Genomic DNA, 72,089 nt, shown 5'->3' with positions numbered 1-72,089 from the left:
ATGATAGAGAAATTCAGACCCAGACAAAAGAATTTAAAGGAGAACCAATCTCAATATTGCATCATAAGTTTACAGAGAAACAACCTAAGGCTTTCAAATAGCCAACCTTAGTCTATCCAGTATCCTTACAGGAACTAACCAGTGATAGATATCCTCAAGGCTGTGTAAGAGTTGACTGAACTCCTGTGCAAATGTTAGATTTGAGGAGGTTCAAAGAAGCAATAGTCTTATATGGCATCTTTCATGAAGCAGATATTAAACTCATGGTCAACTTGTAATATAATTATCCCTCAAGACTGGAAAGATTTGGTTACAGTTATCTTAGAAGCTGATCCCCAATTACAATGATGACCTGTGGAAGGATGAGGCTAAGACCATCGAACAATGAAGTAGAGATAGAGGTATGGAAATTTCTAAAGATCAACTTTTTTGAGAAGGCAATTATGCTGATATACAAAGATAATCTTCATATGATGACCATACCATGGCTTTTTGCCACATGGCAGTCTTGAATCCTTGGTACAGAATTGAAGAAGGAAAGAAAATTGAGTCATTTACAAAAGTTATAAGGGCCCAAAAGAAACCTTCATTGATTTCTTACAAAGGTTGACTTCAGCAGTAAATAGAATGATACCAAATTCAGAATCTAGACAGATAATAATTGAATCTCTGGCTTTTGAAAGTGCTAACACACAATGCAAAAGGATAATTATTCTGTTAAAGGCAAGATCGGCACCCTTGGAGAAATGGATCCAAGATCCAATTAGTATTGAATCTCATGACCATGATGATGCTTGGATAGAAGAGGTGATTTCCAGAGGTTTGAAGAAAAACAGTAATGTCAAATGTTTCAATTGTGTTAAACAAGGTCACCTATAAAAAGACTGTAACCAGGGCATTCCTAGAAATAATGTTTTATCAAGGCGGTGGTGGCACACGCCCTTAATCCTTTAAACTTGGGAGGCAGAGATCTGTCTGGATCTCTGTGAGTTAAAAGCCACCCTGGACTATATGAGATTGACTCAGTCTATGAAAGAAAACAGAGCTAGGCAGTGGTGGCACACACCTTTACTCCCAGTACTGGGAAGCACACATGCCTTTAATTCCAGGAAGTGATGGCTGGGTGGAGAAAGGTAAATAAGGTGTGAGGAGACAGGAACTAGAGGGTTTTTGGTAGAATTGTCCCTTTCAGCTAAAGGCTTTTTTGGCTGGAGCCTTTGGGGTTGGACTCAGAGACATTAAGTCAGAGGATTCGTGGAGTTGGCAAACTGTGGCTTGTTCCTTTGTCTCTCTGATCTTTCAGTATTTACCCTAGTATTCTGACTCCGGGTTTTTACTAAAAGACCTATTAGAAGTGTGTGTTACAAATCTCCAACAACAGTTCTTCCAGAGTTACCCTTCTATAAGAAATTAGATCACTTCAATGCCCTCAGAATCTGGCAGGTTCTGCCCTCTGATTAGCTGCCACAGCATTGATGGAGAAGGACATTTGCAAAGCTCAGTTTAATCCAAATTTCATTCCCACCTCCCTCACTATGTTGAGTACAATTGGTTCCCTTCATATTAGATTCTTTCGTTATTCACAGTGGTTCTGCAAATCCTGTGATCCCCCTTTGCCCAGCAGCACTAAGTATCCATTTGCTTGCTCTGGAAGCCAAAGGCCCTACGATGGCACTTAACTCTCTCCCTATTTATACAGGCCCAAAGCCAGATCACAACATTGTCCAGGATATGTCTTAGTTGCACTAAAGACTTCCTATGTCTATGATTGACAAACTGAGAAGCTACTACAGTGTTTCTCCCATAAAAGAATCTTTTTTTGGTCTCCCTGTGTTCCTGTTTCTTTTCTATTCTCCTATCTGTCATGTGGTGGCTTTCTGGAATACTTAGTTTATTATGTTTTTCTCTTTTACAGGTCAAAGGCTGTCTGTATATCACAGAGTGAAATTTAGTCATCTGGAGTTGGCTCCTGTCACTTCTCTAGCTGCATGGCCCCTACTCAATCTTTGATTCCTCTCTTCCAAATTTTAACTAGGCCACACATCTTCCAACTTCTGTATTGTCCTATGCCCCCCCCCCTCTATTTTACTTCTGGTCTTCATATGGATTATTCCCCCTCCATCTTTTCCTTCCTCTTCACCAAGCTATCTCTTATTTTACCTTTGAGTCTCAACTCAGGCCAGTGTACTGTGTAATTCCCTCTTTCCATCCCTGACCCTGTCAGGTGCCCTTTGCCATGCAGCGCCACGGCACTCTGCTTTTCTCTGCAGGATGCGAATCATGGTTTAGTGTAGTCATTTGTCTAAAATGAACTTCCTCATGTTTCCCCAGCTAGATTGTGAAATGATGAAGGTGATCTTGCCTATTGTTAGCTAGCAATGTCTGGCAGGCAGTACCTGTTTGATAAATAAACACTCGCTTTGAAGTGAGACAAACACACAGAATACTCCAACGAAATAGCTAAATAGAAGAGTGGGCCCATGAATAATGAATCAGCATGCTTCTCTGGACTGAAATTTCTTTCCTTCCCTCCTCATGTGCATGATCAATATACCTTCTTGAAGAACCTGCCCTGATGTCATGTTTGACTTAAAAACCTTACAATCCCTTTTGCTTCTCTTCACTTATTCTCTTCCTCACATGCAGATTAATTCCTTTCTGGCTTGGCACTTCTGGTGGCACAGATGTCTAACATAGTGTATCAAGATTATTTCTTTATGTGAACCTCATGAAACAAGGGTCTCAGAACTAATGATCACAAGTGATTCATCTTTGGTATCCAAGTATCCCTTTGGTAGATCTTCCAATAGACTGCAGGTGCAGAGTATACAGATGAATGTGTGAGTGAAAAAAAAGGTATGAATTAGCATGAAATCTAACCTCCTTTTGTTCTGGCTTTTGTATTCCCTCTGTTGCCTTTTACCTTCTTTCTCATATTTCAGTTTTTGGCTCTTTGCTCCACCAAAAAAGGCAAGTGTGGCTTGCTCATGTGACATCTGTTTCTTCCCCTGCACCTTTCCACATCCAGTTCCACCCATCTTCCTTCTTCTCACGTGGCTGGTATACCCGTACCTCAGTAGAAATATCAACTGATATTAACCCCATTATGACTTCTCATTTATTTAGTGTGTTCTTGGACTTCTTTCTCTTCTGTTTGTAGAATTAAAAATTTCCTACAGTATTTTGTGTTTCTTTGCTTCTTGGGAGATGGCATGTTTTTAAAGATGTCTGATAATAGAGAGATTTTTTTGGGGGGGGGGGCAAGAAATGGTTTGTTTGGCTTCCACTTCCAAATCACTGTTCATCAGTTGAAGGAAGTCAGTACAGGACTCAAATAGGGCAGGAACCTGGAGGTAGGAGCTGGTGCAGAGGCCATGGGTGGGTGCTGCTTACTGGATTGCTAATAGAGAGATTCTTAATTGTGTCAAGTATTAGTTGTACCCTGACTGATATACTCCCAATATTCTCAAAACCTGTTAGAAAATCTTCTAAAATTACTTATACTATGTATGTGTCGTAGGTCAGTTAGAGTACTTTGCCTTACTTTGGAACCTAAGCTAGAAGAGCAGCTACTGTTTGGACCATTGCTAATCAGCACTGCTGGAGGACAGAGAGCGAGGCAGCATAGTTCCTCACTCACTGGCTCTTAACACTCTACCTGGAAGTGCCTCTGCTCATCTGTGAAACAAGTCATTCTGCCACACCTAACTCCCAGGGGTGGAGCAACGTGACATTTGTGTGCACCCGGGAAGAGTGGAAGTCTTTGATGAGCAGCGCTGATGATCACTTAAGACTTCTAATCCCTTTGAAGGTTCGTATAGTACGGTATTTCAGTACAGGGCTTTGAACATAGGAAGAATCAGTAAATGCTGACTAACTCCTAGCTTGACCTACAGAATATTCTTTCCATAGTTCTGCCTAGACTTGATTTTGAGTGGTTGTTCTCTGGGAGATGAAACCCAAGCTCTGAAAAGACAAGCAAAACGAGCTGCTCCCCATATGCAAAGGCAAAACCCCTTTCCGTGCATTAGCCCTCCCTGAACTTGGCAGTGATAAAGACCTCACTAATAGTGTAGATGAACTTGATATTGTGGCCCTATTTAAAAAGCACCAAATCCTCCCGGCTGGAGATAATTGATGAAATGGCTATCTCTCCAAGTTTCTCGGGCTGCCACTAACAATGTTAAATTAGATGACTGGCGGCAGCGTTTTGAGGCGACAGAAGCCATCTGATGGCAGAGAGTACAAAACAGAAACAGATAAAAGAATGAGGATTCTGTAGGCTATTGTGTGAGTTTTCTGAAGTTTATCCCGTACTACCTTAAGAAGTTGAGCGGCTACGATAATGAACATGAAAATGTCTGGTACTGCGGAACGTGACACGAGTGTGGAAGGATGAGTGTAGTGTGAATAGATGTCCCCAAAGGTGTTTATTGTGTCTTGTCCCTGCTGGGTCACCTAGTGCTCAGCAAACTGCAATGACAAAAACTGGTACAGGGTGGGCATTAATAAGATGAAAAGACATATTTCTAATTCTTCATAAAGTGAGGGATGCATCCTGGAAAAGCATCTAACCCATTGGATTGCTGTGATGGTTAAATAATGCAGAAAGCACAATAAATTTAGTCCAATGTCCAATACTCATTAAACATTAGCTACTATGACAACTGTAATTTTTTAATCCTATTCTGGTTATTATTTCTTTAAAGATTTCTATAGCTGTTTTTTTTTTCAGAGACCAAAGAACTAAAATTCTATCCTTAATAGTAAAATCAAATAGAGTAATTACGCATTGCCTTTTAGAAGGGAGTGTTTTCCAAACTGATATTTGTGACCCATGAATGAATTATGAAATCAGTTTACTAAATCTTGGCAAGGATTTAATATAAAAAATGGAACTAAAAATGTTGAAAGCATTCTGCATTCTAAGAACAACTGCTTTTCATTAAAATCTTATTTTGTATATGTTGTACATATTTTTAGTAATGTGTATATATATTGAGTTAAAATATATACCACATTTCTTACTTTAGATGTGGTTATAAAACCTAATGGTCATAATTCTACATCAACGTATATGAGTATCAGGTCACAAAAGTCCCCATGCCCACAGTATTGCACTTGAGTTTCTCTCAAAGATAATTTTTTAGGAATGTTCTTATGAAGTGTATTTGATTTATATGGGTATAGAAACACTAAACATGTAGAAAAATGATCACATAGGGATTTGAGGGCAAAAATGTAATGGAGGATTATGGTTAAGAGGTTTGTTCTTTCAGAGAGCCAAAATTCAGCTCCTAGCACCCATGCTGGGCAGCTCAGAAGTCCCTATAACTACAGCTCCAGGGGGTCTGATGCCTCCTTTGGCCTTTGTAGGCACCGATCCATCCACATGCACATATACAGATACACATAAACAAAAATAAGAATAAATCTTTAAAAATGTAATGAGTCATATAATTTTCTTCTTGTCCCCTTTCTGCCCTCAAATCTGGTATGGTTTTTTTTCTTTTTTTTCATTTTCCACAACAGTTCGTAGTGTAAAAGATTTCAACACAAACCCCTGGGCATCCTTGTGAACCTCTTATAAGATTGGCTTGATTTAATCTAGTCATTCAGCCAACTGCTTATCTCCTCAGCTCTCCAATTCAATGACCTCTTCACTTCTGGAACTTCAAGCTTTGATTTTTTTTTTTTTAATGAAGATTTTCCAACTATAAGATAAAAGTTGGCAAATGAGACTTAAATTTTTTTTGTGTCCCTGTTGGCTCCTGAAATAGTTTTCTTTCCTGGGTTCACAAACTGGAGTGTACAGGTTGCTGTGTTCTTTAGAGTATAATAGAAAGGACAGTGCCTCTTACAGTTGCCTTGGGTCTTGTGTGGCTTCTGAAAGCTCTGCTTGGCCTTTGAAGGCATCCTAAAGCATCTTTGACTGAAGGCATGCATGCCGTTTTCACAAGGCTCTTTCCTCAGAACACCACAGTCTACCGTCAGCAAGTCTGCGGTACTTTCTCACCGTCTCCTCTGGGAACAGTGTCCCTTCAACTGTGTTCTTTGGTGTCTATTTTCTCTCCCATGTACTCCCAATCTTCTCAGGTTTGCAGACCATTCCCAACCCTTCCTCAGGAAAGAACACCCAGCTTTGGATCTCAGAGCACCTAACTGCTCTTGGCATGTTTATTCTCTGGTTCCTGGTCCCTGGGATCTTGATGGATTTTCCTTGCCCAGTGCCAGTCTCTAAATCAGTCTTGCCATCTTTCTTGCCCATCTTGTTATCCAATACACAGTCCTTTCTTGACTTATATTAATGCATTTAGGATGTTTCAAATTTATGAATGGTGCAAAAGTGATTCAAACTTGCTAGACATCATACTCTGATGAATTTGGAATTTGGATCTTTTGTCAGGCTTTAGTGATGTGCAGAACAATGCTCTCTCCTGATGCTGGGCTGTAGTGAGCTGAACTTTCGAGACAGCCATTAGAACATGAGGGGGGACAACAGGTGTTCTATGTTGTACTGTGTTGCTAAGCTATGATGTTCAGGACCTCAGGTATTTAAAATGCAGTGCATGCTCGTGCATGCACGTGTGTGTGTGTGTGTGTGTGTGTGTGTGTGAGAGAGAGAGAGAGAGAGAGAGAGAGAGAGAGAGAGAATGTGTGTGTGTGAGAGAGTGTGTGTGTGTGAGAAAGAGACAGAGAGAGACAGAGAGACAGAGACAGAGAGACACACAGTGATACACACACACACACACACACACACACACATATATATATTATATATATATATATATATATAGAGAGAGAGAGAGAGGAGAGAGAGAGAGAAGACACTTACTGAGCATGCCAGGGCCCATATGTAGAGGTCAGAGGACAACTACCAGTGCCAGTTCTCCTTTTCTACCTTGTTTGAGGCAGTGTCTTTTTTTTTGGCCACAGCATGTACCTGGTTAGTTTACCTGAACCGTCTGAGGAGCCTCTGGTCTTTACCTCACTTCTCACCATAGGAGACCTTGGATTACAGACGTTACTGTGCCAGGATTTATGTGGGTTCTGGGGATGTGAACGTAGGTCCTCATGCTTGTGTGACAAGTATTTTGCGCACTGAGGCATCTCCCCAACCTTAAATGAATTTTGACTTGCGTTATTTTCAGACTAGGATGGCTTTATAATAACATCACTTAATCTCATGTGTCGAGGAACATATTCATAATCCTCACCAAATCCCTCAGTTTCTTGCCTCCCGTCCTTCACATCTTGTCCTGAACACTATTATAGCCACTTATCTCAAGATCAAGACATAGAGTTTGTCTTTACTACTAAATGTAGTCCTAACCATCACAGTTTTGAGCAGCCTGCTCTCTGGCCCTCACTCTTGATATCTTCATGATAGTCATGTTTAAAGAGTCATTGTTTGATAAAGGGTGCTTGTTTCATGTATTTATCAAATATTTTTTTTTGGTTTTTCAAGACAAGATTCCTCTGTGTATTTTTGGTGCCTGTCCTGGAACTCAATCGGTAGACCAGGTTGGCCTCGAACTCACAGAGATCGACTTGGCTCTGCCTCCCAAGTGCTGGGATTAAAGGCGTGCGCCGCCAACACCCGGCTATCAAATAATTTTTATATCTATACTTTCTCATATATTCAAAGTATTTTGGGTGTTATTTGTTTATGTTTAATAGATACTCTCTCAAGTACTCATAAACAGCAAAAGGCAGTGAATGCCTCTTGGGATCTATTCATCTTTACTTCTCATTCTACCACTATTTGCATTTGTAACTCACAAGAGGTGCCCACCAGCTTCAGTGATTTTTTTCTTTTATAGGTGAAGTCTGTTCCCCTCAGTTTCTCTCCTTCATCCCCTCCTTGGGCTCCGTGTGCTGGAGCTTGAGGCACCTCTGTAGCCGTTGCTATATTGGAGGACATATTTGTTTGGTTGATTTATGAGAGTTAGGGCCATTACTGTAATGGTTTGTTGCAGCATACACATGTAAACATCACCTGATAAATACTGCTGCTTTTGTAGCAAATTAGAAAATTACCAATTCGTTGTATCATTAAGCATTTTCTGCATGTTTTTGTTCTCTCAAGGAAAATGAGAGAATATGCACGTTTTGCAGTCTCTCTCATTGCTTGTGCATTCAATAATAAAACAAATATTGAAATTCACTAGCTCAGCTATTATTTGGAATAACCAATTATGGGTTCATTGTATTATAGTTATTTTTAAAAAAATAGGATCAGTTCAAAATACTTGGCTTGATCTTTCCATTGAGAAAGGAAATTATTTTTCACTCTGGTAGCTGCATTAATTTGTCTTGCTACTAGAATATAATCAAGAAAATTAATTTGTTCAGGATTTTCTCAAACATCTACTCCTGCAAGGGAAAGTACTGAGACAGTGATGATGTTTAAGCAATGATTCCCATCCTTCAGATGCTTGCAAACTAAATGATGAGACCAAGCTGAGTCAGTTGTTAACCATAGTGCAAGTGTTTTGGATTTTTAAAAACAGTTTATTATTTATTTTTATTTTGTTTCTTCATGACATGGTTTCCTCTGTTCAGTCCAGGATGTTCTGGAACTCATTCTGTAGACCATGCTGGCCTCAAACTCAGAGATCCACCTGCCTCTGGCTCCCAAGTGCTGGGATTAAAGGAATGTGTCACCACCACCCAGCTTTTTAAAAACACTTTAAATAATATTCTTTGTGACAGCCTGGCAAGCTGATTTCTCTTTTCCACCTGTGTAATTAATTAGATCACATTTAATATTTTAAGATTCCTTTGCAATTCTAGGTGAACCTATGACTATATTCTGGCCAATGACATATACACAGACATGATGCATCCCATAATACCTCATACAACCCTTCCCTTTATTCTCTTATGTCACCTGCTGCCTGGCTGTCTATGTCTTAGGCTATCTGAAAGCTATGTGTTAAAGATGTTTGAGCTGCTGTTAGCTCATCTCCATGAACCTTGACTGACGTTGACATAGCCCGTTACCAACCGTTGAACAAGACCTAAAGGTATGTATGTATGTTAGAATGAGATTTTAAGGTTTATCTGTTGCAAATCCTAAGGAAAACAAATATGCTAATGAATTTGTTGTTTCACTTTGCTAGTCAGATTTAAGGGTGTATTTCATTTTCTGGGAAAATGATGCTTATTATGTATGTGAGACTTCAATATGGAAGCTCGGTACAGACTTGGTTGTACAAATGAGACTATCACGAAGCATCAAAATTTAAAATGACTTGTAACTGTTCCCTGAAGAAGTAGGAGGAGGAAAGGAAAAGATAGTGAGGCCACAGGAACTCCTGGGAGTAGGTGGGAGCTTCGCAGATAGAGAAAATGATTTCTCAGATGATGTTTCTAGTTCCCAATGTATTGAAAAATCAACAACAGCAGGGCTTGGCATTGACTTGCATCTATGTTTTTTTGTTGCTCTCATTCATTGTGAGGGAAGAGGCCATTAATGAGCTTTAATCCAGTGACTCTAAGAATGCTTAATTAAAAAAAATATTTTTTGACCTTGCTTTAGCCAATTCTATTTCCCACTCCAGTATCTGGACTTCTGAATGAATTTTCACATTATTAAGATGTGGGAACATTTGTCTTGTGGCTTATGACTCTAATTAGGTCTTCGAGTGCTGTATATAAGTCGATTTGAAAAAGCTGGACACCTTTAAAGAGAAGTTGGAAATTTATTGCTATGTGCAATTATTCACTGAAAAGCTAAAGGAGGTTTGGTGGGGCTCCCCGGGAGGGAAATGTAATCTCATGTCATTAAATATATGACATTTAATGATGAATGCTTCAAGCATCAAGGAAAACTGGCATCTTTTAAAGTCAGTCAATAACTCGAAATCATGCTACATTATAATTTTATTCATACTTGAGTGGCTCTGTGATGAAGCATTTGGCTGCTTTTTGTGAATTTCTAACTGTTTTCTTTTTTGTCACTGACAGGAGAGACATATGTTTTCTTTGTGGCATATTTTTTACAGAAGTACATATGCAAGATTTTTTTAATAGAATATAACTGGGAGGGAAGTTTTTAGATTTCTTGCATGTCAAAAAATTGTCTTGATTTTATTCTTCCACTTGATTGACAATTAACTGGTTATAGAAACTAGGCTTCAAATGATTTCCCCCCCTAAGATTTCCATGGATTTGTCACATTGTCTTAAGAATTTCAAATTCATATTTAAGAAAACCTGACCCAAAACTCCAGTACCCACATTTTAGACCTTCTGTTTGTGTTTGTATTCTGAGACTATAGCAGGGCATTTCTAAGTACGGGACTTTATTCTTTATGCTTGACACTCAGCTGGCATGAGAAACATTTGTGAGTGTGTGTGTCTAAGTGCATGGTCATTATCTCACCTTATTTTGACTGCTTTCTTTCATTTATTGATTGCTTTTTGGATTTTCTGGCTTGGATAGTAACTTTCATTGTCTCCACATGTCTGGGAGAAGTGGCCTTTTCTTTCTGTTGTTTTGAGACTATCGTGGAGGTCCCGAGTTACCTCAGGCTCTGACATCTCTGTTTTTAGTGGTTCTTCTAGACAAAACCACATGTTGTTAATGACCGGGCAAAAAACGCTGCTCCCAGCTGTCTTCTAGGTGGAGGGGGAGGTGAGCACCCTGGCTTAGCTGTTTTGCAGGCTTTCCTCTGTTGCCTGTCCTGGTTGCAAATCAACAGGGCCCTCTTGGTCTTCATAACTGCATTTCAAATTTGGAGTTTTGAAAAATGATTCTTATTTCTCTTCAGCCATCTTTAATGCTCATTCTGTGTTGTATGATATTTTGTTTGTGTTCTGACAAATAAAGCTTGCCTGGAGATCAGAGGACAGAGCTAGGCACTAGTTAACCATAGAGGCCAGGCAGTGGTGGCACACACCTTTAATCCCAGCACTTGGGAGGAGGAAGCAGGAAAATCAGGAGTTCAAGTTCATCCTGGGCTACAGGAGTTTGAACCAGTCTAAAAGAGAAACAGAACCTGGTGGTAGCGGTGGTGCATACCCCTAGTCTCCAGCACCAGGGAGGTAGAAACAGGAACATAAGGTAGGTGGAGACAGGATCTGGGCTTGCCTGCCCATTTGGTCTGAGGATTCATAGAGCTGAGAAGTTTGTAGTGGCTGCTGCTCTGCTTCTCTGATCTCCAGGCAAGCTTTATTTGTCAGGATACAAACAAAATATCATACAACAATTCTGGGCTTTGTATATCTTTATTCTGTTTTCCTGTGAATATAATCTCACATACTGAGCTCCTATATTCATTTCCTTTTGCTGTGTAACAAAATATCAAGACCTCAGGACTTGAGAACAACAATTACTATTACAATGATTCTACACCAGAAGTCTGACCTCTTGGGCTGGAAAGGACTTGCCTAGCAAATGGATCCTTCCCCCGTCACACAAACACATCTGAGCTCTAATTGTTGCTAAAATTGAAGATGAAATTAGGGAGTTGTCTAGGTGCTGCTTCCATTGGAAGCTTGATTTGGGGAGAATCAAACTCATTTACATTCCTAGAAAGTCATTTATGAATGAGTACCACTTTCTCACTGGCAACTGTTTCTTGTCTTTTGTATGCTGCTGGGGCTTCCTAGCCTGCTTGTAGGTATTTTAATAGTTATCTGTTGATTGCATGAACATGTTGACTTCTTGTAGCCCCAAATAGAAGTTATTGTAATAGAGTTCTGGTCTTTCTGGCTTATTTGCTTTACATATCTTTCCTTCACTTAACTGGATATGCAAAAATGCAAGGAAATATTGAGTCATCAATTTTGTTTTTGAAGTGTTCTGGTCCTTTTTATTTTTGGTCACTGATTCTCCTATTAACCTGTTCAGTGTTTCTGACTTGTATGGACCATGCTGCTCTGCTCCACACCTTCTGCTGCTGGGTCCAGCTTCCAGAACTCAATTCTCTCCAGGATCCCCATTTAGTACATATATCCAGGTTCTTCATATCTTGCTGGAACTTGTCCCAGTGTCCAGTTCTGTACCATAGCTTCTATAGCCAACTCTTATCTTGTCATTTATTAGATCCTATGCTCCTTGATTAGAAAATATGTCTAGGGTTCCAGTTCTTTCATAACTATTTACTGCAACAGTACATGTTATCTCTATTTGGGAACCATCTGTAGACTTGGTACTATGGTAAATGACTTTGTATGTCACCTTTAGTTTTAACAACAATCTCATAAATGAGGGGTCATGCTGTGGGATAATGCTCTTATACACTGTAAAGATTTGTCACTCAAATTGGTTTAATAAAATGCTGATTTTCCAGTAGCCAGGCAAGAAGTATAGTCAGGGTGACCAGACTAGGAGAATTCTGGGAAGAGGAAGGGCAGAATCAGGAGTTGCCAGCCAGATGCAGAGGAAGCAAGATGAGAATACCACACTAGAAAAGGTACCAAGCCATGTGGCTAAGCATAGATAAGAATTATGGGTTAATTTAAGTGTAAGAGCTAGTTAGTAATAAGCTTGAGCTACTGGCTGAACATTTATAAGCAGTATTAAGCCTCCGAGTCAATTATTTGGGAAGTGGCTGCTCAGTATTTGAGAACAAGCAGTCAGGAGAGAAACTTTGGCCTACAAGGTCATCATTTGCCTACCACAGTTGAGGAAACTGGGGCCAGGGAGCTTACTGTAGGGTTTGATGCTATTTATTGAAGTGAAGCAGGTAAAGAATATTGATGCTTCAAATTCAGATTTAACTGTCTTTACTCATTATCCAGTTGCTCTTGCACTTCTCCCAGAAACTTGAAATCTTTGACTTCATGGTTCCACAAGAGGCAGGTCCCTATAGTCTTATGCTACCCAATGGTCAGATACTCAGTGTATCCAAACACTTCTTGTAGTGACAGGAGTACCCCCGCTTGGTTGACACTTCCAACTCTGTCTAGCCCACAGTACGACCTTATCAGTGTCATCATGACATAATGAGCTAAAAGGGACTCATAAGATGGGCTTGGCAGGCAAAAGAACACGTGCTGTGTAAGCCTGATGACCAAAGTTCAGTCCCTGGGATCTTTGGTGGAAGGAAAGCAATTCCTGATAGTTGTCCTCTGGCCTCCATGTAGGTGCCATGGCATGTGAACCTCTCCATCTACCATGCATGTGTGTGTACAGGGGATGTGCACATGCATGCACACACACGCAAGTTAAAAGTAATGAAAATAATAAAAAAATAAAAGTTCCTTTTAGAGGAGGCCACAAGCAGCTTGCCTTGCTTCCCCTTATGTGTATCTTTCCCATGTTAATGTCACTGTTTTTCCAATAGTTACACTCGAGTGTGTCACATATTCATATTCACCCGCACAAATGCCACTCTAATTATTTCCAGTGTTAATCACATGTAGTCAGATGAAATGGGAGCATTCAAAACTGAACTGGTTGTTGGGTTGAAGTAGTTTAGAAACAGAAATTAGTGTATTTTTTTTTTTAATGAGAACAGAGTTGAAAATTATAAATTTCATCCTAGGGAATAATTCTTTGGGATATAAAGACGCCCAGAGACTAATCTATAAATAGAATCATTTCCTTTTCCCACCTCCATGTAGCAGACGCACACATCATTGAAAACAGCTATGGGTCGGGTTTGCTTGGTGCTCGGTCTGGAGCAAGAGCGATGTGGTGGAGGCGGTGGTCTGCAGCACGCTGATTTAAGCAGATTCCATCTGTTCCTGTTCTTCTTAACCAGTAGCTCTAAACAGTAACATTGCTCTTTCCTGAGATGTGGGATAGATGAATAAATTCTATATGATCAGGCCACTGGATTTTCCATAACCCCTAAATTATTTCATTCATGAAAATCTCCTTGTTTTTTTTTCCAGCTTTCAGTTCTTTTTCTTAAAAAAAAAAAGTTGTATAAAGGGTAGTGAGAGATTTTATGTGTAAAACATTTAAATGCAATCTTATGATTTCTTTTGCAGTATGGTTTTATACTTGAGCTAATTATTTGATGGAAGAAATTACTGGAATAAATTGAATGACAAGTTGAAGAGAACATCAGGGCTCCACAGTTTAGTGATGAGATTGTTGTAGTAAAACAGTCAATGTACCTATTGGTAGTTTTACATAAAAAATGACCAAGGGGCCGGGAAGATGGCTACGTGTGTAAAAATGCCTGCTGTGCAAACATGAGGACCTGACCTTGGATCTCTAGCACCCACATAAAAGACTGGCATGGTCATAAGTGCCTGTAACCCCAGTGTGCCAGAGCGTGGGAAGGGCAAAGAGACAGAGGACTGGGGGAAGGCAAGTTGGGGATGGGGAAAGTAAGAGAGGCATGAGAAGGTGTGTTGTAAAGGGAGGTTGTCCCCAGAGGCTTGCCAGCCAGGCAGTCTAGCCTAAAAACAGTTAGCTCTGGCTTCACTGGGAGACTCTCTGTCAAGGGAATGAGGTGAAAAAAGTCACTAGCTTCCATATGCATGCATGGATTGGTACAGATATACAGCACACATGCACACATATGCATACATCACACGCAAAAATAATTTAAAAAACAATCAAGTTACTTGGGAGGCTACATCAAGAAGATTGCAAATGTAAGTTGTAGCTAGAGTTTTCCTGCCTTGCCCACAGTCAGGACAAATCTCTGTCACCCGCCAGTCCCACAGCCGCTCAGACCCAACCAAGTAAACACAGAGACTTATATTGCTTACAAACTGTATGGCTGTGGCAGGCTTCTTGCTAACTGTTCTTATAGCTTAAATTAATCCATTTCCATAAATCTATACCTTGCCACATGGCTCATGGCTTACCGGCATCTTCACATGCTGCTTGTCCTGGCGGCGCCTGGCAGTGACTCCTTATGCCTTCCTGTTCTTTCTTTTCTCCTCTCTGTTAGTCCTGCCTATACTTCCTGCCTAGCCATTGGCCAATCAGTGTTTTATTTATTAACCAATCAGAGCAACACATTTGCCATACAGACTGTCCCACATCAGTAAGTCATCATGGGCAACTAGAGAGAACTTATATCAAATAAAAATAACTGTTTAAAAATGGCTGGGGATGCAGATCATTGGTAGAGCACTTCATTCGCACATACAAAGTCCATGGGTTCAATCTCAAGCAAAGTGTCTACATTGGAAATGGTTATTGAACTGTTAGGTAAACACAGTCAGCTATGTTGAAACCAGTGGTGCTTTGTCTTAATGTATCTTCTTCCAGTATGGAATGCAATGCAAAAGGTTTTATCTTCTTACCCTCAAAAGCACAGTCTTCTCTTTCTCATTTATTAAGCACCACTGTATTCAGGGAAAGTTCTTATAAAATAACTATGTTTTTGTTTGCATATTTGCAGTGATAAGGACTTGAAAATTCTTCACCAGTACCTCTTTTCAGGACATAATAAGAATTTATTTTGCAATGGAGTTAAAAAAAAAAAAACTATCTGAGAAAGCATTAGCAATTAGCTGAAAATGTAAGATGCAAATGAATTTGTTACTGAAAACCAAAATAAAGGCTGATTCATGAATCTATGGTTCAAGCTTTGCTCACAAGCAAAATTAGGTTTTTGAGGAGACAATAGCCAAAAGCTTCAATTTGGGGTTATTAAAATTGAATTATATATTGTGGTGATATACTGTGTACCCTAATAAACTTTGCCTGAAGATCAGAGGACAGAACAAGCCACTAGGTTAAGCATAGAGGCCAGGCAGTGGTGGCACACACCTTTAATCCTAGCACTCAGGAGGCAGAGATCTGTCTGGATCTGAGTTCAAAGCCACCCTGAACTATATGAGATTGATTTGGTCTAGGAGAGAAAACAGAGCCAGGCAGTGGTGGCACACACCTTTAATTGCAGTACTAGGAAGCACACATGCCTTTAATCCCAGGAAGTGATGGCTGGGCCGAGAAAGGTATACAAGGGGTGAGGAAACAGGAACTAAAGACTTTTTGGCAGAAGTGTCCCTTTCAGCTAAAGGCTTTTCCGGCTGAAGAGTTGGTGAGGTAAGATGTGGTGGCTGTGGCTTGCTCTGCTTCATTGATCTTTCAGCTTTCACCCCAATATCTGGCCCCGGGTTTTTTATTAAAGACCTTAGAATTTGAACAACTATATGAAGTGGTTCACCATGGCACCCCACTTTATTCCCAGGTCATCCAGACATGAATCTAAATTGCAGAAGAAACACAATGTTTTACATGTTCTCAGAGACTGGCTGATCAGTGAAATGGAATTGTAGGTGTCATGAGTAGTAACGGTTCCTGGAATGTGGAAACTGGGATGGCTTGAATTTGCACTGTATCAATTAATCTTATTCATAATCACTGAAAATAGTCCCTCGAAATGCCATTTTGGCAAATATTCAAGCTGGCATCAATACTGTCCACACAGGAAACCAAGAATTCTTTGTTTACAGTGTGACCTGGTTCTTCCTAGTAGAGGTTTTTTTTTTTTTTTTTTTTTTTTTTTCCAAACTCTGTCCTGTACTTGGCTGTTCAGTTTTCCTTTATTTTAATATCAGCCAGTAGATCAAACTGTCATATGCCCTTTAAAAATATTTGAAAGAAAAACATCTGTTTCTCCCTAGGTTTCTGGGCATCCAGATTTACAGTGGGTACCCATCTAGTTTCTTTGGGTAGTATACATGAATGCATAGGACACAAGGAAGGTTCTATGTGAGGAGACCATGTATCACACCTGACCTGGGAGAACAGTATGCAAATTGTAACCACCTAGCAGACACAGAGGGATGAGATTTTTGTAGTGCATCTTATATTTATTTCAACTAAGATTTTAATTGGATGTCTACTGAACAACTCAAAATATTCAAAATTCTGCTGAAATTCAGTCAGATATAAAGTGTACGGCTTGTTGCTAAAGTTAGGCTTCTCTACTTTGGTGGTCAGGTCCCATCATTCTCTGTGTAAGTCTTGCAGTTTTAACATGGATGATTGAACGACTCCTGTGAGGGAGCGTCAGCTTTTATGTGTGACTGACGCCATCTTTCTATAACATAAGACACTTCGAGCATGGGTTTTGTGACAACCATATATGGGTTTGTGGAGAGGGCCCTTTACCTATGTGGCAGGTTTCCTATTTTTTTTATTTAAACAAGGAAGGATATTTTCTAGTAGCAAATATTTCAATTTCTATAACCACTTAATATCTACCTCTGCTTGACTATGGGTGACACACCCAGTGTGACTACAGGAAACATACCTTATTCTTCTCGTAAGACTGAGTTGAGTTGAGGTCAGTTGCAGCTTCTGGGGAGTTTGTCAGCCTGGGCGTGGATGTGAGGGAAGTAAGTAAGGTTGGTCTTCTCAGCTGCTTAGCTCTTTATTAATACTTTCTGGGTGTAAATGACCAAAAGAAGCCAAACGTCACACATGATGTTCCTCAACCTCACGATGCAAAATGTGATAGAACTAAACTCCTCACTACAATTTTTCTTTCTTTTTAAAATATTTGTGTGTGTGTGTGTGTGTGTGTGTGTGTGTGTGTAAGCTATGTGTGTGTATAGAGTGTGCATGTGTGCCATTGAACATGTGCCACAGTATTCCTGTAGAGGTCAGGGGACAACACTCAAGAGTCAACTCTCGCCTTCCACCATGGGTTTGATGGATGAACTCAGGTCATTGGGCCAGTTTACTCATGGAGCCATTATTTCACTGGCCCTGGAAATTCTGATTGACATATATGTGTGCAACCTATATAGTGCTCTTATGAAGAAAAGAGGTTTAAGTAGTTTTTAGAAGTGAAAAACAAAATAAAGGCTGACTTCTGAATCTATGTTGCTGGCTCAGGCTTTGTTGACAACCAAAATTAGTTTTTTGAGGAGACAATAGACAAAAGACTCAATTTGGGGTTATTAAAAATTGAATTATATATGAAGTGGTTCACTGTGGCACCCAACCTTATACCCAGGTCATTCAGATATGGATCTAAAGCTGTAAAAAAACACAGTGATACAAGCTCTAGATAGTGTGAGTTGGAGTTTGACCAAACAGTGAAATGGAGTTGCAGGCATTGTGAGTAGTAACAAGGATACCAAAATTTGTGAAAAAAAATCTTGCAAGCATTTCTTTCTTTCTTTCTTTCTTTCTTTCTTTCTTTCTTTCTTTCTTTCTTTCTTTCTTTCTTTCTTTCTTTCTTTCTTTCTTTCTTTCTTTCTTTCTTTCTTTCTTTCTTTCTTTCTTTCTTTCTTTCTTTCTTTCTTAACTGGCTAGAAGCCAAAGCTAAGAAAGAATTCTAGGAAGTAAAATGTCTTATAAAGAACTGTATAAAACCAGCCGGCCAGAAAGCAGGGCCCTGCAGTGAGTCTCCAAAGACCTCAATAATGCTATTATAGATGTAATTTCAGAACTTAAGGCAAACACGCTGTTTATGAAGCATTCTGTCATGAGTGCTTTGCCATTCATTCATTCATTTACTTATTTCTTCTGTATTAAATGTCAAACATATTTTGGGACTGATAATAGGTCTTCTTGTTAAATAGTCCTTATAATCAAGCTATATGAGTTACATTTTTGAAGTGAAAGTTACACAAAATATTCTCACAGAAAATAGATAGTAGAAAAGCAGTTATTGAGAGATTGGAAAGAGTGTGGGGTAAAGGGTGGAGAGAGCTCTTAGTGGGTAGAGGGGTAGAACTGGATGGAAGGAGCAACCTATTTGTTCTATATAGCACAGGACTATGGTTAACAGCAATTCAGTGACTATTTCAGTATAGACACAAATCAATGTTTAATGTTTGATGTGAAAAATATGCAGATCACCTTGATATAATAATTATGTATTGTATACATGTACTGAAATATCACAGAAATATGGGGAGTTATTATATGCCAATTAAAAATAAAAATTCTAAACATCATAGAAAATAAAATTCACACACACATATAAAGTCTACATTGACAAGTGCTAATATTTGTGTATCTGTCACTACAATTATGATATTGTCACAGTTTGGTCACCCCAGGAGCTCCCCAGTTCTATTTTGGAGTTTCCCCCCAACCTTCATCCATCCTGTGCCCATACACAGTCCAAATTCTTTTTCCTTAGAATTTTACATAAATTTAGACATATATAAATAATTAATAGCCTCTGGCCTGGGTCTTTGCACTTAACACAATGTTTCTGAGGTTCACTGACTTAATTGCAAGTATCACAGGGTTGTTTTGCTTTCCTGTTTATTGAGGGACAGAACTGTTTACGTGACTATACCAAAATTGTTGATGGTAATGGGTATTAGGACTGTTTCTAGTTTCTATTATCACAAATAAGCTGCTATTAACATTGACACATGAGTCTGTGTGGACACAAGTTTTCATTTATCTTGGGTGTTAGCTAGGGATTATAATGTATGCTATTTAACTTCATGGATAACTGTTAAATGAAGCATTTATCTAAGTTATTCCAATATCAATAAAAACTCGGGAGTCAGATATTGGGGTAAAAAAACCTGATAGATTCAAAGAGTGGCAGAGGAGTGATCAGCTGACCCTAACTCTTCACATTTCCCAGATTGAAAGGGTTGTGAGTCGCTTTAAGCCCCTCCTCATATCTTCCTGTGCCCCCCTATTTGGGTCCTCCAAAATTGCTATGGCTAATTCCAGTCAGCCAATCACTGACTCTGCCCCCTGATTCAAGGTAAGCTTTATTAGAAATCTTGAATTATCAGTGTGAACAAGTATCCTGCAACAGTCAAATTGTTTTCTAAAATATTAGTGCTAACTACTTTACATTCTCATCAACAATACATGAAAATTCAAGTGGACACAATATTGCCAACACTTTAAAACTATGACATTTAGTAGGTATTTATTTACATGCCATTGTTCTAACTTCCATTCTTGTGTCTAGTGATTTTGATAATTTTTATGTAGTAATCTTTGGTTGAACCTCTGATTTATAAAATTTTCCTTTAAAATTATTTGAGCACAAATGAGAAAGTCCTCAATAAAAAACTAGCAAACAAAATGCCATAGCACATTAATAAGATTAGTTAACCATGATCAAGTGAGATTCATCCCATGAATACAAGGAGGTTCAAGATATATTAATCAATAATATGAGAACCCTACCAAAGGACCAAACCATACGATCACCTAAATAAATGCATAAAATAAATAATAAATTTTATTAAGATTCAACATCTTTTTATGATAAAACTCTAAGCATTAAATATTGGGTAAAGTGTTTCAACATAATCAAATAATAATTGAGAAGTCAATAACCAATATCCTGTTGTATGGGGGGGGGGATTGGTGATAGCTGTCTCTAAGAGTTAGAACAAGGGGGGCATACAGTATTGTCTTCTCAAGGTTTTGTGATTTTCATGCACATACTTTGTTAAATCAGTCTCCAAGTACTCCATATTTTAAAGCTATTGTAAATGGCAGTTTTTTCTCAATTTTCATAATCACTGCTGACATGCAAAAAATAGATTTTTTTCACATTAATTTTGTATCCTATGAATATACTAAGCCTACTTAATTCTATTTGCTACAATTTTCTATATGGGTAGTCAGTTGTAGTCATATTTGTGTAAAGTAGTTTTAATTTTAAATGCTCTTTCACTTTTTTCTTGTTTTATTATTATCTTGGACATTTAGAAGATAAGTATAATTCTAAGTACAACAATATAAACTGAAAATGGTTATAAGTCTCTTGTCCCTGAAGAAGGGGACATTACTTGAGTCTTTCATAGTAAGCAGGGCAGTACTTTTTTTCTTTTTTCTTTTCTTTTCTTTTTTTTTTTTTTTGATGCTTTTTATCAGGTAATAAACATTCCTTTCTGTCTGCAGGATGCTCATAGTTTCTCTTGTAAATAGGGAGAGGATTTTGTCTACCTTTTTTTTTTTTTTTTTTTTTTGCACCTCCTGAGATGGTTGTGCCATTTCTTCTTTGGATTGGTCAGTACAATGAACTAAAGAATTAAATTCCTTTCAGTGTAGTACTGCATCACCAGACTTCCGTCTAGACCACACACTTCTGAAGAAAAATGATCTGTCCTTTGTTTTCCTTCACTGTAGACAGCAGGTCTTCTCTCCTGTTCTTCTGTGATTGGTCTTTATCTCTAGTTTTCAGTAAACTGGTATGTCTGGGTGTGATTTCCTTAATGCTTTTGTTGTGTTTCCTGAATCTGTGAGGTTCTGATTCTCAATAAAATTTGGGCTAGATGCCACTTTTTTTTTCCTATGAAGCTTGCATTTTATTTATTTAATTCTCATAGATTTTTGTCCAGTGTTGGATACTCAGTCTTTCTCAGTCTTGCTATGTTTCTGTGCCAGGGACCTCTGTAGGGCAAGCAGTGTCCTACCTTTCTGTAAGGTACACCCTCTGAGATGTGGCTTCTTCTGTCCATTGATCCAGCAGTTACTTTGCCACATCCTTTGGTGTTCATATCAAGGTTGTAACCAGAATCTTTGCCTACTATTTGCAACTTTCCAAATATGGTCATCAAAACCTCAACTCATGGGCTTCTATGCCAGAAGGCTTTTCTATGAATGTATGATCTTCTCTGAAACTTTGCTAGAGTCGTAATAATGTATGTCTGTCAAACACTGATGGCTACATGAGGGGCTGTATTTATTCCCATATTTTTTTTTTCCTCTCTCACATGATTTGTAAGACTTTACGGGAACAGAGACTTCACTTTTTTGACTTTCTGTTATTCAGTACCTAACATAATTTCTAGCACACAGTTAACACCCCAAAAAATGTTTTCTGGGGCTTCAGTCACTTAATGGATCCTGCATCTGAAACCCAGTGTGCATCATTAGCATCCCTAAATTTCTGTAGCTCAGACCATGGGTTCCCCTCAAGTTTATTTTCCTTTAAGCTTATCTTACTATGTCTTGCTGTAAGTGATGATTTTGAAAGCTTATGTATTCCTTTGTTTTTTCTTTTCTCTGTGGTGAAAGTTTTACTCTTCTGCTTCAAAGACTGATTCAGAATCCATCTTCCTTAAGAAGCTCTCTATGAAGGTCATATTGCTTTTCTTCCCATGGAATCTGTCTTATGGATAGTCTACATAATGTTTTGCTTACTTATTTTACATTCACACATTAGAAAAGCATTTCATGGTTTAGATTTGATTCCTTAACCAAACTATAAATTCCTCAAAGCCAAGAATTATATTAATTATGTTGTAGTTTCCAAGGACTGTTGATCCAAACCTATGAGGCTCAGTTTTTACATAGACACATAAGTGTAATGAATTAGCTGTACTGTGTATGTTTATTCACTTAGGAAGCTATTTTGACTGTGTCTTTCACTCTATAAATATTTATTAAGTGCCTTCTATGTGCCAGGCACTACTTTCAAAATGCTGAGGTTATATAAGTGTATAAAACAATTTTAACAACAGAATCTCTGACCTTTTTGAGCCTACATTTTTTTGAGAGTTGACAGCTAAAAAGTAATTTAATAAATAAAATATATCACGTTAGGCAGCAATGTCTGTAAAGTGAGACCTTTCAAATCTGAAAGAGAAATGGATGTGTCACAAGCTTAATCTTTAAGCATTGATTTCTCAAATCTTATAACTATCTGCCTTACTTTTATGTAGATATTCTGATACCTATGTGCAAACAATAAAGCATAAATGCGTGGAGTTGAAAGGGAAGGGATTTGAGTGGACATGGTTCAAAGTGGAACAGTTAGCAGACAATAAATATGCTCTTCTGACTTCATCTGTATTATGTGCGCTTCATCACAAGCCATAATAATTGAGTTAACACAACCTTGAAACTGCTAAAGAGGAAATCTCGTCCTTGACTTTAAATACACATACTGCCTATTCCTCAAATTGCTTGTGGAGACCTGGTTAGTTTATCACTTTCTGGCATCCCCTTCTTCACATGCCTGTAAATTGTCTAGGCTGACAATGCTTTTCAATAGTCCTTTGCTGTATCTTTCCCCCAGAGCCAACTCTAGATGGGGCTTGTGTGTGGACTTCCTTGCGGAAATTGTTGTCTCTTCTTCAATCTGTCCACAAAGACCTATTAACAGGAACATGCTATGGTTTTAGATCCAGCATCTATGTTTATTGAAATTATGTAGTTTTTAGTCATTTGCATTGCTTATGAGATCCAACTTTCCTGATCTTACAGTCCCGGCAGCATGCTTTCATTTCCTGGTCCACTAGATACTAACTCTGGTAAGAAGGTTAAAAAGTGAGTATTAACACTGTTGTTATAGTGCAGGCTAGAAACAAATGAGAATAATGCAGGATTAGCAAACGTATTGGGGGCAGAAGTATTAATGGTTATAAAAAGTAAACATCCATTAATTCAAAAATCCTAAGTTGTAAAGGAGTAATGGATTTCAAAGCCAAGTATTATACATACTTTGAAAATGTGTGATAAAAATATAGTTCAATAACATTTATAGGATTCATATTTTAAAGATGAGATTAATTTCTATCTGTTTTTCATTTTTATAAATGTCAAAGTATAATGTATTATGAAGAATGCAGGGAATAGAATTTTTGAAATTTCCTAGGGCATTTATAATTTATCAGAGCTGTCTGTCTCTCCCCATCCTCCCCAAACAGCTGGGTATTTTTGGAATAAAATCATAAAATAGAATCTATTCAAGATCTAGATAAGATGTTGCCTGGGCTCAGGAAGAAAGGGAGAAAGCTTGAAAGCTGTGTAACATGTCCCTGGCATTTTTATTTTCATGTTTTTTTTTTTTAAACATGGTTGCATGTCTGTTTATTTATTCAACAGATATTTATTGGAAATCTGGCTGGATGCCAGATGCTATTCTAAGGGCTGGAGCTACAGTCATTAGGAGGGTACTCCTCCTCTTTTGGCATTTATAGTCCAGCGAGGGAGATGAACAATGGAACAAAAAATGTAAGACTTATACTCTGCTGAATCACAATGTGGGCTCCGGGAAACAAGTAAAACAAGGAAGGAATTGAAGTTTGGGGGTAAGGGGACTGGAGAAGGTTTCTATGAGGAAATGAGCTGAAGTCAAGACTCCAGAGAAAAGGAATGCAAGGTCGTTACCTGGTGAGAGGTTATCTGAGATCAAGAATAAACGAAATGTGAAAAAAAATCTTAGGAAGAAGAAGACTTGGTGTGAAGTAGAGAAGAGGAGTGTGCCTGGAATGGATGATTCCTCACTGAGAACTTCTTTCACCTCCTTTACCTTCATGACTACAGGACCCCTGTTGGATGATAAGCAGTTGAGCAATTAACACCAGCTAGTGTGATGGAGTAGAAAGAGTAGTGGATGCAGAAGGACCTTATCCCTTCAACTTTGACTTGCTGAGGTAATGCAGTCCTCATCCTCACAACTCACTGTACCTCGTGAGCCTTTCAACTTAACGCACTGCATGATGAGGATGAACCATGTGCAGCCTAGGTCTTTGAGATGTCATATATAAACCAGTGCCTGAGATTAGGAAGGATTTAGTTACATTCTCTGTATATAGAAGATACCAAAGCTATGATGCTGTGTGACACACAGAGTTTGCTGTGTCTTGAATATTTATCTCCTCCCCAAGTTTATGTTGTAATTAAATTTCAACGTGATAGTCATTAAGACATCAACTCTATCTCTATCCCGAGCTTGGACTTTCTAGCCTCTGAAACTGTTAGAGGTGAATTTCTATTATTTATAAATTAATCAGAATAAAGTATTTTGTTAAAGGACTTCAAATAGGCTAAGGGTTTAATAGTACAGGAGCTTGAGTCATTGGAGTGACCTAGGATCATCTCTTTCAAGAATACAAAAAAGACATTGTCTGAAAAATTGTGACCATTATTTCTCACTTTCTGGCTGGCACGTTACTGCAATATGTAGTTTCTGCCAGCTATTGCTCATAAGGCCCATTAAGCATGATTTCATCAATGTAACTGACATCAGAATGTTCTGTGAAATGTCACAGTGGTCAGAACTCTTTGGATGAGATTATGCCAGACAATGGAAGAGCTAGCATTGACTGTGAAGATACTCCACTGTCCCTGTGTGGTGACAACAAACACTTGTGCTGAGGTTTGTGATTTAGAGATAAAATGAAGGTATGTGCCAGAGCAATAACTACACACCAGCATCTCAATGAAAACACTACACCTGCAGCAGTAACTTGTGTTGGTATTGTGTTCCCTAAAATATTGTGCACCCTAATAAACTTATCTGGGGTCAGAGACAGAACAGCCACTAGATACAGAGGCTAGAAAATGGTGGCACTCACGCCTTTAATCCTAGCATTCCAGAGGCAGAAATCCCTCTGAATCTCTGTGAGTTCAAGGCCACATTGGAAACAGCCAGGCATGGTAACTCATGGTAATTTTAATTCCAGAAAGTGAGCCTTTAGTCCCAGGAAGTGACAGCAGAAAGCAAAAAGGTATATAGAGCATGAAGACCAGAAACTTGAAGCTTTTGCCTGGTTAAGCATTCAGGCTTTTGAGAAGCAGTTCAGCTGAGATTCATTTGGATAAGGACTCAGAGGCTTCCAGTCTGAGGAAACAGGATCAGCTGAGGAACTGGCAAGGTGAGGTAGCTGTGGCTTCTTCTGCTTCTCTGATCTTCCAGCATTCACCCCAATAACTGGCCTCAGGTTTGATCTTATTAATAAGACCTTTTAAGATTCCTGTTACAGTAACTACAATTGAAACTGTCACCTGAATAGCTTTATAACAACTCATGGTCCTTCTGCCTTTCACATAGGCTGAAAAAAGGGGATTAAATTAAACCTACCCTTGTGGAAGACTTAGAAGAATATTCCAGAATATGATTTTGGCAGTAGCAAATGAATATTCTGCAAAGGGAGCAATAACTCACCTGTGAACTTGTTTAGAGAAAACCCAGGTGAAAGAGGTGCTTTACCATTGCTATAAGCCAACTCTGCTCATTATGGCACATAATACATACATACATATATATGTATATGACAATTTAGTGTGCTGATTTATATTATCAAAATGTTGTGATCAATTAGTCATGACTTAAGATACCCTTGGATCAACCATGATGATCAATTTTTCATTGACTATAGTGGTTAAATACTACTATTTGGCCCTGAATATTTCAGAATCCACCATCCCGTCTAAAACCAGGAAACTCATTTGTGTTATCATCCTCTGGTTACAAAAGACAGTCACCGAAATCAGCTTTTTGGGGAGGTGATTCCCCACTCACTAACACATATCCAAATTCTTTAGTGAAGGGGACATGATTTTGGTTCTCTTGATGAATATGGCAACTATAGAGAGTTAAGCTTTCTCCAACATTTCTATTTTCCTCAGTGTTTGTTCCTTCTTCAGTTTTATGCCAAGGAAACTTTTCTAACTCACCTTGATTAAACCAGATCAATTTTGGGTCCATATTTCAGAAAACAGTCAATGGGTTGAAGTCTCTTCCAGTTATAGTAATACATTTGATTTGGCTTAATATTATATATAATTTTTCAAAGTATGATACTCTTAGTGTCTATTCTCACATCTAAACTTCAACTTTGTGCCAGTGTGCATTTTCAAAGTCTTGCTATTCTTTTGGCATGTGAGCTTTCTTTTCCCAGAAGCAATGCGACTTTTGCTTCCTGGAGCACGTTGAGATCTGGTGCTGGTAATAGGTCTTGAGATAGTTCCAGGAGGTGAGGGAACAAGCATTGATTTAAAAGGTGGTACATTTTCATAAAATTACCGTCAGGTATTTATGCAAGGGGAAGCTATTCTCCTCAGAATGCAGAGATTGTATCTGCTGGTAATTAAGGGTTAGGGATATTAGATAAGAAATACTCATCCTTGCCCAAGTCCAACAAATGCATTCTTTCAAAGTGTCAGGTATTGACTACTTCTGAATGGCATCTGAACTTTCACATTAAAACTTGGCTCATCTAAGTTTATCTTGTATGATAGTCCTGTAATTCATACAGTTAGTTTGGGTTTGATTTTCAGTCATATCTGCTTGTGACTCTGAGATATGAGTTTCTTCTGTAGCCACCAGTGATATATTCTGATGCTTGGTGTCTTGATGTTAGGAAAAGCTGATCCTTAGTTCCTGTGCTTACTCCTTATTGTACTAATCAGGGTGATAATTACTGAATTAACAATCAACCATTTTGTCATACAAAGACTTTCATTCAGTAAATAAGTAGCCACAGGTAATGATTTATTAATGAGTTACCATAATACTATTGTTCTTATTTGTTTTTGTAGTGGTGTCTCTTATGTATTTCAGTCTGGCCCCTATGAGTGGTGTTGCATTACCTGCCAAGTGCTTGGACTAGAGGTGTATACTACAACACATGATTTATTATCTTATATGGATGTGACTACTTCATTTTCCACTGGTAAGCAAAGGATATTTGAAGTTAACAAGGGTGACCCCAGCGCAGAATGCTATCTTAAGAGCCTTAGTTTCTTTGTGCTCTACCAATCAAGATCCAGCAACAACTGTAATAGGTAGTCCTGGGGAGAGCACTGATGTAAGGAGTTGGCCACTTAGCCTATCTGTTTTGGTAGACCTCAGCTACCTCAACCCAAAAAACACATTACATGTTATCTCATAGTCCTCAGGTTCATAAATTCAGGAGTACCTTCTCATGATGTTTCAGTCAGTATACTGAACAGGGTTGGAGTCACCTTAAAGCTTGGCTGACAATGAATAACCTGCTTACAAGATGGTCCGCTCACATAATCATTGGCAGCAGGCCTCAGCTTCTTGCCAGCAGTTGGCCAAAGATATCAGTTCCTTGCTGCACAGGCATCTCCACAGGGCTGTTTGTGTGTCCTCATACCATAGCAGTTCCCAGAGAAGGACCTAAAAGGGTGAGCAGGATGCTGTGATACTTTTAATGATTCTATTATACTCATCATATTCTACACATCAGAATCAAGTATCTAAGCCCAGCCACATTCAATGAGAGATGAATTATGTCCACCTTTTAGAGAGAAGAGGCTGTGATATATATAAAATCCAACATAGAGTAGGACTGGAAGCCTGAAAAATCTGAAAGAGAACTAACTCCAAGACACACAGCACCTGTCAAAAGTAGCTGAAATTGGGGTGGAAGTGACCAACAGATCTGTTCTCCCTCAGAGATCAGGGAATTGACCTGTGTGGTGGGTGCTTTGATATTTGAGTGGTGCACATTACGTTCCTGATGGGCAATCTCTAGGGAAGCTACCATTTGGCTGGTATTCAGACTTTTGAAGGAGAGATGGTGTGAGACTGGTGGCCTGTGGAACTGGCATGTTTTTGCTCCTCCTCTGTCCCTGAAGTAGCATAGCCTACTGGAGGTTGTGCATCACTGGTGTTATAACTGTTCTCTGCTGCTGGAAAGAAACTTACAAGAACTGTAAATAGAAAAAGAGTGCATCTTCCCTCCTCCTTGCCTTCCAATTTCACACCAGTCTCTTTCATTGACGGAAACTAACAGGAATCTATCTGGCTAGGGAATACTGAGAAAGTAGTGCAAGGCAACACAGTGCAGATGGGTTGATTTGGTGTTGAGAGACAGCAGGGCAGTGACTGTCACACCAATCTTGTCTTATGATTTTCTTGTAGACAAGTCTTCTCAAATCACTCTTCTTTACTCTCCATGTTGAGCTATGAAGGACATCAAACCTTTTTCAGATCCCTGTATTACCCTTTCTCATAAGTGGCTGGTACTTTATATGAAGTGGGCACATTTGACCCCCAAGTTATAGATTTGTAGTCAGTGAGTTTTTAATGTGATGAACACTTGAAAATCTGGAGTCACTTGTGATCATCACCTTTTTCTTTTTAACTTTATTTTATGTGTTTGGGTGTTTTGGGCTTCATACACATCTCCACACCATGTGCAAGTCTGGTTGCTGCAGTGGTTAGAAGAGGGAATTGGATGCCCTAGAACTGAAGTGACAGATGGTTGTGATCCACCCCAAGGATGCTGGGAACTGAAACTCTAGAAGAATATGCCGTGCTCTTAAATGCTCAGCCAACTCTTCAGCTCCTCATGATCCATTTATCACCCCAGTGACTAATTTGTTATTTGAGAAAGGGGGTGTATACAGCTTGGATACCCAGTGGTCTCCATCAAGACACTGATTATGGTTGACCTCACCCTCTGTTCTTTTGGCAAACCTGGGCATACAGTTGTTCAATAAGGTCTGCTACAGGCAAAATGGCTGGACCAAGCATCTTCCTTAAAGTTTTCAGCTTTGGGGAAAGTTGTGAGTTGGACATTCTTCAGATGAATGTCAAAGAATACTGTCTTCGCATGAGTGATCCAGAACCTCATGCTTTTCTGGACATCCTTTGATCAAAGAGTCCCAGATGGGCAGGTTCTTCCCACTGCCTCTACAAACCATTCATGCCATCCCAACTGTTTTGACTATCATAGACAGATTCTGTTTCCAGTGTAAAGTCTGAGAGCTATTTGCAGGAACTCTTGAGATGACCTGTGATTTGGTATCCTGGCAAGACTTGAAGGCCCTGAGGGCTGAGCAGTTCAAACAGGTCTTCAACAAGTTAGTTGCAACCATGCTCTCTCTATACAATCTCACTATATTTCCTTTTAAAGAATGTCAAGTACTGAAATAAATGTAGTAGGCACAGTCAAAAATTTAAGGGGAAAAATGAGTACAGGAAACTAACAGATTTCTTAACTCTCCTTTTGATATATGAGCTTCCATCTGGTCTGCCTCTCATTTTCTGGCACAGTTATGAGGCAGGTAGAACCTGTCTCTGCCTCTGTCTTACTTTTCCTTTTAGGGGTACTCCTTCTTCACTCTCAGATGCGATTTTGTGTCCCAGATTGAAGGTGACTGCATAACTTAGCCTAGTGCATGACTCCCATGAACATTTATTTCTCTTCTGCATAGCCGACTGGCTGGCTAACTCCTTCCTTTTGGATGGCTACTAGGTGCACATGTCATGTACCCCCAGCAGAGCTTCTGATTGTCTCTGTCCTCCCAAACTTGCTCTTGCCTCAGCCTTCTTAATCAGTTGTTGAAAACATCATGCCTTAGTTGTTCATGACCCACAAACCTTCAGTTATTGCCTTGTTGTTCTTATTCTGCATAATAAATACAGCAAAATAAGTAGCAAATTATCTTGCCTCCATACATCACTGCTGCCCATGTCTGTGCCACTATCCCTTTTATCCTGGCTGATGTAATAACTGCCAGGTTTAGCTGCTTCTGTCTTTCCCTCCATCAGAGTGTTCTCCACAGTCTAGTCTCTAAGAATGAATGCCATTCTTGGGCTCCAAACCTTCCATGAGCTTCCCATCTTATTCATAGTGACAGCACATCTTCACAAAAGCCAAGTGCTTGATGACCTGGCCTCCCAACCACCCTCTGAAGCCTACTTCTTACTTCTCTTTTCTTTGCTCTCACGGAACTAAATGTGGGCTGTCATTCCTCTTTTTCTTGCAAGGAATCAAATTCTTGATCTTCTCACTTGCTTTTCACTCTGCCTAGGACACAGCCCTTATTCAGAGTCGCACACTTTGCTATTTCTCCTCTTTTAAGCCTTCTTTCAATTTAACCTCCGCAGTGAAGACCTCTCTAATCACTGATATTCAAATTGCTTCCACCCATGGTCATGTTCTTATTTTTCTTCCTGATTATACTTTTATTCATAATGCTGATCTAACATTTGACACACTCAAGCAGCCAAGCAGAAAATACATGCTACTTATGTGTTCCTGAGAGTTCATCATTCTCTAATATCATTTAAGATATGCGAAGACAAGGGTTTGTTTACACACACACACACACACACACACACACACACACACACACACACACTTGAGAAAGGATCTTACTATGTAGCCCTGGCCTACCTGAAACTTACTATGTAGATACAGCTGGTCTCAAACTCAGAGAGATCCACCTACCTCTGCCTCCTGAGGGATCAAAGCCATGCATCACCACATTGAGTGAGGCTTGGGTTTTTAACCTTTATTTTGTTCATGTGTATATGTTCCATGAGGAATGTTTTGCACACAGTATTCAGTAAATATTGGTTGAATGTATAAATATACATTAAAATGGATCTCTTTAATGTAGTGTAGCCCCTAAACTACAAGATCATAAACATGTTTTCAGCTCTAGCTCTGTGATGATGAGCTCTGGGTGGGGTTTCTTCTGAGCTGAAGCAACAGGCTATACATTTAACATATAGTAATATATGGTAACATATACCAGTCTTAGATAATCAAAACCAATGGCAGCCATAAGCCTCCACCCTGGCCTTATTGATCGTAAGTATAGGGCAGATACCAACTTCTGCCTTAAAGGATTTGTATTTTAAAGGAATGCTTATAGAGTCTGACCACCCAGAGGTTGTTATTGTCTAATAGAAATCTTCGTGCAGTAATGGCAGTAGTACAAAATATTTGACAGTTCATCTTACCTCTAGAAACTGTCCATTTTGTACTTTCATGTTTAACTCTGAATATTGTGTAACTCTCAGAGGACTAAACATCCTAATTATAGATTTTATATGATGTTTTCTCTCCAGGTTAGTAGAATTTCCCCCTTCCTTTAGCTTCTCTGAGGTTCAGAATTTGAGAGGAGAAAGAGAACTGTGGTTAGTTCTATGTCTTTACAAGTACATTTCTGGTTGATACAGAGAATAAAACCCTCAATGAGCTTGAAGAAGCAAAACAGTTAAATAGTGAGGCTGTTCCATACCTATACCCGCATTTGATGGAAGAATAATACATGCTGCTTGCTGTGACACTGTTATAGTAGAGAAAAAATAAGTGGTGAAAAAGGACATAAAGACTAGTGACCAGGTCTCCAGTGTGCTGGTAAAGGAGGAATTTTATTTATTTATTCACTTAAAGAATATCTACTGAGTGCTTGCTCTAGTCTAGACACTGTTCTGTGTATCATAAATACGTGTAAATTCTGTTTTCTGGAATGGTTTGCATTCAACTCATCCAACATTGATTGAGTGTCATATGTATGCCAATACAGTGCTGTGTTCTGAGAACAGGAATTAAATTGTTTTGGACTTTGTCTTTGGGGAATTTCTTCCCAGAAGGCAGGAACCATGTTTTAGAGATTCCTGAAAAGTGCAGGGGAGTGGGGGGGATCAAGGAAGGCACCAGTAGTTCCTCTGGAGTCTGTTAAGATATAAAGTCTGTGGAATAAGGGGTTGCCGGGAAAGAGTCTTGGTAAGTGAGCAGATATTTGTTAGGACAGGCAGGTGGGGAGTGGAGACAAGGAATATAAGAGCAGAGGCGGGGAGTTAGAAAACCTCAAGGAAGAGCCAAGGATCTGTAAGAACTTTAAGGTCAGGGCAACTGCTAGGCCAGATAATGTAGAGACTTCCTCGCCACTCGAAGACTTTTGCTCCTTTTTTCCCCGTAAACTATAGAAAGCATTTGAAGGGGTTTTAAGAGGGAGAGTTACTTGAGCTCTCTTGGCTTTTAAAGATCATTGTTACTTTGGTGCCCCTAGGAGAATGAATTAGAGGAAGTGAGATTAGAGCCCGAGAGACAGTTAGGTGGCTACTTCCAATTTTGGACAGAGGCTGCTGCTGACTGAACTCAGCTATCAAAGGGGAAAGGAGAGGTAGGAGTAAGAACCAGAAATGATAAGGGCTGGGTTTAGTGAGTGGGTCTGGGAGACAGAGGGAGTTAGGATAGAAGGAGGCTGAACATGGCTTTCTTTGTTTTCTGATTTGAGTAAAGGAGTAGATGCTGTTATTAAAATGTATACAGACAAAGTAGCCGACCCTAGACTTAGCAGGGGATATGGACTTTCAAACTGTCAAAATCTGGAGCTCAAGGAACAAGTCATGATTCTTCAAATTTAGGTCAAAAGCCAGGAAGAGGAGGAAGAACAAGGACCCTAAGTGTCTGGCCAGCTCCTGCCCAGGCCTTCCATGTCTCCTGCGGAGACCACAAAGCAGAGAGGAGTGTAGATTCATGGTCTTGATGTGGATTTGGTTCAGGGATTGACTTTGTGGTCTGGCCAGAGACTTGAATGTGGCATTCATCAGCATGAGCACCGGGTAGTTAAGCTCACAGGCGTGGGGAAGCTTGATCAGGGGTGTTTACACGGTTTGAGGACTGTGAGCATATTAGGGTGTGTCAAGACAGAGACCACTCAAATGCCTTCACTGAAGGACTTCCCAAACATTGAGATCAGAAGCCAGTTCACCCTGCAACAGACCCTTTCAGTTAGTAGGCTTAAACTGAGATCTAAACACTGGGGTTCATGAAAGGAGAAGGACACAAAATGAGTTAGGGTGTGACTAAGCTGTAACTTCCCTGGGTGAAGATCCAGAATGCTTTGGCTGAGATGACCATCTTTATGGAACATGGAGGCCTGCTGAGATCCTTATGGACCTTGTCCTTTTCCATTTCCACTGGTTAACGCAGGAGGAACTGCTGAGATCCTTTTCCATTTCCACTGGTTAAAAACCGAAGGTTTAGGTTTTTGCTCCTTGAGCATCAGATTTTGATGTGTATCTATTTCCAGTTATGAAGCGCTAGGGCTTAATTCTGTTCTCATTATATTTTAATGGCTTACCTCCAGAACAACAGCTTCCACACCACTACTTATACCATACAGTTTGAACCTCTTTGATGGTACTAATTCAGTGTTGTTAGTACTAATCTATCCCATGAAAAATTGTTTTAATCTACCTGTCCCTGTAAGGATGGAGGCCTCTGTTACTCATCACTGCACTGGGTATCAAATACAGTCCATGTCCAGTTAACTGTGGAGAAAACAAATAATTACTGATGGAAATGGAACCCAAGTGTCCCTTTATATGCCAACACATTTTAGTTTGAAGTTGTTACAAGTACATTCTCCTTGGAAAGGAAATCACTTTATTATCCCTCCTTACCAAGAAGGGATGTGAGCTGAGGAAATGGCATGGCTTGGGCAAGCTTACTCAGCCTGGAAGAGATGGGGCTAGCAAAGGAAGGGATGGGTTTCCCCATCCCGCCCCCATCTCTCTCTCTCTCTCTCTCTCTCTCTCTCTCTCTCTCTCTCTCTCTCTCTCTCTCTCTCTCTCTCTCTCTCCTGCTGCTCTGCTGCTGCTGCAGAGACTTCCCAAGAAAATGCCCTGACAGGGAGCCGCAGAAAGTGCTGAGCCCTTTGGAGAGGTATGGAGTAAATGAGACTTTGCCTCAGAACAGGGAAGCTGGGAACAGAGGTGAAAAACTATATCCACTGCCAATTTTGTCTAGAGTAGCGTGGAAACCTAACATCTTATAGAGACACCACTGAGCTCAGCTTTCCGTGGAGGGCTGGTCAGCAGTAATCCCAGCATTATGTGCTCTCAGGCCTGTGACCACAACATAAACACCAGTGAAGGCGATCTTATGGTCCGCTCATGCACTCCTGTTGAAAATGCAGGTGAGCTTGTGGAGCACCCGGGATGCTGGCAGCCTGAGTTAAATATTCATCTTGAGAGGGGATCACTGGGGTTTATAATAGGACTGACTGCTCGCCAATTTTATTTTCTTGGTTCACAAAAGAGGCTTCAGTGGAAATAAACTCCAGGTCCGAGTTTTAAAAATTTCATGCTAAAGGGATATAAATGTTATTCACCATGGCAGAATTCGGTAAGCTTTTAATAACGAGCTAGTGAGGTGGGGTTCTCAGAAGGTCAGTGCTGCGGTGGATGAATGTGACGGGGATGTGACAAGGGATGAACGTAATGGGGAAATTCCCTCCTACCATCTGGGGGAGCAAGGGCTTCTCATTTAGATTCTGTGAGGTGAGGCATAAAGAAAAAATATGGAAGCGAGCTTTTGCTATTTAGGAAATACACACAGCTTTAGCTCCCCAGTCCCCACGTCCTAAGTAATGAGCACTCTGTTGGTCCAGTGCCTTGGGAGCAATCCCCTCCTTGCTCCTCCCGAGCAGGGGTATGTGACATGTCACAAAAGTTAATGGTGGCAGGGATCAAACCCTTGTATCTCCCCGTGTAATGTAGAGTTTCTCCCCCGGGCTTCCTGCCCTTTATACACACACCAGAGTCTCTGCTAAGAGCCCTTGTCTCCAGCTTGTACATATAACAACTTATTCTAAGATCCCGACATTTAGTTGTTTAGTTACCTCTCCCAGGGCAGACATTTCCTGCCCCAAAGGTCTTTGGCAAAAGGGGAAGCACCTATGTTGGTCCTAATCCCCATGGAAGGGAGGCATCAAACAACCTCAGCTCACTTCTTCCAGCCACCCTTGATGATTCATCTTCCTGGTGAGAGAGCACAGCTCTGTTCTCTTCTCTTACTGGCTCATCAGGTATCAACAAGAAAGGAACACAAAACCTGGGTATTCTGCTGAATGATCTTCCCACTGCGTTATCTTTGTGTGTGTGTCCATTCTACAGGGCCAGAATGGACAGCCCTCGAAGGCAGCCACCACACTTCTCCATCATTTATATTCCATAGCACATACTTTTGGGGAAAGTTTATTAAATATTAGATACAAAGCATTACAGAACTTCAGTGGGACTCCAGAAATACTTTATCCTCTTTTTTTTCAATTTTATTATTATTTTTCTTTTTTAGTGGCTGTTGGAAATAGGAAAAGGGAGGGTAGTCATTAGGTGGGGGAAAGACATTTCTCTAAATGTCAATATTTATGAAACGCCATTTTAAACCTTTATAAATGATTATCTTCCTCAGTACTGATGAGGCACTTTCACAATGCTGCTCAATTTATTTACTCGGGAGACCAATTTATTTCAGTACCTCTGTACTAACTGTTTGCATTGACATCTAGGTCTGCTTTGAGCAAGCAACTGTGACAAGTTGTTTATTGAACTGTAAACAGGTATTGTCTGAATCTAAACAATGGCTTTATCTAATTAGGAGACCCTGGGCATCATCGTAGCCCCATGTGGCTATTCTAAGCCAGCCTAGCATCTCATACAGATCTCCCAGGCCTTTTAAAATCTCCTTGTTCACAGTAAAACCCTTCATCACAAAGTGAAGAATAATCCTCATTTGTCCTTTTACTGTATGTACTGGTGTTTTGTGCAAAAAGGAAAAAAGAAAAGAAAAGAGAAAGAATAAGAAGAAAGGACAACTGTCTGTAATAAACTGAGCTGGGGTGGCCTGATTTAGAATGGCTGAATTAGAAAAGGAAAGTATGAATGATATATAAAGAGGAGTATGAATAAAGATGAGCTGGGTTTGTTGCCTAGGAGGTAGAAATGCCTCATGTAAACTAGAAAGTGCCTTCCTACCCAAAGAGGACTCAATGAAATGATGGTTGTGGAGTTTTCAGGCAAAAACCAAACCAAAAAAAAACAAAAACAAAAAAAAAAAAAAAAAACAACAAAAAAAAAAACCCAAATGCAGGTGTGGTTGTGGGAAGCAGACTGAGGGGACAGAGTGGGAGTCAATTCTCTTGGCTCAGACCAAAATGGGGCATGTTCAGAAGCACTCGGAATCCTTGTCTTTCTCTTCCTGGCTCTTGCTTTGTGTTTGAAGAGGCTAATTGAACACAGCAATCAATGTCTTTTGTTTTCTGCTGCTGCCACGCCCCTGGAAGGCTTTGCCCAGTTTGGGGAGGGGGCAGGTTATGAGGGGGGCACACTTAAGAAAGCTTCACTGTACCGTAGTTACTATTACTACGGTTGTCTCTTGGAAGGAAAGGATTATCTGCAATTTTAAGGGGAAAAAGATGTCATTAAAGTGAAGATTTCCAAATGGGAGGCCAAACAGGGAAGAGAGAGAGAGAGAGAGAGAGAGAGAGAGAGAGAGAGAGAGAGAGAGAGAGAGAGAGAGAGAGCGCTTTCTAAATAAATAAATAAATGAATACAAAATGTCCCAAGGAAGCTCCGCTGGCCTATACCGAAAAGAAAACGCTGTGGAAATCGAGTAGGGGACGTATTATTTTTTCAGTCACTGTATAGACATTGTTGATTTCCTCATAAAGCCGCCTCTTTACATTCTTTTTGTCTCTCCTCAGGCGTTCTGAGTAGCTTTGCAGCTTGCTTCCTTAACAATTTGTGTAATTGGTTTCACTCACAGAGGTCCAATTGGTAGGCTCATCGTGAGGGCCTCATGAAATATGAATCTATTTAAAAATTAATCGTAGATCAATATTAATTCAATAAAATATTTTAATCTGAGGTATGAATATTTCATACTTCACATAGACATGCAGATTTCAAAAGCCATTTCGTGTTGCTGACAGGCTGTCCAGTTTTGCCAGGACGGCACTGAAATTATTCCTCCTTGCACTGTGTGTGCTCCGGGCTCTCTCAGCTAGAGCCGCCCAGGTCAATGGTGATGTTTATTCAAACTGCTGAGAGAATGCAAATAAGGTGTGTGTCACAGGGCAACCTAGGGAAGTTTACCTCGTTTAATCGAGTTTACAGTTTCCCCTGTCTCTGCTTGGAATCAACCTAAAGAGAAGCTCACATCGTCTATAGGTTAATCCTTGTTCACACCAGGTTTGACTCGTATCAAACCTGGCATGCTGAGGCACCCGAAAGGCTCCTCTGACAAGGGGCTCTAAAGAGATGGACTGCCACTGCTCTCCTCGAAATGAACCAGTTGCACCTGGCTGATGACACCCGAGATTTACCAGAGCAGACAGGCCCCAGCTTGAACAGGCTTCTCCCTTTGCTGCAACCCCTCCGCCACTTGAAGCCATCATCTCTCATGTCAGGTGTCCTCAGCTAAAACAACAGAGTGGCGTCTGACTTCAGCCGGAAGGAAGAGGATGGCAGATGGCAGACAGGCCATGCTCTCCTGATCAGTGGGGCTGGGTCTAACGCATCACTCTGCCACAATTCCAAGAGGCCAGTTGAGACTCCAGGGGTGGAATAAAGCCATGAAGGCTCAGAACTAAGGTAACCATAATGAATTAGGAGGGAAAATGGTCTCAGTGCTGATTCAATACGAGAAGCATTGGGCATTGGCTAAAACAATAATTTTCATCCTGTTGGGGCTACTACCTCCATTTGTCTTTAATATATGTCTTTACCACCTGATACCTAAGTTATACTGGCTCTCCATAAGGAAAACTGAAAGCTGAATACATTAAAAATTCTTCAACTATGGTTTCTTCTTGAGGGAGCAATGGTAAATGAGGTGATTGAATTACTGAGGATTTCTATGCCTCAGAGAACAAGTCTACATAGGTTAGCATAACTCCAAACTGGGAAACAGACATTATGAGCACAGTAAAGGATTCAGGTAAGATGCCTAACAGACATGAACCGAGTCCGTCACATCTCTGTGCTTTCCTAGGGTCTCACAGAGCCTTGTGTGTAGCAGCACCACCCCTGTGCCCCTTCCCTGGTGTATATCTTGCTGAAGGAATAAACATGTGTACAGTTGTTTCTGACATTTATTTAATTTGCCTTTGCAGTGTTCGCTGTACACAAAGCAGGTGTATTTCAAACGGTGCCTTGGAATGATATATACTCTCAACTTTTCTGTAATTTATTATCGTATTTTCCTTTTAGAGGAGAAGGTTGAAGCTGTGTACTGTGGTCGTATATCCAAGCTAAGGGCATGTCGCTGCATCAATCAGTCCCCAGGACAGGTCTCTCCTCTCTGTGTGAGAGTACAGCAGTAATAAATGTTCCTTTTGAGGGGTCCCCTGGCACCTCTCCTCCATTTCTCCTTATTTGATAAGTTGGATTATTTCTGACTATAACCAATGGGTTGCCTGGTTCTCTTCCCCAACACTATTGAGTGGTAAATGTGTCCGGTACACACAGAAGGGGCCCAGGTTAGCTCTTAAATAGAAGCGGTATTGATAGATTGACCAGCTGTTCTGTTTTGCCCAAGGTGATCTTAGTTTCATCCCATCCCGAGCAATCCCTTGTCCCAAAGCAAACAGGAGTAGTTGGTGACTGTGATGGCTTGAATGGGAACTGTCACCCAGCCTACTCACATATGGAATACTTGATTCACAAAAGATACACTGTTTGGGGCTGTTATAGGACTTTCTGGACAAGCAGTTTTGCCAGTGGAAGCACGTCACTGGGGGCAGGCTTTGAGAGTTTTTAGCTTAGCTCCACTTCCTGCAGCTGAGATGTGAGTTTGAGATGTGAGTTCTTAGCTTCTCGCTCCCCATCCCATTCTTACCCTTTGTCATGTTATCCCCATCATTATGGACTCCAGCTCTCTGGAATCATAAGCCAAAATAAACTCTTTCTTTCGTCAGCAGCTTTTGGTCATGGGATTTTGTTACATAGATGGAAAAACAATTAATACAGTCACCCTAACCTTGGCACTTGAGATGCCAGGTTTTTAACCTAGATCTGTAGGTTTCAGGTGAATGCTACATTTCTGGAAGGTACTTAAGTTGGGAGACCAAGAAATATATAACATTTTGTAAATTATGGTCACATGGTTTAGAAATCACTTTCCTGATGGTCTTTTTCACATAATTTATGTTCAGTGAATATAGAAATTTTACATATCAGTGGATTTGATACATTTTCAAGCATATCTATATCAAGTATGGATCATGTGCAATTCTTCTTCTTCCATTCTCCGTCCTCCTACCTCCTTCCCTGCACCTTTTCCAGCACCTAGTAATCACTATTTTATTTTCAGGTTGACTTACTTTATTTTTGTTTTTAATTTTCTCAGTTTTCACATGTTGTTCTTGCCTGTCTGTGTCTGGCTTGTTTCACTTAATGTGCTGTCCTCCAGTTCCATCCATTTTTTTTTTTTTTCTGCAAATAACATTTTCCCATTTTTCTTCTGGCTGAATGAGAGAATCCATCGTGCGCATGTACCATAATTTCTTTATTTCTCCATAGACACTGAGGCTGACTACACAATTTAGGTCTTGAGAACAGTGCTACAATAATGGGCAAGGAGGTGTCTCTCCTGCACATTGGCTTCCTTTGGATGCATATCTAGAAGTAAGAGAGTTGGACTATATGGCAGTCTTATGTCTTGAGGACCTCCATACTCTCCATAGTGATCCACTGAGATTCATGGATGACATTTTGAATTCAATTTCAAGAAGTCCTTCTGGCCTAGGGAGCACTCACAGACTAGCACTCTCTTCTGTGGCAGCACAGGATAGCCCCATGGTAGAACCAGGTTCTAAACCCAAAGTCTTCGATTCCAATCGCTTGGAGAGGCCACTCTGTGGTTAACAGAGACTAAGGTGACCACAGCATTGCCTCTTCCCCCCAGGCCTTGTGGTTGTGTGTATGTGGGCGGGGGGCTTCCGTTGGCTTTTGGGGAGATCACCTGAGCTATTACAAAAAAATCTCCTAGTTGCAATGCCTCCCCCCCCCTCTTTTCCCACTTCCCACCTACTACCATCTTTGGAGTTGACTTCCCCTCTCTCCAAGAAGTTGAAAATCAGCTTCTCCCAGTTCCTTCTCTCTCTCTTTCTCTCTCTTTCTCTCTCTGTGTGTGTTTGTGCATGTGTGCACATATGTGTGTTTATGTCTAGTTGTGTGCTTGTGTGTACACATGCAAGTATATAGGCAGATAGAAGGAACCACATGGCCTCCTTCATAATCTTGCATCTTTTCTTACAGATCTTTGTACCCTGAAACTTGTCTGTTTCTTCCAAATCATCTAGAATTTCTCAAAGGAAAAGATAATTCATTGTCCTGTTGCCTCAAAGCAGCTGTTGCAGATGTTTGGAGAGAAGGTGTATGTAAACATCCTGAAGGTATGACACTTTAAAGAATGACATGCTATTTAATAGTAAATGTTTGGATTTTCCAAGAATATAAATTTCTTTGTAAATCAAGAGCTGCATATCCTACTTGGGAAACAAAAGCGAGGCCACTATTAGCTTTAGCTTCATGAACTCAGGCAGGCAACAACTTTCTACAGCTTTGTTCTCGTTAATTAGGAAGTGGTGTCATGTCATGTCTCTCATGCAGGGCTTGAGGGAGGTTTGTTTAGTGGTGTCGCAGTCACTGTTCTATTGCTGTGAAGAGACACCATGGCCACATGAACTCTTATTAAAGAAAACATTTAACTGGGGCCCTACAGTTTCAGGGGCTTAGTCCATTTTCATCATGCAGAGGATGCCAAGCAGGTGTGATGCTAGAGTGGTAACTGAGAGCTACATCCTCATCTGCAGGCTGAGAAAGAGACACTAGGCCTAGCAGGGGCTTTTGAAACCTCAAAGCCCACCTCCAGTGACATACTTCCTCCAACAGAGCCACACTTCCTAACTCTTCTAGTCCTTCCAAAAAGTGCAACTCCCTGGTGACTAAGCATTCAAATATGTGACCCTATGGGGGCATTCTTATTCAAACCACCACAAGTAGTATATAAAGTGACAATCGTTGGCACATAATGATGGCTCTGCCGGGTCAGAGATGTGGCTTAATTGGTAGAGTGTTTGCCTAGAACTCGTGAGATTCAGGGTTCAATACTCTGCGCTGCATAAAGCAACTATGGTGGGACAGGACTGTAATCTAGACACGTGTGAGCACATCAGAAGGATCAGAAGTTCAAGGTCATTCTTGACTGTATACGCAACTGGAAGCTAGCCTGAGCTAGAGACCCTGGTTTTTTTTAAAGATACTTTTGATATGGTAATATAGCTTAGTTGGTAGAGTGCTAGCCTAGTATGTACTAGGTCCTGGGTTTGATCCCCAGTACCACAAATATATATAGTAGTATATAGCTGTAGTCCCAGCATGTGGGAAGTAGAGGATCAGAAGTTCAAGGTTGTCATCTGCTATATATCAAGTTTAAGATCAGCTTGGGTACAGAAGACCCTGCTTCAAACTTCAAAATGAAAATAATAATGGTAACATAATAAATAAATAAATAAATAAATAAATAAATAAATAAAACCAAATTAAAAGGGCTCACAGATGATAGCTATTAAAAGTAAGAGGGAGAATTTAGTTCCATTTGTGAGAATGCTTTTACATATTAGCATTGAAAGGCAATGAAATGGGCTACCCTGGGATGAAGGGGTTCTCAAGTCACTGGAGACACTGAAATGAACCTGGATTGTTCTTTCTCTAGAATCCAATGGATGGGATTTTATATAATATAGAAATTCTTACTATTTGTTACATAGAATACATGGTTGAGAAATTTTCACTGAAACTTTTAATACAAGTACGGAAACTAAGAGAAACATTTTCCAAGTGTTTTAGGTAGACACATGAAATTGATGGACTCAGTTAACAAACACTGACAGGAGTTCTCTTTAGAGTGATGCCTCATATCCTAGGTGTCCAGCCTGACCGAAAAGGTAGTGAGGAAGACAAGAACCAGGACTCTGGGTCTTCTTCCCCTTTGTCCTTGTGGTCCCTTGACTTCTGTAATTCTTAGGCTTGGGCTGACGTTTGCTGTCAGAGGTTAAGGAGGGCTACCATTCCACAGCCCACCTGAGAAACACTTTGGAAGTGGTTCAGGTAGAGGTGAGACAGAAAGCCCTTGAGAACAAGAAAAGCACCAAATGTGTGAGTGCTCTGATAGATCATGGCTTAGTCTTGTTGAGATGGTTCTGAGGAGACTTGATAATCATTTCCCCTTATATGGGTGTTTGAAATGGCTTCACCTTCAATGACTTTGAGGTGTTTGTATATGGTTTAAGAGACAGGGATGCACTTTAATAATCTTAATTTCAGTGAACACAGTTTTGCTAACCTTGATATCCCATAGCTTTAGTAAACGCTGTGAGCTATAGGGCTATTGGCTTAATGCCAGCAATGGTTTTTTTCATGGTGTGTGTGTGTGTGTGTGTGTGTGTGTGTGTGTGTGTGCACATATGTGCATGGACATGTATGCATGAATTTGAGGAAACCAAAGGACAAGTCAAGTGTTTCTTTCTTTCTTTCTTTCTTTTTTTTTTTTTTTTTTTTTTTTTGGTGCTGTCCATCTTTTTTGGGTAATAGTGTCTCTCACTAGTGTGGAGCTCACCAAGCAGGCTAAGCTGGCTAGGCTGGTCAGTGAACCACACCTTGCCAATCCTGGGATTACCAGCCCACAACAACACACCTGGTGTCTGTGGATGGAACTCAGGTTTTTATGCTTACAAGGCAAGTATTTTACTGACTGATCCATCTCCATGGTTATTCTTTATGGTTTTAATCTTAAAAAAAAAAAAAAAAGATGTAGCTTCCTTTTAAAGGACGATGCTTTAAAGATTGTTAAACTGCTTCAGGAGACCAAATTGCCTACAGGAGAGCCTTAGAAACTTACATGTGATTAGATTTAATGCATGAAGAAAAATCACACCTGGACTGATTCTAAAATTCCCCCAAAAGCTATTTTTTTTAAATAGAGGGGTTTTTCTTTTTCTTTTGGTACTTGTTTGAATTTCAGATCTTTAAAAAAAATGCTTTTTCTTTTTTTCTTGAGTGAGATTGGAGTACATGATGTGAAATTCACAAAGAATCAATAAAAAGTAAAAAAAAAAAAAAAAAAAAAAAAAAAAAAAAAAAAAAAAAGAAAAAGATTTGGATCATCTGGTTGACCTCCAAGCATTTCCTACTTGTCAAGCTCTCTTAATTTCTCTGCTGTAAAATACAGTGGATTTTAAAGTAGGGGCTTTCCAACTTTCCCTTAAATTACCACCTCCCCTCCTTAATCTAGTGACTTCCATTTTGAGATTTTAATTTTTTTTTTTTTTTTTTTTTTAAAGACTGCTGGCAATGGCCGAGAGACAGCCGGGACTGACCTACTCTGGTGATGGGATGGCCAAACACCCTAATAGTTGTGCCAGAAACCCCATCCAAGTACTGAGGAATCTGGATGCAGACATCCATGGCTAGGCCCCGGGTAGAGTGCTGGGAGTCTAATTAGCGAGAAAGAGGAGGGTTTATATGAACGAGAATTGTTGAAACCAAAGTTGGATAAAGCACAGGGACAAATAGCCAAATGAATGGAAACACATGAACTATGAACCAAAGGCTGAGGGGCCTCCGATTGGATCATGCCCTCTGAATAGGTGAGACAGTCGATTGGCTTGATCTGTTTGGGAGGCATCTAGGCAGTGGTACCAGGTCCTGGGCTCATTGCATGAGTTGGCTGTTTGAAACCTGGGACTTATGCAGGGTCGCTTGGCTCAATCTGGGAGGAGGGGACTGGACCTGCCTGGACTGAGTCTATCAGGTCGATCTCAGTCCTCGGGGGAGACCTTGATCTGGAGGAGGTGGGAATGAGGGGTGGACTGGGGGGAAGGGAGGGGGGCACGAAGGGGGAGAACAAGGGAATCTGTGGCTGTTATGTAGAACTGAATAGTATTGTAAAATAAAATAAATAAAAGAAAAAAAGAGATTTTAATTTTAACGGGACCTTTTCTAAATTAAAATGTGAACTAAAATTACTTTCCTTTAACAATTTGGCATGGAAAAAAACAAAATACAGAGATGGAATGCTGAATGTACAGTGGGGTTTCCAGAAGGAGGAGTCGGTCCAATAGCAGTGAATTATAATTATTTTGCACGAGGACTTAAATTTTGTTATTAAAATCTTATTTCCTATAAAATATGTATTGATTGATTATTTTTACAGATTTCAGGGCATATCATTTAGTATATCCATTTAGGAAAAAGAATCCATTTTTAGGTGTTCAACAAAGCGATTTTAATAGTGAAAATTAAACAGCCAACAGAAGGGCTTACAAGTCACACAGGAAATGATGTGGTGTCTAGGCAGTTATATGAATAAGACAGCTCTACCATTCTTAGGTTTAGGACAATAGAATTTGCAATGATCTGAATTCAGGATCTAGGCTGCCTGTTGAGTATGGGACCACAGCAGGGAGGGAATGTTTGACGGGATCTAGTTTCTTTGGAGTTATTTGCTCCTTGGTAAACTCCAAAAGTGTCTAGGGAGTGTAGGCTGGCTGTGATTCTAAGAAGCGGGGGAAAGGGAGTGGATTTGTCTGAAAACCTGTTGGCAAATGACTGGATTAATGAGAACCAGTAGGGATATCAACCGACTCATAGGGATATGAGTTCTCAGAGTCAGAGCTGAGGCAGCTGGCCTATTGTCAATATGCAGCTGGAGAGCTGCTCCGGAAGGGTGGCTGATTGCGCTGATTACACTTTCCTCATGGATTATTTCCTGAAGGTGCACTGTATCTATCTATCATGAGCATGATGTTATTCAGTGTCTAAAGTCAAGGTGTGAAACTCAACACTGAGACAGCAAATATCATGTTCAATGTAGTGATGCTCTCTTCATCCTGGTAATATGGGATCTGAAGAGCCCATTGAGTATTGAGCACATTCATTCCTGAAAGATGCAGACTAGGTGGACCCAACAGAAAGGAATGCGAGATGCTAATGTGTGCATTTCATTTGTAGGCAAAAGAAGAAAGGCAGGAGGGCAAGGCCCATATTTATCACTTGTGTGGATCTGGATATAGGCAGTGAGCAGAACATGAGCCAGGGTTCTACAGATACATTATTGAAGACTAGAAAATTCAAGTGTGAACTTTGAGTGATGCTAACAATGAAACTTGAAATTAAAATCTCCAAGGAGAGAAACCAGGCCTTCAAGTTTTTGATAGCATAGGATTCAGAAGAGTTACTCTGGATGGTTTATCAAAATGAGAGAAAGGAAAAAGAGGATCCAGGAAGAAGCAGAGCATTGACATTTCCTTAAAGATTCATTAGCTCTCTAATGGAAGGAAAAGGGAAGGTACTGCCTGATGGATATTGCACACTTTGTTGTTTGTTTTTTTTCATTATAGTTTAAATGCTTGTTTCATTCAAATATTTATCCAGTGTCTACTTTGTGGCAAATATAACAACCAAGTGAACAGATGTGGTCCATGCTCCGGAGAGCTTACCATCTGTAAGTATATACCGACTAGGACCAGAACTCTAGAAGGAGTTACATCTGATAGGCCGTGAAGGGTCCAAGGGAACAAGCATATTTTGGAGGAGTACCTAATTTAGTTTAGGTAAGAAGACGGAGTTGAAGACACGAAAATCTGTAAAACAGAGCTTGTGTGATAAGCATGTATTTTTCTGGAAAAATACAATTGGAGAAGCAATTTCAGGCCAAAAATATTAATATATACCAATTTTTATAGGCAAAGGGAGAATGATGTTTTCGGGACCAGAAACTGATTCATAATAGTGGGTGAGTAGATAGTTCTGCACACAGTGACAAGATAAACCAGAGAAGTTAATAGGCTGAAATTCCATATCATGCTCCATAAGCCATATTGAGAAGCTTACATTTAACATATTCATTGACCCTTGTCTCCATTCGACAAGTAGTTTGAGGTACCTTAGGTATACATAGTTACTTTTCTCATCGCTGTTAACCAAATACCCGACAAGAATCAACTTGAGAGAAGAAAGGTTTATTCTGACTTAGGGTTCAGAAGAGTCCACCGTAGTTGGGAAGGCATGGCTGCAGGAGTGCCCCATGGCTGTGGCCACAGGAACTTGTTCACATTCCAGTAAGATCAACAGCCAGGAAGATGCTGGCACTGGGCAAGCCTTCTCCTTTTCATTTTTGATTCACCCTGGGCTTCTGATCTACGGGTTTGTGCTGCCCATATTCAGGGTAGGTCTTCTCTTCTCAGAGACCTCTTGGAAAATGCTCACACAGACACACCCAAATGTGTATATTGTTAATGTGAGGTTGACAGTTAAAATTAATCATCATAGTCTTCATGCTATAGAAGTTTGGGATAGATGATAGGTAGGAATAATAACTGATGATAGAAGAAGATAAGCCAACCTTCTTGCCTCACAGAACCTACAGCCTGTCCGGGGGTGGCTTTGGGGGAGCTGGGAGGTGGGGGTGGGGGTGGGGTAACGCAAAAAGTCGTTTCATTTCATGAAACGTTCAATGCCAGGGCATCAATACTAACAAATGGCTGCTGTGGAAACATCAGTGGAGGCACTTAGATTGATTGAATCAGTGGGGATTGTAGAGGCAGAGGATCAAAGTGGAGAAGTTGTTCCAGAAGTTAAGACATTAGGTCAAGACCTAACTGAAGATACTGAAGGAGCGAGGATGGAAGCGGGATGCTTGTCACGAGCATGTGCAAAGAGCTGGAAGCAAAGCAGAGGAAACCTCAACTGAAGATAGCGAAGGATTTCTCCATTTGGAACCCTAGGCAGTTCCCAAGATCAGTGGGAAGGGACATTTAGAAGCAGGATGTCCAGTCTTTTGGCATTGCTATAGAACGCCATCATTTCCATTTATGGACTGGTGACATCCATAGTTATCCTGGGATAAATGAAGCCTGAGGACTACAGGTTGGACACACCTGATAGAGCACTGATTATTGGACATAAATATGAAAAAATAAATTGATTCTCTATATATATTAGAACCCAATATTTAAGTGTAATTGAGGAAAAAGATGTCAATAATGAAACTAAAGATATAGACAGTCAACACACATGAACTTTAAATATGTATGTATGTTTAATACAAACTTTAAATAGTATGTATGTTTAATACAAACAACAAAGCTTTGTTTCAGTCTGAACCATTTTATAGAACATGTCCCTTAGTTCAGGCTGTTTTTCACTCTGCTGGACTATTTCTAGAAACTTCACTCGGTGTGTAGTTTATAACTAATTGAAATGTTTTCTCCTCCTGGGCTTCTGGGTCCATTTGTGCTCCAGTTACAGAAAGGGAGGTGGTGTTGTCAGTGGCTGCTGGGTCATGTGCAGGGAAGCATGGCCTCCTTTAACGGGCTCCTACAGTCAGGGTTTTCCCACCACAACTCCTTGAGAAAGGCAGCGCCACCTGAGTTTGCTGGTTTTTCTGTCCCCACTATTGCTAGATCCATTCCTAGCATCCTCTTCCACTGGCATGATTCTTGCCATTTAAAGTTCTTCAAAATCAAAAGCTCATTTACTTACCCATAGTTCAAGGTGATTTCAATTCTGCACATATCGTGTCTGGCAATTCTCGGATTCTGTGGACGTGCATGTGGGTTTTGCAGCACACTGGCCACAATAAGCACATATCCATCATTAAAGGTAAGGTGTATGAACTTCCCAGATGTCAGCTAGCTTAAGAAACTCTCTAAACCTTAGTTCGATGGCCAAATATGCTACTTTGGTATTACCATAATGTCTCTGGGAAAGACATTTATCTGGCTATGTTTAATTTTCTAAGGCTGCGGCTTCAAGGGGGGAAAAGGAAGGAAGGGGCATTTGTTTGCTCAGTACTTTCTGTGGTGATATTTTTATTTTGTATTAAACATACATACTACAAAAATTCAGGGGCTCTGCATTTTATCACACTTTGGGAATATTTAAAATATCACGTTCTATCAGCATGTACATGAAACTTGTTTACCAGGTTTCTTCCCAACCTGAGTGAATCTAGACACTTTCTAACAGAACAAATCATACACACAAAATGAAGATAAAATGCCCACATCTAGGTCAAGGCAAGTAAATATTGTCACGAGTGCCGCTGGAATTGAGGAGAGAGCTCTGGGCTTAGAGGAAGAGCGAGGTTTGCAGCACAGCTTTTCTAATTAGTCGCTATGGGACCTTAGGTAAACCCAATCCTTGTTTCTGTCCTATGGCTGGGACAATGGGTTCCTGCCTTACGTCTTCTCTCATTTGTCCATTTATGACTATATTTACTCATTATGCAAGCGTTACCAAGTGCCTATTATGGGATAGGCATTTTGGTGAGGAAACTCATTGCTCCTGACCAGATAGGTTCCTGTACAAATCAAAGGAGACTATCATACTATTTTAGTCAGTGTTCTATTGCTATGAAAAGACACCATGATTGTAGCAACTCTTATAAAGGAAAACATTTAATTGGGGCTTGCTTATAGTTTCAGAGATTAAGTCCATTCTCATGATGATGGGGAACATGATGACATGTAGGTAGACATGGTGCTGGAGAAGTTGTTGAGAGTTCTACAACCGGATCCTCTGGGAGCAGGAAGAGAGAGACACTGGGCTTGGCTTGAGCTTTTTGAAACCCCAAAGCTCACCTCAGTGACACAGTTCCCTGAACAATGCCACACCTACTCCAACAGGGTCACACCTCCTAATCCTTTTAAATAGTGCCACTCCCTAGTGACAAAGTATTGGAATCTATGAGCTTGTGTGGGCCGTTCTTATTCAAACCACCACACATATTAAGTGCTGTCATTTTCCAAGGTCACAGGATGCAATCTAGGCTTCTTCTTCTCAGCTCTATTACAGATGTATCTTGGATCAGCTTACATGGACTCAGGTCAGTCCTCTCATAAGCTCACTCTGGGTGCTTACTACTGCTAAAATACACATGACATAACCAAACTCATCTTGGTAGCATAGGCCAGTAGTCCCAGATACTTGGGAGGCCAAGGCAAGAGGATAAAAAGTTCAAGACCAACCTGAGCAATTTAGTGAGAACTTGTCTCAAAATAAAGAGTAAAAGGGACAAAATATGAAAGGGGAGCATTCATCTTGACTCACAATTTGAGGGTACAGGGCTATCATGGCCGGGAAGGCATGGTAGTGTGAGGGTCAGACAGCTGGTCACATTGTGTCCACAGGCATGATTGACATATAGAGAAACGAAAGCTAATGCTTTTCTTCCTCTCCCCCTTTTGTTCAGTCTAGGACCCAGGCTCATGGCAGGGTGCTACCCACACTTTACTTCCTCAGTTAAAGCTCCCTAGAAACACTCACAAATAGGTGCAGAGGTATGCTTCCTAGGTGATCCAAGTTTAGTCAACTCAACAGTGAACATTACCCATCACAGCCAAGGTTGCAGCTCAGAGGTAGAGCACTAACCTACCTTCTGAAAGGCCCTGAGTTCTATCCTAGTGCCATGAAACAAAACACGATAAAATACAAAACTCATTGGGATTTAAATCAAGGGGATTCTCAAGAGATTCTGCTTTTCATAGGAAACCTGACAATGTGAAGTTCTTTGAAGTAGAAGGATCCATATATGAAGAAATATTATTTACTGTTATTGCCATCAGTACTCATTGTGATGCTGCAAAATCAGACCCAAACCCAAACTAGCAAACTAGAAAGGGGTTTAGTTGGCTTTCTGTAGGGATTCTCACTAGGATGCTCTTGTTTTATGGACTGCAGCTTGACACTTCTTCCTCTTTCCCCTGTGGGCACATCTTACTGCGGGTCTTTGCAGGTCGTGGCTGGACTGTTGGTAAGCATATGACTTTAAAAGAGAAAAGAAATGGTTTCATTGGAGAATCACTGTGTCAAGAAGGTTGTGTACCTCCTTGATGCTGAAAATGCCAATATCTCATAAAAAGGCAAAACCCTTCATTTTGAAAGGTTGAATATAATGTTATTTAACTAATTTCAAATGGCTACCTTTAGGTCACTGGAAAAGTCTAAAGCTAAGGACGGTCTCTGGAGTCTGTAACATTTTCATTTGATTCAAGAATGGCGAAATTTTAAGTCGTTTTAACCTCTTGCCTTTTGATATTTGGCTCCTCTGACAGGAAGTGTCTGTCCACTGCAAGAGATTTGAAGTAGCAGAATGACCTTCTTAATCAGGGATCAGTTTCTGTTCCATTCTTGGGAGTTAAGCACCAGGTACATATACCACTTTGATGGGTTCATTGAAAAACTGTGGGAATTGTAAGGATTTTAAGCGTACTTTAATAGAACTTTATCAGGCCCACCTCCCCCTCATTCAAGCCTTTCTTCGAGTTATGCTCCTGCTGTTATAGTTCTTATTATAATAGTCTTCTTGGCTTTGGGAACATTTCACACATGGCAATAAACCCGAAGCTTTCACTCACTTGCCATTATGCGTGGGAGAGTCATCCATGTCACCTTTGTGTAGCAGAAGTCTGCTGACCTTTATTGTTATGTAACATTTTGTTTTGTGACTACACCACAGTTGATTTCTTACTCTCATTTAACTTTACATAGTCATTTGGGTTATTTCCAATGTGTGGTGGGTCAAATAGCTGCTGTTGGGGCCAGAGAGACAGCCCAGTGGGTCTGAGAAATTAGAAGTTACCTCGGTGCCTTTCTCATTTGTGTCCACCCCCCCCACACACACACAAGCCATTCATGCAGCATCTTTATTGAGTTTGGTAAACATGATTTGCTGTCTAATGAAAAATCATTTTGGGATGTGGTCTCCCTTTTCATCCTCTCGGACTAAGCAAAAAAATTATTGTTCTGTGTTTTTTAAATGTTGATAAAATTCACCTTCAGATTTGAATGGTATGTTTAGTTAAATAATTCAATTTAGTTAATAGGTTGGGTTTGTCAAATTCTCTTTGTCTCTTTGCCACTTCTTTCACTTCCCTCCCTCTCCCAGGTCTTCTCATATAATCCAGGAAATTATCCAGTTTCAGTATCTTAAGGATGAGATTCTAGATCTAAGAGATATGCACAATCGTGTGGGGTTCTATTAACTCATCACCTTTGACACACTACATTTTTCAAGGAGTTCTAAATTTTCAAATGAACTTTCATGAAGATATGAACGATATTTTCTTTTAAAAATGGTACCTGCAGTGAGATGCCTTTTATATCCCTGAGTTTGGTACCTAGTTTGTCTTCTTTTTTAGGTTGATGAATCTCATTAGAACTTTATCAACTTGAACATTTTGTTCAGGGAATAAACTTTGGCCTCTGATAATTTTCTCTGCTATATGTTCATTTTTCCTGGTTCATTAATTTATATTCTTACCTTTAAATCCAAAGTCCTTCCAATTTATTTATACTTAATTAGCCATTCTTCAATGATACCAATGATATTTGTTCACATTTTGAGATTAAATGTATTCTCAATACATTTAATAAGCAATGCTTTTGCTACATTCCTTCATTTTAATGTATTTGTCTCACTAAGATTAAGGAATCTAGATTCCTTTGTGGATTCTTTCACTTATTGAACATGTATACAGTTTGGTTTCCAAATATTTGAGGCGTGCTAGTTATCTTCTAAAAACTGATCTCTGGATCAACACTATGGAGAGACTCAGTCTTTTGACGTGTGTTGAGCTGTGCTTTGAACTTAAATTTTAAAAGGTGTTTGAGTGTTTGCCTGCATGTATATGTGTGTGCTATATGTATGCCTCATGGCCACAGAGACCAAAATAGGGTAGGGTATTGAATTCCCTGGCATTGGAGGTACTGATGGCTATGAGCTGCCTCGTGGATGATGGGAACTGAACCTCAATCCTCGGCGAGTGCAGCAAGTACTCTTCCCTACTGAGCCATCTCTCCAGCTCCCAAGATGCATTTAGCTAAGCACATTGTCAATTCTGGAAGTGTTCATTTTGCATTAAAATAGTGTATCTTCTGTAGTTAAGGTAAATAACATTTACATAAAGTATTGTTTTATTTATCTATATGTAATGCCACATAGATCTAGCTTGTTAAAAATGTTATCAAAAACCTGGCACAAGGGAATCTTTCAGGAATCTACAAAGATGACCCCAACTAAGACTCCTAGCGATAGCAGATACATAGCCTGAACTGTCCCATCTTCTGTGACTACATTGGTGCCTAGCCCAATTGTCATCAGAGAGGCTTCGTCCAGCAACTGACAGAAACAGATGCAGACCCACAACCAAACATTAGGTGGAGTTTGGGGAATCCTGTAGAAGAGGGGGCGAAAGGATTGTAGGAGCCAGAGGGGTCAAGGACACCACAAGAAAACTCACAGAATCAACTAACCTGGGCTCACAGGGACCCATAACAACTGAACTGACAACCAGGGAGCCTGCATGGGAGTGACCTAGGCATGGTGCATATATGTGACAGTTGTGTAGCTTGGTCTTCTTGTAGGACTCCTAACAGTAGTAGCAGGGGCTGTCTCTGACTCTTTTACTGTCTTTTGGGACCCTATTTCTTATACTGAGCCTCCTTGCCCAGCCTTAATACAAGGGGAGGTTCTTAGTCTTATTGCAACTTGATATGCCATGCTTTGTTAATATTCATCGAAGACCTGCCCTTTTCTGAATAGAAATGGAGGAGTGGGTTGGGGGGCAGAGGGAAGTTGGGGGAGAGAGACTGAGAGGAGAGGAGGGAGAAGAAACTGTGACCGGGATGTAAAATAAATAAATAAATTTATTAAAATATTATCAAATCTTTTGTCTATGATATTTCAATATCTTCTTGCTGAATTAGATACTGAAAGGATGTGTGAGGATTCCTTACTATGATCATAGATCAATCTAGTTCTATTAGTTCTGTTAGTTTTGTAATTATATTATTAAGCATGTAATTATTAAGCATGTGATTATATAATTACACATAAAAGCAAGTTTATTTTCTTTTTCAATTTAACATTACAAAATGTTTTCCTTTATGATGGTCCTTTAAAATCTGCTTTGTCTAATATTAGAGTGTTTGTTTTGCATGTGTATATGTGTTTGTGTATGGGTGCACCTGGGTATTCAAGTAGGAGTGTGAGGGCCTGAGGCTCACGAATGGTATCTTCCTGTATCTTATGTGTTGAGGCCAGGTCAATAGCTGAACCTGGAGCATTATAACAATTCAGCCAGTCTCGATAGACAGCTTGCTCTGTGGATCCCCAATCTCAAGCTCAAGAGGGCTGGGATCAGTGGCAGCTCTCCATGCCTGCCTGGCATTTAAGTAGGTTCTAGGGATCCAAACTGCCATTCTCCTGCTTGTGTGGCAAGAGTTTTATTCATGAAGCCAACTCCCCAGTCCCAGTTATTAGATTTCTAAAGTTCACTTTCTTTGGTTCCCATTCACATGGTACACTGGGCAGCTGTGGTGTATTTTAGCACATTTTCTTGGCTTTGTAGATGATTCTAAATATTAATGCATAATGCAGAAATAATCATACAGAAATAAAATAGAAACATATTTTCAATCAGTCTAAAGATGTGAGCCTGAACATCAATTGAACTTACATTATTGATCACTCAGATTATTAGAAATCAATACCAGTGTGCACTCTAGTGAAGTTACTGAGCTAAACAAGTAAATGGGTATCAAAACAAAACTCAAGCATATACAATGGGAAAAATACTAAATTGGCATTAGATTTTCTTCTAAAAACTCAACATTATATCAGTTATATTCTAGAAGAACATTTGATCCAATAATTGTAACGGTTACAGACTGCTCTCAAGGCATAATAGAACAAAGAACTTATAAAAACAAATGAACAAATTTAACTGGATGATCTCATCCAGTTAGTCAAGAAACAAAGTAAGCCATGTTGAGTAGAAGAAAATAATATTGCGTCTCAATACATATGGTGGAGGGAGACGCCATGCATCGACTTCTGGCCAATAGGAGCACTCCATTCATTTAAATATGGAACTGAAATTTGAAACAGGGTCTCAGTAGAATGCAATTGTTACAAACATTAACAGTGACACAATAAGAGAGCAAAGTAGTCTGAGATGAGGGGATAGTTAAGTACACTATTTCATGCCTGAGTACAGCAGACATGGGTAGGTTCCATCTAAAATCAAAAGGGTTTTGACATTTCCCACAATACCTTTAATTCATTTTAGAGGTATTTTCAAAAATTTTGATAAAGAAATGTCTGATAGTGAATGTTTGTTCCCCTTCTTTTGTTTCTACTTTTTATCCACATAATTCAAGAAGAAGAAAGCCAACACTGCAAATGTGAGTACTGAGGAACCCTAAACAGTGACGTCTGGTTATTAACCAGGGCTATTTCGGGATGGTAAGTTTGGAAAGTGGTGAATCTTAAACTTTTTCATTGCTTCTTTCTGGTTGATTTTTTTTTTAAACAAGGACACCTATCACTTTGGAAAAATCTCCAGGTTTTTTTTTTTTTTTTTTTTTTTTTTTTTTTTTTTTTTTTTTTTTTTTTTTTTTAAGTCTGAGTGCAAGAACCATTCTTAGCTAGAAGAATTTTTCTCACCTTTCTCTAAATTACTTTCACAAAGAAACTTTATATTTTATCTTAAAAGGAGCCACTGGTTGAATTATTCTTTGTCATGGTGTGCCTAATGTGATCAAGTTTTATTTGGGTTTTGCTAATGAAGAGTGAATTCTTTTCCTCAGCCATTCCTAACATTCACTATCACTCAGTGTAACCTTTCATATCCCAGCTTTCCCCGTTTCAAGTCAGGCCTGTCATCTCTCCTCTTAGATCTACGAACAGACAGTGTCACCCAAAAGGACACTCTCTGAGGAGCAGGATGGTGGTGGGGTGCTCCAGGTTTGAAAGCTTGTCAGATTGACAGCTGTTCTGTGCACTTCGACAGTCTTGAATTAAAATGCAGAGTATCCCGTTTCATGGTGGGAGATATGGAGGACTAGAAAAATTGCCTCACAATTATTAAGCACCTGGTGTATGCCAGGCACAATGGTCGCTACCTGCTCATTTATGAAAATCTTTTTCCATTGTGCATGTTGGAAAATAGAAACTCAAAGAGGTTAGAGATGAATGGTTTGTTTTGTGTGTTTCAGTGTGTCCCACTGACCCGTGCAAGTGTTCCTATAAGCTTTTATGTGCTTCTTAACATGCAATTTTTTTTAGAGTACGTGTGTGTGTGTGTGTGTGTGTGTGTGTGTGTGTGTGTGTGTGTGTGTGTACCTGTGTTCACGATCCCCTTATTGGGGGATATTTGATCACATTATGAACCCCGAGTTTGCATTTGCATCAATTAAGTAAAATTAACCTTGGGTCAGGAGGCTGCCTTAGCAACTAGTTGACAAAAAGTAGCCATAGAGCATCAGAGGGCATCCAGGAGAGATAGTCAGACACCGGAAGTGGCAGGGAGGGATCTGGAGTGGTGCAGCAGCTTTTTCTGGTTTAGTGAAGCGGAAGCATGGATCTTTCGGAGATGCCAGCAAGGGGAGAAGGTTAGCTAGATATGATCCAGCCTCTCTGAGCTAGTAGGTTTGCACCTCAGCCTTTGAATCTTGAGTCCTATTTATAAGTAAAACGATAGAGATTTAGTTAAAGCTACTTTTAGCTGCAGTGACAGAGCCTGTGCCTGCAGGAACAGAATTCCCACCAGGCTGCAGCCTGAGCAGCCGGGCTGCTGCTAGGGAAGCAGGCCGGTAACTGCAGAGTTGCAATTGCTGTAGCAGTAGATTAAGGCACAGCAGCTGTGCCGAAGTTAAGACAACATCCTCTCTCCCCTAGTTTGGGTATACATGTATAGAACCAAGAGGTTAATGTCAAAAGTCTTTCTCTACCATTCTCCATCTTTTTTTTGAGGCAGGGTCTCTCATTGAACTGTTGCTCACCCATTTGGCTAGACAAGCTGACCAATCAGCCCCAGAGACCATGCTGGCTCTGCCTCCCCAGTGCTGGGATTACAGCACATTCTGGCCACATCTGTCTGTTTGGGAGTTGGGGAGAATGACTTTATATCTTCATGCTGGCAAGGCAATGGAGCTGTCTCCTCAGGAAATGTGTATTTTTGAAACTAGAGTAAAGATTTGCCATGGAAATAGCAAGTTCTTGCTACAGCCTCTTTATTCTAAGACCTGGAAACACAGCAGATATATCTACTTAGAATCGAAATTTAATGGCAAAATGAAATCAAACCTTGAAAGAGTTAATTACTCTAGCACTAATTAAGTGTAGTGTCGGGGAGGGGGACTGCTTTATCCTGGCAAGAAGCTTGTAAAAAAGGTACCTGTCACAGACTCAGAACACCATAATTAAGGTCTGAATTGCATCCCAAAGAACAGGAGTGAGCTGTCTGAACAGCACCCCTTGGAAAATGGCATGACCACTATGTGTTTTCAGATTGAGTTGATCTCATCTCTTACTGTCTACTTCTAAGTAGAAATTAGAACCTCCATTAAGAACTGCTAATATCTCCCATCCAGGACGCTCTTTGCTCTTCAGAGAGAAGGAAGGACTCCATGCAGTGTGCATGTCATATGTTGTATGTGCTGTGGCCAGAGCCTGGCCACAGAGCTAATTTTTGCAACAGACTCTCCTCTTGGTTACATGTCTAATCTCAAAACCAATCACTTCTATTCTTTAGTCAGAGGCAGTGCTCTCGCAGAAGTGTACACTAGTAAATGAAAATATGTACTGTGTTGCAAAAGGATGCGCATGTTTCATGTTTCATTTCCTAACTGACATTCAGTCAGTTACCACACACAGGTAGTGACGCCTGGAACACACATATGAAGGGTTCATTTAGCAACAGTTGATTTCCCTTTGTAAATAATGGCATCACCTGAATGCACCTTCATGTCTTGGTTCATTATTTTCTTTGCTACCATTAACCAATATTTTAGCTATACTAGGATATTTACTGACTAAAAAGCATAGCTAATTAACAAATAAGTTGAAATTGTCACATTCCTTTTCCATTTTAAATTCGTTTCCTCCTTCTCTTTCCTCCCTCCAAACCCTCCTTTGTACTCTTGCTTGTTCTCTTTCAAATCCCTGGCTTCTTTTTTCATTAGTTGTTATTGCATGCATATATGTTTACCTATATACATAAGTATTTCCAAATATAACCTACTCAGTCTATACGCTGTTACTTGTATGTATGTTTTCAGGACTAACTTTTGGTATTAGATAATCAGTTGGTGTGATCTTCCCTGGGAAGACTATTTCCCACTGTCAACACTCCTGTTTAGACAGCCATGTTGGTGAGACTTCCTAAGCATAGCTTCTTTTCTCTTTTTATGACAGCGGGCAGTGTGAGAACTACAATTTTACTCAACTCATCATGTTTCTTTTTTAATTGTTATTATACAACAATTTATTGCTCATATCAGGAGTCAATCTTGGGAATCCATATTTAGACCCCAAGAGGCCTATAAATAGAAGTTTTCAAATTTTACATTTTAAAAGTGTTTCTTACAGCTTCTATATAAGAAGTAGTGTGTAGTATTTTTAAGAGTATTGTTTTCTGTAAGGCATTACAGTACTTATGAAGGCTATTCTTTTTCTGTTTCAACAATGCTGTGAGGAATATATTCTAAGTATCCTGATTCTATATGTGAAATATCTGAGATTAGGTATAATAACTTACCCAAGGCCATAAAGAAGAGGGTTTTATACCCAGGTCTCTTAGCCACAAATACCAATACTTTTGTTGTGATGTACCTTATGTTCTCTAGAAAAATATGAACAGTAGCCTCAAGTGAACATTCCAGAAGACTTCTTAATGACTAGAAAGAAGTAGGGGTTTTTGACCCTATCATTGTCTTGGCAGCAGCAGGTTAGCAGAACGTGTCTCTTGTTGATAGGAGCAGAATTCTAAATGCTTTCAGTCAGTGAAAGAGAAAAGTGCTTTGGTTTTCAGCTCCTTGCTTGTGCCTCTTGATTCTGAAGACTGGGATGTTAGGTGGAAATGTAGCTAATGGGAAATGATTCACTTGTGAAATGAGAGGGATGTCGCTTTCCTCATCTCATTCCCTCCTGGTTCTACTGCTTTTTAAAAATTCATTTTAAATCTCACCACTCAACCATATCTACAACAGTGCTTGCTCATGCAGTCCATTTTCCACTCTAGAAGATTTCACACACTTGGTAAATGGACCAAGATCATGAACTGCTTTACACTTCCTTAGGTGATCCAGAACTCTCTGGAGAAACTCTGGCCTCTGGTGCAATATTTCCATCCAAAAGAGTTTAGTTTCTTATGATCTCAGTGGTATTTAACAATAAATCCTGAACTACATGTTTAACAAAAGCAGAGGGAAATGGATGTCAAGTCCATTAATCACAGATGAAAATAAAATCCTCTAGGTTTGAATGTCAACCAGGCATTAGCCTTATCTTGCACTGTAAAAATCTATTCAAATGACCTCCTGAATAGGGTCAGCTCATTTTTCCTGCCCCAAGATATTTTAAAGAAGAAACTGGCCGTGCGAGTGTCATAATCTTCATGGTACCTTAGGCTGTGGGTAGTTGGTATTTTGACATAAGGAGATCCACATGCAGTGTTGTACTCAAAGCTGCTGGATAGACAAAAATCACATGCACAATCCATATAAATCCACTTATTTTGTAAAGTATTTATGCCCAATAGATGAGAAGTATTTGAGGGTAATTTCAAAGTCTGAAGATACCCATTTGTGACTGAAGTACTTATTTAAGATTGCCCGAGGTGGGGGGAGTAGAAATAAACAAAATGGTGTCTACCTCTCATATTCCAGACAAAAGGAAGTGCTGGGGTAGAAATCAAAATCGTAGTTATCAAAAGGGATGTGGGTAAGAAATGTGACGTTGGCATTTGTGACTGTGTTAAGGATGGAGTACTACCAATGACTAACCATTTGAAAGTTGGAAATGGCTAGCCATTTTAATGGTATAAACACACAAATACCCCATCAAGTACATTTATAACCTGTGAATCACTAAAGACTTGCGAGGCAGCGTCTTGTCCCTGGCAGATGCTGCCTGCATTCCTCTGCTCCCCCAGTGGCTTTCAGAAACACAGGCTGCTGCTTGAGAGAAGGAGAATAAAGACTCCAAAAGGCTGAAATTAGAGTGGCTTTGATATGAAATGCATCTTAAAAATGTTCTTTAGTGCTGCTGGAAAATGAGGCTATTGTGGTGTTTGTCATAATTCTGTTAAAAAATGATGCTATTTCTACAATGATAGAGACGCTGACTGGGAAAGGAGAATGGGGGCTATTGGGATGTTTGATGATACCCTTTGCCTTCCTGGGCACTGGGAAATTCTACAGTTGTCATTTACATTAGCAGAATGTAGAACATTAGCTGAGCAATGCAAGGTGCTCTCATGGGAGGAATCATGGCTACTTTGTCCATCTCATTAACCTCCAGAGTACCACATTGCTAGAGGAATCAGTGTGCATGGAGATGGATGATGGAGACACTGTGATTCTACAGTGTAAGATAGGCAAATCCAAATGACAGGGATATTGTAAGGCCTGGAGGCAGCCTCTCTGGCCTCCTAATTCTGACACTTATATGGAGACATTTTTCAAAAATATTACTGTTTGAGCATGTATAAAATGAATTACATGTATACAATGAAATATGTTCATAGCCACTCCCCCATATTCCCCTTTCAACTTTGCTCTGGACACTCCTCAACCCTGGCTTTTCCTCTTTGGAACTTGATGATCTCTTCTTTTTAAAGAGTGACACCTTATGTTCAATTAGTGCTGCTCATATATGCATGGGTGTGGGCCATCCCCTGGAGCCTGGATAACTACCCAGTGGCCACAGTATTAAAGAAGAACAACTCTCCCTCTCTCAGCAGCTATCAACTGCCAATAGCCTCCCAGAAATGGGTGTGGCCTGGAGGGCTCCTTCTTACTCTGTGCTGGAATTTTGGTTGGCTTCATGTTGTACAGGTCTTCGGCAGGGAACCACAGCTCTGTGAGTTCATGAGTGCAAGGGTTATGTCATGTCTGGAAGACAACGTTTGGCAGCATCCCTCTCTATTCTTCAGCTCTTACATTCCTTCTCATCCTCTTACTTGATGTGCCCTGAGTCTTGGTGAGGCAGGAGGAGGTGGATAATAAAGATACCTTCTCTTGTTCTCTTTTATTTGTTGTTGTTGTTTTAATTTTTTGATACATATATATTTATTTTGGTAGTGTTGCCTTCCCTAGGCCAGGGCTCTACCACTGACCTAAGTCCCCAATCTCAAGATGTCCCATCTAGGGCTGAGCACTTAGAGTCACTTCACTTAGTCTCAACCCTTCGGCTCACGTTTGTCTTTTCTTCTTTGCATATGCCAGGGTGGATATGGGTACTTTAGCCATAGCTTGGCCTCACAATCACTCTCAATCCTTCATCTTCCTCCATGTTCATCCCGGGGAGAAACCTTTAGAAGGAGAGAGGCTGGAGACACCTGCTGGCTCACAGCTGGCCCGCTCTGGTCAGTGCTTCTAATAAATTTATCCTTTCTCTCTTCAATCTTAATCTTCATTTCTTTCAGAAGCCTATTTTAAAATTTTAAGGTTTTATCCTATATACACCTAAAGTCCCCAGGCTTGAAGATGAGTGTTAGACTTGTGAATATATTCTATAGTACATACAATTTTCTTACATGTACTTAAAAAAAAAAAAGCAACAACAACATTGGTCAGGTAAAATAACGTCACAATTTATTTGCATTTTTAATTACATGTATTACTACTTTTTTTGTCTTCTGTTGAAGTGACTTGAGGACATTTTCTTATCTAAGAGAAACGGTAGGTGGAAGAGTCTTCCAGGGCCAGGAGAAGACCTTGTGTCTCAGAAGGAACTTGTTGAGAAAGTGGGTGATCGAGCAAAGAGGCATTCTAATTACCATCCCTGAGGCAGGAGGCTGTTGGGGTGTGGGGGGGAGAGGGCTCATCCTGAAGCTGTGCCCACACCACCATCCAAGGAGTACCATTGCCGGAGAAATGGCTGTGGAGACCCCCTTCTGCTTTGTCTCTTATTTGAACCTTATATGTGGCCTTTTGTTACTAGAAAAACATTTTATCATCCTTCTATTCAGATAAGTAACCAGGAGCTTAGAACAGGAATTATTGTAGTCAGTGTTTGGCAGAACCCTGCTGTGATAGGTGTTGAAGCCACAGCTCTAACCTCCCCCTGAATCTTTGTATGTTCCTGTGTGTGCACCTGTGTGAATGTGCAGATAGAAGCCAGAACTCAGCTGTGGCTACTCACGCTCTAGCCACCTTGTGTTTTTTGTTTTTGTTTTATGAGACTGTGTCTCTCAATAGCCAGGAGTTCCCCAAATAGGCTCATCTGGTTGGCCAGTGGGCACTGGGGATCTTCCTGTCACCACCCACCCAGTGTGAGCATTACAAGCTTCTTGTCACCACAGTTAGCTTTATTCATGTGGGTTCTGGGAATCGAACTCAGCTCCTCATGCTTTCAAGGCAAACACTTTACTCACTGAGCCATTCTTGCAGCCCTTCCCTAAGTCTTTAACAACAATAACATAAAAAACCCTACTAATTTTGAATTTCAAGGAAATTATGGATACAGAGGCAAGAACAATATCAGGACTGTTGAGGTGGCGTTAGGCATTTCAAAGACAGGCTTGCTGAGAGTCTGCCGCTGACTCAATGTTCCACAAATAACAGTTGGCCTATGAGTCATGATACTGAAAGCCTCCTGGCACAATGCCTGAGGCCAGAATTGTGGCATTTTGGGTAATGTTTGCCCCAATGTGGGCTGAGGGCAGCTAGAGGCCTGGAAAGGTCTTCTGGTGCTGTGATGACCTCAGGTGTTGGGAGGCCCAAAGATATCAGTCATTGACTCTCCCCATTCTTCACTGACACCTCTTTTCAGCCTGTTTTCTTGGTCGTGACTCATAGTGATGAAAAATTCTCATAAGAATAATTTTCCATTTGGGTTCCAATTATGTACTGACATGAGGCTCATTAAACAATGCATTCATTAGAGAAAACCAAAATCTGATCGTCATGGGTTACTGCACCTATTTCACATACTGCCAAGGGAAGCCTTAAGCTGATTCAAAGGGTGCAAAATATTCTTGTCATTTTGGTTGTCATCACTAATGATACATAATAAGAATCTGGAACAAGTGCCAGGAGGTGGCCATGATCTGAGACAGGATGGTTGGAGCAGATCTTCCATTCTAGAGAAATGCTGTCATATCCTAGCAGTGATTGCCTTCATTCTGGATCTGGTCTCCAGTGAGGTTTTTGTTTTGGAACTTTTTTTTTTTTTCTGATAGAAGCATTTTGTGGAACAATGACGATAAAGTCTTTCATTTTGGTGGAAAGCTGGTGACTGAGTTGAGGGATCCTAGCCACTACCCCTGCCAGCTTAATATTTATACTGATAAACTGGCAAGGAAAGTCAGTAGCAGCCTGTTTTTGCCATTCTCCTATACTGAATTACAATCCGTTTTACTCTTACCAAGTTGCGAATGCTATCTTATTTTATAGAGTGCCTTGTGTGTGTAGTACAGTTTTCGGGTAAATTGAAATCTCTTTTTCAATACAGCCTCACTCTTGTGTGTATGTGTCTGCAAGTGCATGCACACACAGACACCTCTGAATTAATATTAAAGGGAGGTAGTCGCTCTGCATGTCATTTGTCCTGCATAGAGACCTGACCACTACAGGGAGATGCAGACTATCCTGACCCCACTGCTTTGTGTTATTTGATTTCTTAAATTAATTTTATATTTGTAATCTCAGATTTTGTTGACCTTGCAGAACCCTTTAAAAGAGCAGTCAGAGAGCCGACTCCAGTGTGTAGACAGGCCAATGGAGAATAAGAAATAATAACTTAGTCTGATAAGTCAAATTTTAGATTCATATTTTAAAGGTCAGAAGTGCAAATTCCATTAAATTTGGACTTATGGTCGAATTTATTTTAAGTCTTTCCCCCCTCTTTAGTTCAGAGATATCTAAGATTATTTATGATTCAGAAAATTTTGCACACTGGAGGGGTAAAAACACTGAGATGTAAAATCAAATATAATAGTCCTCCACAAAACAAGCTGTGTCTAGAGGTGAGCAAACACATTTGTGATTGAAAAGTACTCATTTGGGAAAAAAACCCCAACAACAATATTGGAAACAGTGTTTCTGAGAACCTCTTGATGTGACAAAGTGGTTCGGTTTTTTCTTTAGCTCTAGGATCTGGGAGTTAATTGGTGTAGAGAATGAAGTAGGGAGAGCAGACGACATGGAGGACAGCATTTACTTCTTCCATTGGCTGTGACTTCTGTGTCTCCACTTTCCTGGCTCCCCTCATCTGTGGACGAGGGGAAATTTAGGTGAGTCCTGTTTCCACCCACCTATATCCCTATCCCTCAAAACACATGCTTGCTGAATTCTGTCCCTCTTTGATCCTCAGTGAATTGCTGAATAGGTATCGATCTTAGTTTCCTGGTTTTCTCAGAAGCCTAAGTAATTCATTCTAGGCCAGTCAGAAGATGAACGAATGGATAGATGAGGTAGGTGGGACTGGCCTTTAAAGACCTACAGCAGTTGGATAGATAAAACTATTCAAAAGACTTTATTACCCTGAATATAGACATGATCATGACCACCAGAAGATTCTGTCTTGACTCCAATGACACCCAATGCCCCCTAAATGACCTTCAGTATTGAACTCTGCAGATAGCTTCATGGCTATGCTTTGATATCACTGATTTCGAGGACACAGTCAGGATGAGGATACCTGTCCCTTTCTGTTTCACTTAACTATTTTTTTTAACATGCTCTGGTGTCAATGAGATTGAATCTTTTTCTCCCAGAGAAATGCCCTGGAACTCGTAGGGTATGTACTTGAACTCATTGTTTAGTTTGAAGTAGATTGGGTTGAGGATAAGAGAAATCCAAGTGTCCTCTGAGACCATCAACTTAATGAAGTCTTGGCAGTTAAAACACATGTTGTTATAGCCATGCAGACTCCATTTCCCTGGTGCTCTCTCTTTTGTCTTTCTTTACTCAAGAAATGGTGACCTCACTCTGTTGTTGCCTTCCTTCTGTCTGTGGAAGAGTCTTTGACTAGAGTATTGTACACTATTGGATAACATTGAAAACCCAAGACCAGATCGTTGCTTTTACTGGTCATTTTACTTCTGGATTCTTAACGTCAACATTTCATATCTCTGTCTGAAAGATGTATATGGACTTAGATGATTATATGAAGCATAGGCTCATTGCCTCTTTTTCAATCATGAAAATATTTTCACAAGATTTCAGCTGGAATTTTTAATGTAAGTAGGCCTTTGTTGTTTATGTTTTTTAAATGAAAAAAATCATTTTTTTGTATATGGGTATTTTGTCTGCATGTATTTCTGTACTCTATATGCATGGCTGGTGGCCAGAAAGGCCCAAAGGTGGACAGAATAACTGTCTAGAAGTGTGGAGACCTCTGCAGTAGAGATGTTTCCTGACAACATTCTCAGTATTTTAGTTGGTGGAAGTGAGTGGGTTTGTTAATACATTCCAAGAGGTGTCACCAGGATGTTAGGTCTAATACAAAGGTGGACAAGGAATGGCTATGAAAGGGGCTAAAAATGGCCCCCAATTAAATATAATTAGGCACTGGGCCTTCAACATTCTAACTTCTCCATAATCTCTGAAGTTTTAAGAAATTAGTCAGCCTTCTAGAAGTTTCTCCATAAGGTACAGAGTTATCTACTCGACTTTTCATTCACAACTGTTTCCTTTTGGTGGTGGGGTTGTGTTCCTGAGCCTTTTGTTTGCTGTACAATTATTGGTAACTTAATGGCAAGCCTACGTGTGTGCTCGCATTTGATCTCTCTCTATGTAATTGTGCCTGATCTGTAACACACACTGTAGACTAGGCTGACCTTGTCCTTGCAGTGATCTCCTGTCTCTGCCTCCTAAATGCTAGGATAACTGGTACTATCATACTTGGGTCCTTTCCTCATTCCTCTTTGTTTCTCTGCTCCTTTCTTCTCTCTCTCATCCTTTCTTTTTGATACAAGGAGATGTGTAGAAAGAAGACAACAAGAGAAGAGAAGAGACCCATTGGTTGAGGAGAGGTGCCCAGAGCAAAGACAAGGAAGGTTTAGGCATTGACAGACATTTGCTTCACAGCATTGCTCCTGAGTTCTTCCTGCCGATTTCTGTAAGATGGAGTTGTCAAACATTTGAGTACATCCACTGATGCCTGGGAGACCAAGAGTACACGGGGACATCCTTCTTCCTCCCACAGATCTACTTCTGATGGAAAATTCACTTAAGGTACTAGTAACCAGTGGTAAAACAGTTTGCTTTACTTCATTTGTTCCCCTACCACAAAGAACACAGGGAACCTGTAGTATAAGATAAGGAATTGTGAGCAAAACGCAAGCCTTGATTCTTAATTGATCTGCTAGTCTCTGTGGGTTTAAGTTAACCATTATGAGTGAGTCCCTGCTGTATTGTTTTCTAATTAAGGCATATATATGTCTAATGAGATTTCAGAATAATAAGGCATTTATAATACTTTAATGAAGGGCATTCTTTTCATCTTTATTTACTTAGCAGCATAATCAAGACCAACTAAGAAAGGTTAGCCACGGTCAAAGGAAATTGATGAAGAGCGGCTATTAAGGGATGGACATATGTACGCAGACTATGGTTAAATAACGGTAAGTAGGACGTGTTTATTAAAATGATGCAGGGATTTTATACCTTCATTCTTGATGTCTCTTAGTACCTGACATTATACTGCTACGGTTTCCATGGAGACAGCACACACTCTTCCTTTCAGCTGACCTGAAGTTCAAGCCCTGCTGTTGCAATAGAAATTCTAAAAAACCACTTCCACCTTTATTAAAAACAAAAATACAAAATCTATGCAAAAAGGAAAAGGAAAAAAAAAGAGGATGAGAAAATCCATTGACTATATTACAGAAGAGGAGAGAGAATGTGTGCTGTTTTCATTAAGACAGAATCAAGAAACAACTTACTATGCTGGAGGTTGAGAGTGTCTGTCATTTCTTTCCCTAAATTACCTTAGAATTGATGCCCCTGAGCCTGCTTTAACATCTGCACCTTTCATTTCTAATTCAATACACTCTACTATTTTTAGTTTTCTGGAAATCTCTCTCTCTCTCTCTCTCTCTCTCTCTCTCTCTCTCTCTCTCTCTCGATTTAAGAACTTGCTTCTGTATGGCTCACACACACAAATGTTGACTTGGTGTATGAGTTGACTTTAATAAAGGCAGGTTTACTTTGGGGAAGGATCGCCAAGATAAGATATTTCACAGGAATAAGGGATCAGAAGCTGGATCTCCCATTCACAGTTCTCCTTTGTTTGGCTTCTTATTATTTAAGAAGGTTAAGGAAACGTGACTTCTGACGGTCTATTCATTGGCTTGCATAGCCAAATGGTCTAAGCATGGCTTGGTTTCCCTATGGGATTGTTCCTCTAGGATTTTCTACACTCTGACACCCATGTTTATACAATCCCCAGGTCATTTTCTGTAAAATGTCTGAAGCAGTTATTCAGACCTCATTAACCCAACATACAAAAGCAAGAACATGCGAGTGATCTTTTCTAGAAGTCTCTACTTAATGGCATTTTGTGCTTCAGTGTTCTGGTTGGGACAGCGTTATACACCGGTAAGACATAGGTCTACAGGGCTGTGGAGATGGTAGGTGATAAATTGTTTGCTATGAACACCAGAGCTTATATCTCCAGAACCCTGTAAATGTTAGGCGTGTGTGGTGGTCTGCCCATAATTCCACTGTGAACATTAGAGGAAGAGACAAGAGATTCTTAGAGCTAGCCAAATTGATGAGCCCTGGGTTCAAGGAGACAGTCTGCAACAACATATAATGTGTTGATGGTGATTGAAGAAGACAAGTCCATGTTAACTCTTGGCGCCCCCCATATCTACACACAGACACACAGACACACACAGACACAGACACACATACATACACACACACACACACACACACACACACACACACAGATACACGCACATAGATACACACACCACAAGACAAACATGTGAACAAAGCCTTCAAGGAGGATTATGTCAGTTAGCATTAAACTTAAGATATTGTCTTAGTCAGTGTTCTATTGCTGTGAAGAACACCATGACCATGGCAACTCTTAAAGAAGAAAATATTTAATTGGAGCTGGCTTATACCTTGACAGGGTTAGTCCATTCTCATCGTGGCAGGGAGCATGGTGGCACACAGACAGACATGGTGCTGGAGGAATAGCTGAGGACTCTATGTCTGGATCTGCAGGCAACAGGAAGAGAGAAAACCACTGGGTCTGGCTTGGGCTTTGAAAACCTCAAAGCCCACCTCCATCGACACACTTCTTCCAACAAGGCCACACCTCCTAGTCCCTTCAAGTAGTACCACTCCCTAAGTATTGAATATATGAACATTTCGGTGCCGTTATTATTCATACCACCACAGATAATATATGCAGTTTCTAGGCCAGACTAATTCAGTTCCTTCCCAAGCAAGGCTGCATGGCAGAAGTGTCTAAGGATCTAAAATTCTGAGGAATCACAACGTAATAGTGGGCAGATGCTTAGGAAAGATAATTGCCCTCTGTGAGGTGTCAGCTGGTTTTTCAGTTTTACCCCTTTTAAATTGTAGTCTGTTCTTCAAAGCACACTGTCTCTTCCATAGTTCCTAACACTTTTAAAACCATGCAATAACATTTGATCTGCACTGTATTGATTGTTATATTTGTTGTTGGACCACCACCATCAGCCAAAATAAACATTTTTATTTGCCTGACTTACCCATTCTGTGTATTGTGTTTTTAGCAATGGAAAATAATCTAATCTAAACAACTGATCTGCCAGATTTATGCTAGGAGTCCCATAAGGGATTTCATCTGTATTCTCTGATTCTGTTCTCCACCAGGGGGTGCAAGAGCAAAGGAATCAAGACTCCCCCCCCACTGAAGGACTCCTCCCTAGCTCTGGGCAGAGCTCCATCCACTTATTCCAAATGAGCCCCTGTTGTAGTATCTTTGGCCTTGAACCTGACAGTCACATAGTTTCCAGAAATAACACAGGAATAAATATTTCTATTGTGTTGCATGTAGTTCCTAGCCAGAAATCTGTAATGACTGTAAAATATTCTCTTTATGAGGTTTTCGCCCATCACAATCTTTGACTTTAATTTTAGATATAGTTCCCTAAGTCACCCAAAGAATTTGCTCAGCTTTTGTGGCTACATAAAGGATGATAAGCAGCAGGGATGATATTAAAAACATTGACAACTCGTGCAGCCCAGACAACAGGTAGACCAGCAAAGGGTGGCTGGCGACTGGACATATCACCCATGCCTGTAGTGCGTGAGTAAGCTGGCTATTGCCTCCTATTTTCCTCACCATCTGTAGATGAAGGGGTGCCTGTTCAGAGCTTGCTGGTACCATTTCAATTCCTATTTCTACAGTTGAGAAAACGGTCCCTCAGGGAAGCAAGTGACTTCCTTAAAACCCTACAAGAGTCAGATGTAAGCCAAATCAATTATGGAACTCCATGCGAGTAAATCTCTTTGTGTTTTGTTTCATGGGAAGACATATGTCTTAGAAGCAAAATTAATCAATACAAATCCTAAAATATTTTTTTAAGTCTTTCTGTGATGTAACAGGAAAGAAAAAATAAGAACTAAGTTTACCTTTAATCATCTCTATATCTGCTTGTAGTGGGTAGCCATTCCAGCTTTGATCTGGAAGTTTCAACCCCATTGAGGCCTCGGTAATGGTCATGCCTACAAGGCATGGTGGAAAGAGGACCCTGAAGCCCCGAGATCTGGATGTGTCAGCTCTGTTGTTTCCTGGACCCTGGATGCTGGAGCTAGACCAAGTAGAGTTCTCCAGAGAACACCACCAGACTGCGCCACATCTTTCCCGGACCCTGTATCCTATCCCTTCACTTGTAAGTTACCCCACAAAATAAACCTCCCTTTTAACTACGTGGAGTGGCCTAAATAGTTTCACCAATACCTGCTCTTGCTATTCTGCAAGACTCTATGTCCCTCTCCTCACCCTTTCTGAAAGTGATCCATAAAACCCATTGGTTGGGTAGGTCGAACAGTCACTTTCCCTACCAGGGGAAGTACTATGAGACTTTCTGGAGAGGCGGGTCTGGTTCATCTGAAGCAGCTATCCAGTACAACAGGAAGTTGCATCCCCTTGCCCCGCTAACACAGACTCCTAATGCTCTACACAACAAAGCACTTGAGCCGGTGGCAAGGATACGTAGGTTGCCACCTTGTCTGACCACTTTCCTAGTGAGAAGTGATTTGGGGAGATTGGCCCATGGTACAGAGAACCTCTAGGTGTCAGAGTGGACACTAGACCACAGTGGTTCCCAGCTCTTTGCAAATGAGGCGTGTGTCTGCTTTCTGCCCAGCACACAGTGTACACACTATTAATATTTACTGAAGGGAGAAACAAGCCTGCCGGTAGATAAGGAGCAAGCTAGGAAGAAAATGATGTCAAGAGGAAAAGAGAATGGGCAGCTCTCTCTCCTTCCCCCACTCCCTTTTTGTCTTCTTTTCCTCCGTTTCAGCCCAATTGGAACGATTTCATTTACGTCAGAGAAACTGATGGACTGAATGATACTTTCTCGGACCCTGGTGATTTACTCCTGTGCTCCATCTCCATTCTCTTCCCATCACTTTCCTCTCCTCTCTTTTTCACTGAATGCATGAAAGAGTCATTTTCCGTTGCAGTGTTATTCCAAAGGTCGCTGACAGGGTGGCAGTAAAATGACACAGCTAAGTGATACAGATGTTAATGACTTAATGCTCTCGTAATTCCTAATAAAAACATCAGGAGAGACAGGGTGATGTTTCAAAAGACATAAAAATGGAACATGGATCATAGTAAAAGATGTTTGTGCAAAATTTCCATGCCAGAGAATGGAGCCAGGCAGGACGAAGTTTGTACAGGCAGAGCCATAAAATAGAGGCTATTAGTAAAGGGGGGGGGAGAGGGATGTCACATCAGAGAAAAAGAAAAAAAAAATTGAAGATATGTCAGAAGGAGAAGAAAAAATATATGACAAAAGGAAATAAAGGTGGACTGGCTTCTTAACAAGGATAAAGAGCAAATAGGAAATTATGGGGAAAGGAAGGAAGGCTTGGCCTGTCTTATGAGCCAGGCTTGGCGACAAAGGGTAATAGCAGAAAGAATACTTAAGGTAATAATAGTCAATGAGGAGAGACAGCGCAGGGAAGCAATATGCCTCAGAATATCCAGAGTAGCAAAATCGCTGCAGAACACAAAAGGAGAGGATGGAGGTAGTGCAGGCTGGCTCGCAATTATTTCTGAAACCTCATAGAAGACTATTAGGTTCCTAGGAATTTGAAAAGGGGAAGGCAGCATGAAATTTTTATTTTTAAACCATGATGAAAATGTGTTAAAGTAGGTCACAGAGAAGAATGCATGAATTTGGTGGGCTTCTTTGGCACCTGGAAAACCCCAGTGAAATGAACAAAATTGATGAGTGAGCCTGGCTGGCTTGTATGCCTGGCTCACAGGTGGGCCTCTAAAAGCTGTGGGTCAGGTGAACACCTATTGTTTCCTCTCTGCACATAGGTACCACACATTGGGCACCAACTCATGTTTTACTACTCCTCAGATGGCTAGCGTCCATCCTAGCTCCACTGTGGCATGTGGGGACAGGGATGTTTTTCTCTTCTCTTTCCCTCTGCATGAACATGGGAGGGCTCTGCTTCTCCATCCTAGTGCAGAGACAGGAGCTTGTTTAAGTAGAAGAATCAACTGGCTCAAGTAACTTCACATGTTCCTTTATATCCATAAAAAAATAATGTGCTCATTGAAAATGTGAGCTGCTCCGAGGCTTACAGGTCAGAAAGTAATCCTGTTCATTACTCTCGATTCCCAGGACGAAGGGGATCCTAGGCTTTGAAAAAGCTACATGAGAACCATAGTGTGGGTCATGAGTACATGGAGAGGAGTGAACTCTGTCCAAGAACTTTTCTGTCCCTATATGCAAAGTAGGCAAGGCCAGGCAGACAGGCTTAGGTTGGTTACTCTGATCGGGTTTGGGTTTGCTTTTGGAAGCTAGCTGTGCCTAGCCCTGGAGTTATTAGGATGATTATGCAAGGACAGCGTGGGCTGTGGGCTCTGGATTGGTTGGTTTGTGTTTGAAACTGCCTCTTTGAAGGATCACTTCTCCCAGGAAGAGTAGGGTGTGGTGATATTGTGTTCCCCAAAATATTGTACATCCTAATAAACTGATCTGGGCTCAGAGAACAGCTACTAGATATAGAGGCCAGAAAATGGTGGCACACATGCCTTTAATCCTATCACTTGGGAGGCAGAGATCCATCCAGATCTCTGTGAGTTTAAAGCCACACTGGAAACAGCCAGGAATGGTGACTCACTCCTTTAATCCCACGAAGTGAGCCTTTAATCCCAGGAAGTGATGGCAGAAAGAAGAAAGGTATATAAGGTGTGAGTACCAGGAATTAGAAGCTTTTGGCCTGGTTAAGCATTCAGGCTTTCGAGAAGCACAGTTCAGCTGAGACCCATTCAGATGAGGACACAGGGGCTTCCAGTCTGAGGAAACAGGACCAGCTGAGGAACTGGCAAAGTGAGGTAGCTGTGGCTTGTTCTGCTTCTCTCATCTTCCAGCATTCACCCAAATACCAGGCCCAGGTTTGTTTTTATTAATAAGAACTGTTAAGATTTGTGCTACAGTAGTGTGTGTATGTGAATGTTTACTGCCCCAGATTCCTTGGTGGAGATTCCAATCTCCAGGATAACGGTATCAGAAGTCGAGGCTTTTGAGAGGTGATGGAGTTGTATGGATAAAATCCTTATGAGGAAGATGAGTCTGCTGAGAGCAGCCAGAGGAATTCCCACTTCTGCCATGTGATGTTAGAGTGCGGAGATGGCCATCCCTGAAACCGT

At 40.3% G+C, this 72,089-nt stretch overlaps 1 long non-coding RNA gene across 5 annotated transcripts; it reads left to right on the top strand.

Moving 5' to 3' along the window:
- The first annotated feature begins 40,301 nt into the window (after positions 1–40,301).
- On the top strand, positions 40,302–67,414 carry LOC114700460. 5 transcript variants are annotated; one of them, XR_005091840.1, is made up of 4 exons: positions 40,302–40,563; positions 63,329–63,474; positions 65,161–65,419; positions 65,702–67,414. It is a non-coding gene; the product is annotated as an uncharacterized LOC114700460 (long non-coding RNA). The 5 variants fall into 5 exon arrangements; XR_003735690.2 differs by lacking the exon at positions 63,329–63,474 and adding an exon at positions 50,287–50,380 and having other exon boundaries at positions 40,303–40,563; XR_003735685.2 differs by lacking the exon at positions 63,329–63,474 and having other exon boundaries at positions 40,306–40,563.
- The last annotated feature ends 4,675 nt before the right edge of the window (positions 67,415–72,089 follow it).

The sequence above is a fragment of the Peromyscus leucopus genome, chromosome 6, assembly GCF_004664715.2.
Source record: "Peromyscus leucopus breed LL Stock chromosome 6, UCI_PerLeu_2.1, whole genome shotgun sequence".
Taxonomy (NCBI): Eukaryota; Metazoa; Chordata; class Mammalia; order Rodentia; family Cricetidae; genus Peromyscus; species Peromyscus leucopus.
Note: the sequence above shows the minus strand (reverse complement) of the source record. Positions and strands in the feature narration are given on the sequence as shown.